The 68,023-nt window shown below is 39.6% G+C and overlaps 6 protein-coding genes and 2 long non-coding RNA genes across 8 annotated transcripts in view; all 8 read right to left on the reverse strand.

Moving 5' to 3' along the window:
- Positions 1 to 2,963: 2,963 nt before the first annotated feature.
- On the reverse strand, positions 2,964 to 5,275 carry LOC108434075. The gene is made up of 5 exons (XR_001858336.1): positions 5,182 to 5,275; positions 4,955 to 5,063; positions 4,664 to 4,825; positions 4,115 to 4,209; positions 2,964 to 3,637 (listed from the first exon to the last, which is right to left on the reverse strand). It is a non-coding gene; the product is annotated as an uncharacterized LOC108434075 (long non-coding RNA).
- A 1,836-nt stretch (positions 5,276 to 7,111) lies between these two features.
- On the reverse strand, positions 7,112 to 12,497 carry LOC108434001 (extracellular calcium-sensing receptor-like). The gene is made up of 6 exons (XM_017708917.2): positions 12,298 to 12,497; positions 11,791 to 12,091; positions 10,870 to 11,646; positions 10,205 to 10,429; positions 8,128 to 8,251; positions 7,112 to 8,016 (listed from the first exon to the last, which is right to left on the reverse strand). Exons 1-6 carry the CDS (start codon positions 12,495 to 12,497, stop codon positions 7,112 to 7,114), a joined length of 2,532 nt encoding a protein of 843 aa, XP_017564406.2.
- An 8,995-nt stretch (positions 12,498 to 21,492) lies between these two features.
- Positions 21,493 to 25,005, reverse strand: LOC108434002 (extracellular calcium-sensing receptor-like). The gene is made up of 6 exons (XM_017708918.1): positions 24,893 to 25,005; positions 24,439 to 24,739; positions 23,443 to 24,219; positions 22,836 to 23,060; positions 22,516 to 22,639; positions 21,493 to 22,406 (listed from the first exon to the last, which is right to left on the reverse strand). Exons 1-6 carry the CDS (start codon positions 24,997 to 24,999, stop codon positions 21,493 to 21,495), a joined length of 2,448 nt encoding a protein of 815 aa, XP_017564407.1. The 5' UTR covers positions 25,000 to 25,005.
- Positions 25,006 to 27,780: 2,775 nt separating this feature from the next.
- On the reverse strand, positions 27,781 to 30,897 carry LOC119263717. The gene is made up of 5 exons (XR_005130483.1): positions 30,440 to 30,897; positions 30,139 to 30,327; positions 29,877 to 29,922; positions 28,872 to 29,012; positions 27,781 to 27,831 (listed from the first exon to the last, which is right to left on the reverse strand). It is a non-coding gene; the product is annotated as an uncharacterized LOC119263717 (long non-coding RNA).
- A 3,444-nt stretch (positions 30,898 to 34,341) lies between these two features.
- LOC108434003 (extracellular calcium-sensing receptor-like) lies at positions 34,342 to 39,051 on the reverse strand. Its single transcript, XM_017708919.1, has 6 exons — positions 38,933 to 39,051; positions 38,452 to 38,752; positions 37,535 to 38,311; positions 36,777 to 37,001; positions 35,374 to 35,497; positions 34,342 to 35,255 (listed from the first exon to the last, which is right to left on the reverse strand). Exons 2-6 carry the CDS (start codon positions 38,749 to 38,751, stop codon positions 34,342 to 34,344), a joined length of 2,340 nt encoding a protein of 779 aa, XP_017564408.1. The 5' UTR covers position 38,752; positions 38,933 to 39,051.
- Positions 39,052 to 46,563: 7,512 nt separating this feature from the next.
- Positions 46,564 to 51,620, reverse strand: LOC108434004 (extracellular calcium-sensing receptor-like). Its single transcript, XM_017708920.2, has 5 exons — positions 51,354 to 51,620; positions 50,478 to 51,254; positions 48,574 to 48,798; positions 47,589 to 47,712; positions 46,564 to 47,477 (listed from the first exon to the last, which is right to left on the reverse strand). The coding sequence occupies exons 1-5, from the start codon at positions 51,618 to 51,620 to the stop codon at positions 46,564 to 46,566; spliced, it is 2,307 nt and encodes a 768-aa protein (XP_017564409.2).
- Positions 51,621 to 53,394: 1,774 nt separating this feature from the next.
- On the reverse strand, positions 53,395 to 58,716 carry LOC108434005 (extracellular calcium-sensing receptor-like). Its single transcript, XM_017708921.1, has 6 exons — positions 58,505 to 58,716; positions 58,045 to 58,345; positions 57,122 to 57,895; positions 56,273 to 56,497; positions 54,379 to 54,502; positions 53,395 to 54,299 (listed from the first exon to the last, which is right to left on the reverse strand). Exons 1-6 carry the CDS (start codon positions 58,714 to 58,716, stop codon positions 53,395 to 53,397), a joined length of 2,541 nt encoding a protein of 846 aa, XP_017564410.1.
- A 5,835-nt stretch (positions 58,717 to 64,551) lies between these two features.
- The window catches only part of LOC108434007 (extracellular calcium-sensing receptor-like), a 4,370-nt gene continuing 898 nt past the window's right edge, over positions 64,552 to 68,023 (reverse strand). Inside the window, exons 3-6 of the mRNA XM_037540192.1 lie at positions 67,415 to 68,023; positions 66,643 to 66,867; positions 65,573 to 65,696; positions 64,552 to 65,465 (exon numbers count right to left, since the gene is read on the reverse strand). The exon at positions 67,415 to 68,023 is cut by the window's right edge and continues 168 nt beyond it. Coding sequence (XP_037396089.1) covers positions 64,552 to 65,465; positions 65,573 to 65,696; positions 66,643 to 66,867; positions 67,415 to 68,023 — 1,872 coding nt within the window. The remainder of the gene's footprint in view (positions 65,466 to 65,572; positions 65,697 to 66,642; positions 66,868 to 67,414) is intronic.

Raw genomic sequence — 68,023 nt, forward strand, 5'->3', positions numbered from 1 at the left:
GGGCAGACCCAAGGCGCTTACCTGAGGTCTTGACACCCAAATTGAAGACGGAATGGTCCTTCGCCTTCTTGCGGGACTGACAAGACGCTCGTGTTCCCCTCAGCGCCAGGGGATTTGCTCTCACTGGCAGAGCAGCGTTGGGATGCAGGTAACTCAGGCTGCATGGAAACAGAGTGTGTCTGTGTGTGTGTGTGTGTGTGATATATATATATATATATATATATATATATATATATATGGTGAAGAAGCTTTGCCATTTGACTGGTACTTGTGACTAGTGATAATCATGTATATTGATAAATAAAATTGCTTGGACCCCAAGCAAAACATGCATTACAACTGTTTCTGAAAATCCCAATGGCACCTCTCTGCATTTTCCACATGCAACACACCCTCCAGACCGCAGGTGGATTTGAATTTGCCTGAGGAAAGTACAACTTTGACCCGAAAAACAATAAACCAGGGCATACCATAAAATGTTAGATGACTTTTTTTTTCCAAAGTTTTTACAGCCACTGATGGAGATTTTTTTTTTTTAACAGCGCTTTTACCCACAGGGGGCTTTCTGAAGCATTGTGGTAGACCATAGTGCCATCTGGTCAGTCTTGCACAGGGGGTCTTAGACCCTGGATGTGCAAACCATTGGGCCACTGGTAGACCCCATTGGTATCCAAAATGGGGGAAGCTGCTCTGCTACACGACACCCCAGCCTAGAATCAGGTCGTTTACGGGTTATTTAGCAACGGTGCAAGCAGCGGTTCTTTAGCAAGCAGCTGCACCCGGGCCCGGTCATGGACAGCTCTGCTCATCAGGGTCCCATGGCTGAGGTAGCCCCCCTGGCTACTCCAGACTAACCAAAGATCCGCAGCACTTTGTTTATTGTTACTTTTAGGTGGGATTCTGACTTAGAAGTGTTTAATCATAATCTCACAGATAGTAGCTTCACCCCATTGGCTCCCCAGCCAAGCACATGCACGAAATGTCTGAACCTGTGTTTCCTCTCATACTGAGCAGGATTACTATTACAACAACACATCATCAGTAGTGTAAAACTAACCTGTCTCATGATGGTCTAAACCCAGCTCACATTCCCTGTTAGTGGGTGAACAGTCCAGTGCTTGGTGAATTCTGCTTCACAATGATAGGAAGAGCCAACATCTAAGGATCAAAAAGCGATGTCACTATGAATGCTTGGATGATACAAACCAGTTATCCCTGTGGGAACTTTTCTGTCACCTCCTGCTTAAAACCCAAAAAGCCAGAAGGATCATGAGGCCCTGCTTTCATGTGCTGTATTCATACTGAAAATCAAGATCAAGCAAGCTTTTGCCCTTATGCTCTATGGGAGGTTTCTGTCCTAAGTCACCCAGACACCAACAGTGCCTGGCTCTGTTTCATCAACAATTTCAGCAAGCAATCCTCACCACAACTTCAGTAGGTAATCCTCACCACCATCATTCCTTTAAATTTCATTAATCCCCATTGCTCCCGTGCCGCCTTGTCCATCACAGATGGAACTCACATAATGCGGTAGGCAAAAGGGACTGCCAGGTAACGGCCCACCTCTTACCAAAACCCAACATCCCCTGCCCCTCTTAGCTGCCCTGAGAGTCAGGATGTTGCCCGGGTGATACCACGTGAAGGTGGGGGCCGCGATGTTGTAATATGCTCATTCACTACTGGATGCCCAATCCGGCCTTTAAATATTGAGTCATAGTTACTCCCTCCATTTACCCGCGCTTTTCTTCACCTTGACATAGGGCAGAAATCACATTGTGTCAAAGCCCACCAAGAGGCCTCGCAATGCTTTGTTTTAATTAAACAGTTGGATTCCCCTGGTCTGCAACAGTTCTCAGTCGGCTGTTTGTTGCCAGCCAACGGCAACTGGGGGGGGAAGATCTCCGCCCAGGCGGACCACAGCTAAGGAGATAGGGACCGGGCGCATCCAGAGTCACGACTGCAGTTCCGCAGGGACCCGGGCGTGCACATGCACTTCCCCGCCTTCAGGCCACCCAATGGAGGAGTGACCCCACACACGCACAAGGCTTGGGCACCCATCTTGAGGTGATCCCATTCCATGGCACCCTGCCCTTCACAAAGAAAAGAGAACTCTTCCCAGGGCCCCCACTGGCATCTCTGGATTTGTTTGCATTACCAGACTGGTAGGACTATCTCCGCCACGGGCTGGGGGTGAAGGAGGCCATCGCCCCGCCCTTCCAAATGGCGTTCGCCTATCCCTTAGGACCGACTGATCCGTGTTCAACTGCTGTTCACATTGAACCCTTCTCCACCTCGGCCTTCAAAGCTCTCATTTAAATACTTGCTACTACCACCAAGATCAGAACCAACGCTGCAGAATGAACTGAACATGCATGTTAAGGTACAGGTGGCGCAGAAGCATCGGGCATGTACCCGGGTGGAGCTGCTGCCACAGCACCTTAACCCACGTGTTCGGTTCATCCTGCAGCATCGGTTCTGCTTACCAAAAGTGGCCCACTGGGCGGCTTGCATTCCATGCCCAGCTCCAAGCCAGCGAGCCGAGCTTCTTAACCATTTAAAGTTTGAGAATAGGTTGAGATCATTTCAGGAAGGGAATTAAGAGGATGATGGCTGGTGTGCCTGTGAACCTCCATCCGCAAGCAGTAGGTACCCATGCGCCGTGCACCGAAGCATTGAGTTTAAGGAGAAAACCCACTTCTTAAAGCTTTACTGGTCCTCAGACTTTAAACCCCCCCCCCCCCCCTTGGCCGATCCAAGGACCTCACTAAACCATTCGATCAGTAGTAGCGATGGGCGGTGTATACAAAGGGCAGGGACTTAATCAATACAACCTTATGACTCATGCTTACTTGGAATTCCTCATTTATGGGGAAGAATTGCAATCCCCAATCCCAATCATGAACGGGGTTCATGGGATAGTCTTCACCAAGTCTCTCCTGTAATGAGTCAGAAGGAGCCAGATGCATGCAGATAAAAAAAGAAGAAAAAAGCTTTACTAGTTAAAATCATGATCCAGAGTCGTCGTCAAAAAACAGGCAAAGGTCAAATCCAAAACAGACAGGAGGCACAGAAAAACAAACATAACACTAGGCAAACAAATCAAAAGGGGATCAGGCCTAAGGCAATGTCAAAAACAATCGATACAAAAATATAAACACATCAGAATAACCACTCAGTAGCTCTGTAAAAGAAGCAACACCTCACCACAAAGAGCTAGTGTAAAAGCCTGGACTCGAATCTAACACTACTTAGTCATGTGATCAAAACAGCAGGTGTTACAGATCAGTATTCAGGTGAAGGAGAGCACTGATTGGAGCATGTTGCAAGGTCATTTGTCAAATCCAATTTATATGTAACCTCATTAATTCTCTTAATGACTTTAAAAGGACCAATATATTTATGCATAGGTTTTTTTTTTTTTTACATCCCTCAGTGACTCTGAAGTCTCTCGTAGAAAGCAAGATCCCCTGACTGATTGATGGGGGTCTCTCTATGGTAACAGTCGGTTTGCTCCTTATGTCGTTATGCAACCTCTGATCTGTCTCCTCCCAGACCCTCTCACTGTGCTGCATCCATTCATCTATGGAGGGGGCATCTGAAACAAAGCCAGTCCAGGGTGCTATAGGAGGCTGATAGCCTAATGCATATTGGAAAGGGGTTAGTCCATTGGTAGAGCTGATTAAATAATTCTGCCCACATTAGAAAATGTGTGGGTTTGTCTGGTTATTGTGGCAGAACACTCAACAACTTTCCCAGTTCTTGATTAATACATTCACACTGTCTGTTGGATTGGGAATAATATCCAGAGATTAAACTAACTGATTCCCACATGTTCAAAAAAGGCTGTCCAGACCTGACAGATAAATTGTGGGCCTATATCTGACAATATGTCTTCAGGGATACCAAAATACCGGAAAACTTGATTAACCAACGTTTCAGATTGGAATGATGTGGGGAGAGATGCAAATGGAATGAACCTAACACTACATGAAAATCTGTCAATTGTTGACTACTGTGTGATAAGATAAGTCACCCTTACCAATCACCAGCCTTCTAAAGGCTCAGTACAGAGACAATTTTAACAAAGACATTCAAATATAGACTGGGCACTTACCTGTATCCTTTGGGAGTAGCAGCATGCAGGTCATCCAGCTTTTATATCCTTCAGTGGACTTGGGGAAATCGCTGGTGCAGGGGGATCCAGTTTATCTAAGGAGAAAGAAAACGATTAACATGTCTCTTCAGTACATAAATAACAAATAATATTTACCTGTGATTTTAAGGAACAAAGTATGTTTTAAAAAAACTGGTTGTTTACGTATACAATGTTGTGTGTATGTTGGTTGTGTTTTTGAATCCACCCTGGATTATGGGGATGCCCTCTACTAGATCTATGGCACAATCATAGGGGTGATGAGAAGGCAATTTAGTAGCACTGCCTTTACTGCAAACTTCCATCAGTTCTGTATACTTGGGGGAAATGTTGAGGGAAGTCTCAGAATTGGGACTTTCTACAGAGGTGGATCTAGTGGCCAATGATACTGCTGAAATACATGACTGATGGCAAAATTCTGATCATGTTAACACTTCATGTTCTGACCAAGAAATAGTAGGGTTGTGTTTTTCTAGCCAGGGCAAACCTAAAATGATAAAATAAGTTCACCATGTAATGCACTTGTCATCAGATTCACTGGTTCTGTTTTAGAAGAGATGGTTCCAGGTCCAGTGGGACCTCAATCCAATGCAACAATTCTCAACACGGTCTTCAAGAGTTCCACTAGAATCTGAAGTTGTTTCAAATTCAAGCCTGAAGTTGCACCGGAATCTAAAAGGGAATATAAAAGAGAGACCTGATGGCAGTATATACTAACAGGTAATAGAAAAGACCTAGAAACCAACCCCTTTGTGGGAACACTCATCACATTACAACATTAAGTGTCCTCCACATGCTTACCAGGGGTCAGCGCCAAAGGTTTGGATCAATGAACTCATTCATGAAGGAGATGACCAACACCACCACAATACATACACAGGCCTTCTCTCAGATGACAAAGTCTCTCCTCCTTTGGCAAACAAATTAATTGCTTTGCATGGGTTCATCACAGTTCTTAAACTAATCATAAGATAGGTTACAAAATTGGGGTAATCTGACAAGCAAGAAGTCAAAAAGGAAATCTTCACCTGATCTAAACTTGCAAAGGACTTTTCAAAAAAGACAGAACATTGCAACAAAAACCCATGACACTTGTCTGGGTTGCCGTCAAACTTATCAGCTTTTCACAGGAAAAAAAACAAATTGGTAGCAGCCATTGAGCAAGTAGGAGTGATGGGTTGTTCCTCCTGGTCAGCAGTACTTAAAGTTTGAAGCTGACTGGCTAGTCCTTTAATGCTCACCACAAGCTATACCAGCTGAGCCTGTTGCTCTGATTGTTATTGAGCTAACAACACAAGTGACTGAGTAACCCCTGTTAGCACTTGCTGATGATGGCTAAACAACTGGCCTTGGTCCACAAGAGGTTTCTGAAAAGCTTCAGGATCTGCCTTCTGCATTGCTGGCGAGGTATTCTGTAATGAGTAAGAACCAACCAGATGGGTATGTATAAAAAAGAAAAAAGGCTTTACTAGTTAAATCATCAAATCCAAAACATAGGAGGCACAGAAAAGCAAACAACATTAGACAAACAAATCAAAAGGGAATCAGGCATAAGGCAAAGTTGAAAACACAGACGAACAATCGATTCCAAAATATAAACAAACCAGAATAACCACTTAGTAGGCCTGTGAAAGAAGCAATACCTCACAAAGAGCTTATCTAAAAGCTCTACAAACACTAGTCAGGTGACCAAAAACAGCAGGCATTACAGATCAGTATTCAGGTGAAGGAGAGCACTGACTAGAGCATGTTGGAAGGTCAGATGTCACATGACCGCGACACCCCCCTGGGGATTCTGGAGAATGGAGTCTGTGTGTGAACAAATGGGCCTACAATGAGATTGTTTTATATACTACACTTGTAATATATTCTCAAAAGGATCATGAGGATTTAATTAACATTTTAGTATTATTTAAAAATTGCTAAATTAGTTTAACTTGGCACAGTACAATAGTACAGTACTGTATCAGTGCTGGGATAGGCTCCAGGATGCAGTGTGACCTATTTTATGATTTCATGAGTGGTAAAGGTGAAAAGTTGATGTACTACTTCTGGCATCAGCAGTAGGCTTCACAATTGTAAGGGGTGGGGCTCAGGGGCATGGTTTTAAGGGATGAATCTGTTTGACATTTGTCGTGGTGTTTGTTTTTGATGATGAAGTAGGTTGGTTAGGAGTGTTTGTGGCTATTTTTATTGTTCTGCCTTGGGTTAGTTGGTGTGGTTTTGGTGTTTACCATGAGTGGATATTGTGTGGCTGGAGGTGGCCTTCCTTACTGTTCTCGCTGTGATAAAGGGGGCTTTTCTGCTTCAATCAACAAAAGAGCAATTTCTTAAAGCAGAAAAATGTCATTTTCTAGTTCATTTTCTGCTCTACCACTACAATAGTAATACCCATGGGCTTAGAATGAGATATTCTAAAAGCACACATGAATAGGATATTTGTGTGCATCATGAAATTATAGCTTTCTGTAGACAAGTACAACCATATCTTCTGGAATTTACATTAATGCAATATTATTCAGCATTATAACACACTGGAGGAGAGTCCAAACTGTCAATTCTGTTATGCCGGCAAAAAGAAATCATACCCTATCCACCAAGCCTTGATATATTACGAGCCTCCCATACCTCATTTAATATCGCAAGTAAGAAGAAATAAATTCTCAAAATGAAAATAAGGATTCGAGGTATTATCTAAATGTGTTTAAACCCAATGTTATGAACAGCTCAGCATAATTTGACATTATATATAATGATCTAATATTTCTGTAGTGGTATATGTGAAAAGCTGTATGCATATTTACATATTAAAATATAACAGAATTTAATTGAAAACATATATTGGCGAATCCTGCTAGACACTGTACATATAAATGTATACAAAACTCAGTACATTTCATATACAGTGGTAAATCATGGTGCTGCTTTTTAGATCTCTGTCAACGTTTCAAAAAAAGTTTAGGAGGGTCCTTTGCCCATAAGGTGTTTCTTGGTATTCTGCTCTGGTCTAAACATGATTATGAAACATTTGGGAGCAAAAATACAAATAATCAAACCAAAGCTTGAGGCCAGAATTGCAAATATCTCTACAGCTACAGTGAACTTTCCAGGAGAGCTGACATAAGCTGGGATAAAGGTAACCCACACTGCACAGAATATGAGCATGCTGAATGTGATGAACTTGGCTTCATTAAAGTTATCAGGCAACTTCCGAGCTAGAAAAGCCAAAATAAAACACAAAAGAGCCAGAAATCCTATATAACCCAGCACAGCCCAGAAACCTATAGCTGAACCTAATCCACATTCCAAGATGATTCTTTCCTTGTAGTGATTTAAATTTTTGAAGGGGAGAGGAGGAGATATTGTCAACCAAAGAACACAAATTAGGACCTGTATGAGAGTGAAGGTGAGAACACTGAGTCTCTGCTGTGGAGGCCCAAACCATTTCATGACATTGCTGCCTGGAAGTGTAGCTTTGAAGGCCATTAACACCACTATTGTTTTCCCCAGAACACAGGAGATGCAGAGGACGAAGGTGATCCCAAACGCTGTGTGACGCAGCATACAGGACCACTCAGAAGGCTGACCAATGAAAGTAAGTGAGCAGAGGAAACACAGAATCAGTGAGAAGAGCAGCAGGAAGCTCAGCTCTGAGTTGTTGGCTCGGACGATGGGAGATTTTCTGTGTTTATAAAAGACAGCAGCAACACACACAGCTATGAAGGCCCCAGTGACAGAGAATCCTGTTAGGATGATGCTCAGAGTGTCATCCCAAGACAAGAACTCCACAGGCTTGGGGAGGCAATTGTCATGCTGGGTGTTTGGCCAAAACTCCGAAGGGCATTTCACACAGTTCAATGAGTCTAAGAGATTAGAAAAGTATAATTAGAACCTTTAGAAAGAACAACAAGTAAAAAACTAATAAAACTGTGGCTGTACCCATCCCACTGCCTACTGTACTGATGATACCCAACCTGTCTTGTTACTGATCTCTCCTTCTGCACATGGTATACAGTCATAGCAGCAGACTGGCTTTCCTTTCTGCACAGCCTTCCTGGTTCCTGGAGGACAGCTCTCACTGCACACTGATCTTGGCACCTGAAACACATTAGAGAAATGCAAATCTTTCATTTTTTAAAAATCTGCCACAACACTCCTAAAAATTGTTATTTGAGGATTCTTTGCTAAAAGCAGTGGTTTATATGGAACCATGAACATTGAAAGAGCTGCTTGTATGCTTAAAACATTCTTTGCATTGCAACAGCGTTCTTAAGATTGATGTAGATTGTGCTGTATAAAGGTTCTTTATAGCACAAAACGGATTCTGGTACTGTTAAGATGTCAAGTTTTTAACAATATTAAAAGCCATTTTGGTGCTTTAAACAAAACCTGTTTATATTTTTTTCAGAAAAGGTTCTATGTAGAATCATATGCAATACATGCTCCATCAATCTGAATAATCCTTTTGTCTTTAAGCAGAAAATACTTTGAGTCTCTGTGGCTATGATGTCTTTGCTAAGAATTTTTGAGCAGCCATCTTTGTTAAGAGTGCATCTCAGTGTTGAAAGACATGAATATTTATAAAAAAGATATATATTTATTTATATATTCAAGAGTTAGTTTGGTCACATCCAAATCACTTTCAGTATCAATGTGCTATCTTTATTTGGAAAGCCAGCAATTAATTAAGTGTTATAAATATTAATTGTGTGTGTATATATATATATATATATATATATATATATATATATATATATATATATATATATATATGTATGTGTGTGTGTGTGTGTGTGTGTGTGTGTGTGTGTATGTATGTATGTATGTATGTATGTATGTATGTGTACAGTTGATTCTCCACAGTGTTAGGGTTAGTTTAAGCACCAAGTTTAGGCTTAAGACGCGAGAGAGGGTTAGGTTTTATACTGTGGTTAATGTTGGAGCTAGAACAAAGCTGATAAGTGTAAAAGATAATCAGTAGAATGTAAGTCAAATGTAAAATAACCCTATGTGAAGTGTCTTGTTCAAATAATGCTAGCCAAGTTACTTCTTGCCTTTACTGAATCATTCATTACATTAGACTGTTTAAAAGTTATAATTAAGTTAACATATGTGTTTAATGTTGTTTTATTTACTTATTTATTTAGTTAGTTTTTGAGTTTTAGCCAAAAAGAGCTGTACATAACAGGTTAACTTTTCAATGATAATTCACTGAATTTTACCTGTCATCACACATTAATATACATAATGTACATGTTTTACTGATGTGTTTGATTTTGCTGTTATTTAGATTTTTTTTAAGTATCAACAAACAGTTTTAACTTCAGGTTAACATATAATATCTTCATATTAAAATTTCAGTTTCACTGAATTTTACAGTTATTCTTCATACAAAATCTGTAATCTAAAAAATGTTATTTTGTATGGCTTTAGTCCATATGACTAATACAGTCCTTTAGCTATAATAACACCAATGTCATCAGTCTTATTGATTATATATAGCTGAATTATTTGTGTTTGAGGTGTATATTTTGACAAGTAATACTCACACGACAGCAATGAAACCCTCTGTAATACTAATTATACTATAGTTGATTATTTGATATATAAAGGGACACTTTGATTCCAATATTCATGTATTTCTGTCATTGGCCAAGTGTTTACATTAAAACATATAATTAATGTAATTAATTTGTATTTATTATGTCCATTCATGGTTTTCTTTTAAATCAATGGCACTCATTTTCATTAAAGACATCATGGCCACAAAATAATTCAGTAATCACTTATGTAACTTTGAGTTGCAATTATTTTAAATAGGAAACTGAATACATATGTTCCATCAACTGAAAACATATCATGGAAACACAAGCTTAATCTTAAACCTATATTGTCTATAAGCTTTGAAATTTTGATTTCATGAACTTGACTTTATGAAACATTTTCTGAGTGACCTTTAACAACACGTTCCATCGAGTGCCATAGTTAAATGAGCTCTGCTAAATGATCGACGTTTCCATTCAAGAGATTAATCTGAGTCTCGGACCGTACCTCGGTCTGTCCCCCCGTCCAGCTGATAGCTCTGCTCATACTGAACTCCTGGCCTCTTGGTTTGAATGAAAAATAGTGGCCCACAGTCACAAAATCCAAACCACCATCCTTATTAAACTGCCAGTTTATGAGCTCGTAGACGGCCACAGGATCACCTTTAGAATCAAACGAGACCTGAAATCCATTGTTGGTAGTGAAGTTCACTCTCTTGAGCTGGTCGAGTATCTGCAGTGAAACACATAATTTGACACGCTGTGGACGGAACTCTGACTGTGAATTGTTATCGATATGTAAACGTCCTTGATAATAAGGGAAAAAAAAACCACGAATGTTTCTGGTAGAAGAATGAAACTTCTAATAGAACTATCTTGGAAGAAGATTATCATCTTTGCCAAGTATTTGGTAAATGAAATATGTTTTTACATTTCTAATTAAATTGGCAATAACACCGGTTTAGCGAAAAGCCTGTGATTCTGATGCTATTCTGGCACAATAAGTGACGTTAAAATTGACATTGCCCACTGTTTGCCAGCACAATGGAAGAATAGCCCAAATATCATAGTTGGAATATATAATATTAACATTTATAACACATGCAATTAAATCATTCTTATTCATATTACGAAACAAGGTATGGGGTGTTTCTAAAAGCAGCAGTTTTATACCTGCCATGGCGCAAATTTAGCGCTCTTGTCGCACTGCGTGTCATTACAGATAACACCGTGGATGGCATGCGCTATGGCATACGTAGCTTTATACACCAGGTTAGTTGCGCGCAGCTGCGACGTGTCTGTATACGGGTTTTGCAGCGCGCGGATATCCTCACTGCCATCACATTCTCGCGCGCCCCCTGAGGAGCCTTTTAGGCTACAGCTGAACGAGCTCTCCCAAAACTCCGTTAGCAGAGGAGATTTCAGTGCTTGTGCTGGAGAGAGATCCAGAAGAAACTCACGAAGACCTGGAATCACCGAGCGGGGAACCCCAAATCCTATCGCCCCAGCGCACATGTTATATTTTAGAAATTCTGGATGGGTGATCCACGCATCGCTGCCGACCCACTGAAGGGGAGGCGGCGGTTGCCTTGCCAGCTCTTCTAAGAGAACTCTCATTTCGCCTGAGGCAAGAAACGCTACTATTACCCGGGCTGTTGATCTCCGGATGACGTTCGCCACTCTCTCCAGTTTACTGCGCGGATCTGTTCTGTAAAACACCTCGGAGTACTCCACACAGATTCCCTCCTCCTGCGCAGCCTTTAGAAAAGAAGCCATTCCAATATTTCCATAGTCTGTGTCGCTGCGCACTGCCCCAATCCATGTCCATCCAAAATACTTGACTATTTTTGCTAGTGCGGCTGCTTGGTGGTGGTCACTTGGTATGGTCCTGAAGAAGGCAGGATACTGACGCTTATCGCTCAGACATGCGCAGGTTGCGTAGTGACTCACCTGTTTTTTAGTATAGAAAAGGGGAGAAAACATCATTTGAGACGTTTCTTGTGATACTGACGTATTAGACATATTATATATTTATTTAGTTGTTACTAAAAATAAATAATAATAAAGTACAATTCGTACAAAACATACACTCACCTGTGGAATTCCAAAAAGACCCAGCATTCTTGTGACGCTAATTGAAGAAGTGGAAACAGAATCTCCCACAAGAGCAGGAACAGCGGAAGCTGCAGATTTTGCGCAAGAATCAGTATCATTGAAAAATGGTTCCATGCCGTTTGCAAACTGAAGTGCAACTTTAGTTGCCATCGGCACTTCAGCGCACGAGTCGTGTATCTGGTATCCTAACGTGATTCCCGGCAGGAGATCCGTTCTGTTGTTGATCTCATGGATGGTGAATTCCATGGCACGAGCGAATCGCAGCTCCCTGAAGTTCATACTGTTTACAAACAACATTCGTATTTAAAACGTATTTTCACAAAATAGTTTAATATAATAAAACAATTTTACAATACCTTTTACCAGATAATTTCAGACGTAACTAACTCAACAAATGTCGCATGTCTGCAATAAAGTGTCCGTTTGATTATTCTAATTTCGCTTTAATTCTCTGTGCAACTGTGCACTCCAAACTCACAGACAGACCTCCCAGAGCACTGTGGCTGTAGTGGCTGTCTGGTGTAGGTGTTCTTCTCTGATCTCGTGTAGATATGAATCGAAAAGATCCCTCCGATTATAAAGTCTCCATTCATAGAAAGACTGGCCATCTGAGGCTCAGCCCACAGCCTGCAGCCGACCAGGTCAGCTTTAGAAGCTGCTGAACCGAGCCCGGTTATCCATAACATTGATACAAACATCCTTAAACTTGATCCAAGCTCCATTGCATATTCAGCAGTTCTGCAGCCCTCGTAAGGCCAGTTTGACTCACTTCAAAGAGTCCCCTTCTTTTGATACCATGTGGGCGTGAGCTCAGACTCAGGAGGCGTGGTTATGTTATGAACAGCGAACGAAATCATTTAGATATCTTTTATTTATTTTTTTCTGATGTATTGAATGCTGTTATTACACTACACAAAGAAGCTGGCCATAAGTCACCTCATGCCACATAATCACTAGAAAATTTTAAACTGTTTGCACCAAGCAGGGAGTTGCATATTTTAGACGCAGAATATTAGGACATTACTGTTAAGGATATTCAGCACCACTGTAACCAAAATATTTAAATTTTATATTTAAATAATTCAAAGAGCGAACAGTTCTGCCGTTTGAGAACGTGTTCTTTCTAACTTCTACGTTTTTCCTGAGAACTTTCGACAAATTCAAGAGAAAACTTATATAAATATGCATCTGTATATACATACATACATTAATTTATTTAATTAGCATACGGACAAATGCTCCTTTGTTTTAAACAGGCACTTCAACATACAGCAGGAAATTTCCGTTTCAAAGGCGCCTATAATTTATACTGAACCCAATTCCCATGAAATTCACACATTTACATCTAGATGGTGCTGTATCTCACGTTTGAGGTTTATTAAACCCGCTAAAGATGTGGTTTTACTGAGGTAAGTAAGTCTACTGTGATTGAAGAGCGTTTGTTTGAACTTGTTCTTTTAGTATTCCGTGGCTATAGGCCCATATATCTCTCACCATGTTTATGTCATGGCATGACTTCTCCCGAGAAACTACAGCTGACCTGTTTAGGCTATCAATGTTTTTGACCTCAAAGGAAAATTTCATCTCAGCAAATTTTAGAGAGGCATCAACAGATACAGGTGCAGAGTGTAGCCTCAGTCAGTGTCATTCAGTTGAGGGTCAGCTAAATATTTAAAAATACTATGGAAATACCTTTCCATTCCATTTCCTTTAGTTGATTTGAGTAGCTTAGACCAGCAGCTTAAAAAATAAATAAATAAACAAACAAACAAAAACATAACATTGTACACAGAGAGGCCCAGCGACATGCACAAGCTTTGTGTAATTTTATTTCTGTTAGGTTAGACCTGAATGAAAGAAGAAATATATGCATTGATAGTTGTATTGTGCATACATACATACATACATACATACATACATACAATGATAAAAGCCTTAAACAATTCTTCTTATGGTGATGCCTCTGGGTGTAATATGTAGTTGCCCCAATACTTTTGTCTACAGTCCACATGGAGTTTGCAGCTATAACAGGTCTCACTCATGTGGGAAGCTTTCTACAAAATTTTGGAGGGTGTCTGTGGGGATTTTTGCCCCTTCAACCAGAAGAGCAATTGTGAGGTCAGGCACTGATGTTGGACAGAGGGCCTGGCTCAAAATTCTGTTCTAGTTCATCCCAAAGGTCCAGCATATCTTCAATAGAAGTGATTAGTGTTAAACAGATGCAAGGAAAGTTGTACCACCTCATTTCCAAAAAAAAAAATTGGTATGTTGTGAACAATGTAAACAATAACGTAATGATGTGCAAATCATTGAAAATGCTCCAAAAGACAATAAATCAAATACTGAAACTGATCATTTTTTTGAAAAATATTTTCAATTTGATGCCAGCAACATGTTCCAAATAGTTGGGACGGGGGCAACAAAAGGCTGGTAAAGCTGTGTAATGCTAAAAAAACACCTGGTGCTACAACCCCAATTCCAATGAAGTTGGGCTGTTGTGTAAAACATAAATAAAAACAGAATACAATGATTTGCAAATCCTACAAAAACAAGATATTTAATGTTCAAATGCATAAACTTTATTGTTTTTTGCAAATATTCACTCATTTTGAATTTGATGCCTGCAACATAATCCAATGAAGTTAGGACACTGGTAAAAAAAGACTGGAAAAGGTGAGGGTCATGATTGGGTATAAAGGGAGCATCCCTGAAAGGGAGCATCCACTTTGTGAACAACTGCATGAGCTTGATGGATCGGACAAATTGTGTCTCTATATCCCTAGTTCCAATGAAGTTGGGACATTGTGTAAAACATAAATAAAAACAGAATATGATGATTTGCAAATCCTTTTCAACCTATATTCAATTGAATACACTACAAAGACAGGATATTTAATGTTCAAATGGATAAACTTCATTGTTTTTTGCAAATATTCAGTCATTTTGAATTTGATGTCTGCAACATGTTCCGAAGAAGTTGGGACAGGGGCAACAAAAGACTGGGAAAGTTGAGGAATGCTCAAAAAACACCTGTTTGGAACATTCCACAGGTGAACAGGTAACAGAAGAATGGGCAAAAGAAAACTGGAAACAGGTGAGTGTCATGATTGGGTATAAAGGCAGCATCCCTGAAAGGCTCAGTCATTCACAAACAAGGATGTGAACAACTGTGTGAGCAAATAGTCCAACAGTTTAAGAACAATGTTTCTCAATGTGCAATTTAGGGATTTTATCATCTACAGTCTATAGTATCATCAAAAAATTCTGAGAATCTGGAGAAATCTCTGCAAGTAAGCAGCAAGGCAGAAAACCATCAATGAAGGCCCGTGAGCTTTGATCCCTCAGGCGGCACTGCATTAAAAACCGACATCATTCTGTAACGGATATTCCCACATGGGCTCAGAAACACTTCAGAAAACCACTGTCAGTGAACACAGTTCGTCGCTCCATCTACAAGTGCAAGTTAAAACTCTGTCATGCAAAGCGAAAGCCATATATCAACAACACCCAGAAACGCCGCCATCTTCTCTGGGCCCAAGCTCATCTGAGATGGACTGACGCAAAGTGGAAAAGTGTCCTGTGGTCTGACAAGTCCACATTTCAAATTGTTTTTGGACATCATGGACGTCGTGTCCTCTGAGCTAAAGAGGAAAAGAACTGTCCAGATTGTTATCAGCGCAAAGTTCAAAAGCCAGCATCTCTGTTGGTATGGGGGAGTGTTACTGCCCATGGCGTGGGTAACTTGGACATCTGTGAAGGCACCATTAATACTGAAAGGTACATACAGGTTTTAGAGCAACATATGCTGCCATCCAAGCAATGTCTTTTTCAGGGACGTCCCTGCTTATATCAGCAAGACAATGCCAAGCCACATTCTGCACATGTTATAACAGCGTGGCTTCGTAGTAAAAGAGTGTGGGTACTAGACTGGCCTGCCTGCAGTCCAGACCTGTCTCCAATTGAAAATGTGTGGTGCATTATGAAGCACAAAATATGACAATGGAGACCCCGGACTGTTGAGCAACTGAAGTTGTACATCAAGCAAGAAAGGGAAAGGATTCCACCTACAAGGTTTCAACAATTAGTGTCCCCAGTTCCCAAATGCTTATTGAGTGTTGTTAAAAGGAAAGGTGATGTAACACAGTGGTAAACATGGCCCTGTCCCAACTTCTTTGGAACGTGTTGCAGACATCAAATTCAAAATGAGTGAATATTTGCAAAAAAACAATGAAGTTTATCCATTGAACATTGAACATTAAATATCTTGTCTTTGTAATGTATTCAATTGAATATAGGTTGAAAATGATTTGCAAATCATCGTATTCTGTTTTTATTTATGTTTTACACAATGTCCCAACTTCATTGGAATTGGGGTTGTAAATATGACATTGTCTAATAACACTGTCAGTGAAGTGAAGTGGCGGTGAAGTGACTGTGAAATTCTGATGAATTATGTCGAAATGTCTTACAATAGCAAAAATTTATTGATATTTCTTATGTAAAACAGAATAGGATGTTTCAATAGCTTAAATAAAAAAAATGCTTTCCAAAAATGCTACCAACATTACAACTACAGGTTGAATTTTTAAATAACCTAAACCCTCTTACAGAAAATTAATCATGATATTTTAATATCTTAAATCAGCTAATCAGGGAGTTACAGTTTTATTAGGATTAGTATTTCATATGAAATTAAATTGCAAAGTGGGAACCAACAGCCACCCAACTAAAATGTGTCTCTTTATAAATAAAGCTCTACAAGTAAAGCCAGTCACAGTAGCTAGCAGTAGGGCCAAGACAGAGAGAGAGTGAGGGTTCCTTTACAGTTTTTATTCCTTGGGTCAAGCCACAAGCACTGGAGCTGCTGAACATGCACTGCTAAAGCTAGTGGGCAGAACCCCTGAGGCAGGGAATGCTGTTGACTCGAGCCATCAACGTTGAAAAAGCTGAGCACTCAGCACTAGAGCCAATGATTTAATTGTCAAGGTCCACAGGGTCACACACATGCAGTACCCTTTCTAGCATTAATGGCACAGTGGATGGTGGAAAGAGTGGAATTGTGACTGGTGTGTCATGGTCCAGGGGTTTCATCCAGATGCAAATTCCGAGCTGGAATAATCATTCCTCAAAGCAGATATGGTAAGGAAGGAGACCCTTTTTTGTGGTAGAAAGTCTGCCAGACATGATGTATTGGGTGCATGTCAGAAGCTGGTGACACATTGTATTGCATTGCGACCATCCTTGGGGGCCTTCAAAATGATAGCCCACAGTACTCGTACTTGCCAACTACACGGAGACTTCTCCAGGGTGCCGCTGAAACACCTCAGCAGCTTTGGAATCCTCTCAATACCCCTTGGTTACCCAGGAGGACCACAACACCCAGACAGCTGCAGCAGACCACCCAAAGGCCAAGCTCTAAGAGATGCCAAATACCCCCTTAGGCTCATACACAAAAATGAGGTTCCTAGACATTTTGAAGAACTAATCTGGTGGGTCTGGTAAGCAGTGTAGTTCTCCTGGACAAGGACAGGGAGTAATGTGTTGTCATTACAGGTCTGTGTTAAGTTAAAAGTAAACCCACCCTCTATACAGTTATTTTAAATGTCTATGAACTAAATCCAGTGACAACCAGAGCGGACATAGCAAACTGACATATTGAACTCAGAGTGTGTGGAACCACTTTGCATGATCACACCCTCTAAGCACTTTACAATATTCATTTGTCATTATGAATAAAAATAGTAATATGGATAATTAAGTCTATAAACATAGTATTTAATATAATATATTATAAAATTTGATAATTTTATATATAATTTTATATAATAATAAATATTTGAAATATTTAAATATGTCGTGAAATATTATTTCTCAAAATCTAAAGTTTATGTCATTTAAGGACAACATAATATTTTTAAAAATGAAATGAATTGTCAGTGGTAGACAATATGACACTCCAACAACTCCTACACCCAACTTAAATAGGATGTGACAGAATGTATTTTTTTCATTGTTAATTTTTTTCCTAGTTAATAATCAATTTGTTTCCTGAATAAAGCTAATATATATATATATATATATATATATATATATATATATATATATATATATACGCTATACTATAGTATTAGCTATAGTATATATAATACTATAATATTAGTTTATCTGTTTTCACACATATGAACTTGAGTGAGATCCCATTCTTAATCCACAAGGTTTAATGTGATGTTGGCCCACCCTTTCCAGCTGTCTCAGCTTCAACTCTTCTGGGAAGGCTTTCCACAAGGGTTAGGAGTGTGTTTATGGGAATTTTTGACCATTCTTCCAGAAACGCATTGTGAGGTCAGACATTGATGTTGGCTGACAAGGCCTGGCTTGTGGTATCCACTCTAATTCATCCCAAAGGTGTTCTATCTGGTTGAGGCCAGAACTCTGTGCAGGCCAGTCAAGTTATTCCACACCAAATTCGCTCATCCATGTCTTTATGGACCTTTGTGGACATTATGGCCTTAGTGCACTGTCAAGTTGGAACAGGAAGAATCCATCTCCAAACTGTTGCCACAAAGTTGAAATTGAAATTGTCCAAAATCTTGGTTTGCTGAAGCATTAAGAGATCCTTTCACTGGAACTAAGGAGCTGAGCCCAACTCCTGAAAAACAACCCCACACCATAATCCCGTCTCCACCACACTTTACTTTTGTCACAATGCCGTCAAACAAGCAACCGTTCTATTGGCAACCGTTCTATTGGCAACCGCCAAACACAGAGTCGTCCATTGTATTGCCAGTTGGAGAAGTTTGATTCATCACTCCAGATAACATGTCTCCACTGCTCTAGAGTCCAGTGGAGCTCCTGAGAGTGACCTGTCCTTTCACAAATGTTTGTAGAATCAATCTGCATACCCAGGTGCTGGTGCTTGGTTTTATACACCTGTGGCCATGAAAGTGATTGGAACACCTGCATTAAATTATTTGGATGGGTGACTGAATACTTGTTGAAATACAGTGTATATGTATATATATATATATATATATATATATATATATATATATATATATATATATATATATATATATATATATATATATATATAGTAAGTCAGGGAATTGAAAACCTCTTGGTGTAAACTCCTGAGCAAAAGTTGCAATATTTTCTAACTTAGATTTTAATACATTGGATTTTATGTTGTTGGGACTGTATTATGCACATAATCAGTCCATTGTGCTCTTCATTGCCACACTACCAGTGCTATGGTACTACCAGGACCATAGGTGAGGATCAGGATGTAGACTGCTTATGGCTAAGCTCCCTCTTCACCACTACAGTACGGTTCAGACATTACTGCTGCAGCCTGTCCCAGCCTGCGGCCAATCTCATGATCCCTCTTCCCATCACTTGTGAACAAGACCCTGAGATACTCCGTGACCACTCCTAACTCAGCAAACAGTTGTCCAGAATCTTCTCAAGGCCGACCGAAAGTCTTTTTCCTTGGCTTCTCCAAACTCCTCTCATGTCCAAGATTTTGCTTCTGGCATCGTTGCTGCCGCCACCTTTTTTTTTTTTCTTTTGGTAACTCTCCTTCAGTCAAGAGCCATGCAGTCCCTAAAGACCTCTTTCTTCAGCTTGATGGTCTCCCTCACCACTGGTGTCCACCAGGGAGTTCTTGGGTTACCACCCTGACAGGCACCTAAAAAAGATTTTGGCCACAGCTACGCCTAGCAGCTTCCACAGTGGAGGTTTTGAACAGGGTCCCTTCAGATTTTATGTCCTCTTCCTCCTTCGGGACATATTATAAGCTCTCCCAGTTAAAATGATTCTGTACAGGGGCCTCCAACATCATTCCCAGCACACCCTCACTATTCACTTGGGCCTGACCATCAGTCTTCCCTGCCATCTGATCCAACTCACCACCAAATGGTGATCAGTTGGCAGCTCAGCACCTTTCTTTACTCGAGTGTCCAGAACATATGGTCCCAAGTCAGATGAAATGACAACAAAGTCAATCATTGACCTTTGACCCAAGGACCTCTGGTACCCTGTACACTTATGAACATCCATATGTTCGAATTTGGTGTTTGTTATGGTCAATCCATGTCTGGCACAGCACTGCACCACTCCCCCATGCTGGACCTTGTGGGTGGTGGGCCTACATGATTTCCCCACATTGCCTCTTTGCCGGGTTACAAGGGCTGGCCGGCCATCAGGCACTTGCTGAGGGATGCTACCCTCAGGCCTGGCTCCAGGGGTAGGTCCGTATGACCCTCTCCTGGGCAGGGTACATGAAAGGGTTCAAATCCCATCCACTACCTATGATCTAACTTTATTTCAAAAAGTCATTGACAAACTATCTTTTGAAAGTTGGTAGATTGTGAACGCTGTTAGGGTTAGCATTAATAGCAGGTTTAGGCTTAGTTCAAGAGAGAAAGTTTAGTTTAGGTTTTGGGTTGAAGTTAAGATAAAGATTAGAACAAATTAAGTTTAATAAATAAATAGTATAATTTAACTGCAGCATAATTTTTTATGAAGCATTTACAGTGAGCTATCCAAATAATGTTTTAAGCTAATTAACCCCATTTCCTCATGACACGTGGTTCTTCTGAGACATATGAAGCCGCGGTTTTTCTAAATGCTCCTAAGGGAATGTCATTGGAAAGTGTGACACACTCACAGAACATTAACCATCAATTCAGTTACGTCAGAAAGTCTCCATGGTGCTGAAGTCACATTTTTCAGCAGACTTCATTATCCTTGTTTTTGAAAGTGTGCATGGATGGAGGAAGTGTTGACATTCTTCTGGCTGTATGTTGCTGGATTTCTGGATTGTTGGTTTTCTCAATTTGGTGTGGAAGAATTTGTCTGATGTGCACATATGTCTGACCTCAGCCCTAACAAACAATTTAGGAATAAATTGGAAAACAAAGCCATATAAACCATTTGGGCCAAACCTCACTAATACTCTTGGGGCTCACAGTAGAAACAAATGTCCAGAGTAACATTGTACAATCTAAAGAAAAGTAATTTAAGAGTATATATCTACTACAGAAGAAAAGATGGGGCAGTTTAATAGTAAGGCCAACGAAGTGAGATTTTCAAAAGTTATATATGCATATGATGATTAAGTGTAGCCTGTTTTTCCCCATTTGGTTGAGGGCATGTCCAATCAATTAGCTGTTTCTCCCCCATTCAGAGACATGCTAATTACAAGTATTATAACTGCCACTAAAGCAGCTTCACCTGACAGTTCAAAACTCTTGAGTATAATGCAAATTTATACATTCTGTTATGTACGGTAAAAGGCAAAGAATAGAATTGCATCATGCCGAGTGTTGGGGGGAAGAGGAAGGGTGATACTTTTTACTAAACAAGGATTCCATTTTACTTTGTGTTACTTCAAAATGGCCAGATTAGTTTAATATGGCATTGTAAAATAATCTATTATCACATGAGTGGTGGAACAGGCTCCAGCACTCTCCAGGACAATAAGCAGCTTAACTGATGAACTGATGAATACATTATCATAAGTGAATGAGTTTACAAACTACAATGTTTAAAACAGATAAAGAAAAAAAAAGTTTAATAGCAAAGATGTTGTACCATGTATATTCAAAATTAATAGTAGATCATAAAATTGTATATAAGATGCTAAAGCACAGTGCTACTTTTACGAATTGTGTGTGGGTCTCAGAAAGCCTTGGAGGCTGTTTTACCCATAAGGTGTTTCTTGGTATTCTGTTCCGGCCTAAATATGATTATGAAACATTTGGGAGCAAAAATACATGTAAACAAACCAAAGCTTGAGGCCAGAATAGCAAATATCTCTACAGCTACAGTGAACTTTCCAGGAGAGCTGACATAAGCTGGGATAAAGGTAACCCACACTGCACAGAATATGAGCATGCTGAATGTGATGAACTTGGCTTCATTAAAGTTATCAGGCAGCTTCCGTGCTAGAAAAGCCAAAATAAAACACAAAAGAGCCAGAAATCCTATATAACCCAGCACAGCCCAGAATCCTATAGCTGAACCTAATCCACATTCCAGGATTATCCTTTCCTTGTATTGTTTTAAATTTTTGAAGGGGAGAGGAGGGGATATGGTTAACCAAAGAACACAAATTAGGACCTGAATGAGAGTGAAAGTGAGAACACTAAGTCTCTGCTGTGGAGGCCCAAACCATTTCATTACATCACTGCCTGGAAGTGTAGCTCTGAAGGCCATTAACACCACTATTGTTTTCCCCAGAACACAGGAGATGCAGAGGACGAAGGTGATCCCAAACGCTGTGTGGCGCAGCATACAGGACCACTCAGAGGGCCGACCAATGAAAGTAAGTGAGCAGAGGAAACACAGAGTCAGTGAGAAAAGCAGCAGGAAGCTCAGCTCTGAGTTGTTTGCTTTGATCATGGGAGAAGTTCTGTGTTTGTAGAAAACACCAGCCACACATACAGCTATGAAGGCCCCAGCGATGGAAAACACTGTCAGGATGATGCTCAGAGTGTCATCCCAGGACAGGAACTCCACTGGCTTAGGGAGGCAGGCATCTCGCTGAGTATTGGGCCAGAACTCAGGAGGGCAGTGCTCACAGTTCAACGAGTCTAAAAGATTATAAAAGCATGTTCACAACCTTATATTATACAGAAAACCAAGGGTATGAAAACAACTCAATCATGAGTGTCCCCAGCAAATGATGCTGTCATACACAACCTGTCTTGTTGCTGATCTCTCCTTCTGCACATGGTATACAGTCATAGCAGCAGACTGGCTTTCCTTTCTGCACAGCCTTCCTGGTTCCTGGAGGACAGCTCTCACTGCACACAGACACTGGCACCTGAAATATATTAGACAATTTCAAATCATTCCAAATTTTTCAAAAACTGTCTGAAATTCACAATGCCATACACATTTTTAACTCCTATTTTGAAATTCATTGATTAAATTAATTAAAGAAAATGTAAAACATATTCAACAATAATAGTAAAGTAAATGTTATATGTTGTGGTCAAATAGTATTGGAGATGTTGTACCTCAGACTGTCCCCCCATCCAGCTGATATCCCTGCTCATACTGAACTCTTGGCCTCTTGATTTAGAGGAATCATAGTTGCCCACTGTGACAAAACTCATTGTGCCATCTTTATTAACCTGCCAGTTTATGAGCTCATAAACGGCCACAGGATCACCATAAGAATCAAATGTGACTTGAAAACCATTGTTTGTAGTGAAGTTCACTGTTTTGAGCTGGTCGAGGACCTGCAGTGGCGCACATAACTTGAAATGTGATGAATGGAACAAGAGCCTAGCATAACGCTTCTATTGGAAATTTTATTTTATTTTAGTGATTTTTAGTCACATTATGCATGAAAAATAAGATGTCATAACAGCGGCTTCAGAGGTGCTATAAGACTATTTCCATTCGATTGTTGTTTTTCAGATATTTTTTTAATGCCTTAAACAACATTTTATATTTGATTTGAGTGAGTCTTGAATGTCTTGAGTTTTGAAAGAAGAGAACCACGTCATCCACAATTAGAGAGTAGCGCAAATAGCATAATACAACATAAGCAATGCAATTATGCTTATTCAAATTATAAGACGGGTTAAACTAGAGGTTTTATATGTGTCAATTTTATACCTGCCATGGTGTGAATTTAGCGCTCTTGTCGCACTGCGTGTCATTACAGATAACACCGTGGATGGCATGCGCTATGGCATACGTAGCTTTATACACCATGTTAGTCTCGCGCAGCTGCGACATATCTGTATACGGGTTCTGCAGCGCGCGGATATCCTCACTGCCATCACATTTCCGCGCGCCCCCTGAGGAGCCTTTCAGGCTACAGCTGAACGAGCTCTCCCAAAACTCCGTTAGCAGAGGAGATGTCAGTGCTTGTGCTGGAGAGAGATCCAGAAGAAACTCACGAAGACCTGGAATCACTGAGCTGGGGACGGCAAATCCTATCGCCCCAGCGCACATGTTAAAGCGCAGCATGTCAGCATCTGTGATCCACGCTTCGCTACCGATCCACTGAAGGGGAGGCGGCGCCTGCTTTGTCAGTTCCTCCAACAGAGTTTTAATGTCGCCTGAGGATAGAAACGCTACTATTACCCGGGCTGTTGATCTCCGGATGACGTTCGCCACTCTCTCCAGTTTACTGCGCGGTTGTGTTCTATAGTAGGACTCGGAGTACTCCACACAGATTCCCTCCTCCTGCGCAGCCTTTAGAAACGACGCCATCCCATAATTGCCATAGTCTGAGTCGCTCCGCACTGCCCCAATCCATGTCCAGCCAAAATGCTTGACCATTTTCGCTAGTGCGGCCGCTTGGTGTTGGTCACTAGGCACGGTTCTGAAGAAGGCAGGATACTGACGCTTATCACTCAGACATGCGCAGGTTGCGTAGTGACTCACCTGTAATTCAGGACAGAAAAAGGCGGAGTCATTTCAGAAAGCTGATGGTATTCTATTGCTTATTTATTGGATATAATATGTTTCCTTAATTATTACTTAACTTAAACTACACTGAACATAAATCAGCGCATTAGATTTCGTGCGTATATAAAACATTATTATGTCATTTAGAACACCTAGCTGGATAATATTACACCACTTTGTATTGCCTACAATCACCTGTGGAATTCCTAAAAGACCCAAAATTCTGGCCATACTCATCGAAGGGGTGGAATTAGAATCTCCCACCACAGCAGGAACAGCGGCAGCTGCAGATTTTGAACAGGAATCAGTATCATTGAAAAATGGATCCACGCCGTTTGCAAACTGAAAACCAACTTTAGTTGCCATCGGCACTGCAGCGCACGAGTCGTGTATCTGGTATCCTAACGTGATTCCCGGCAGGAGATCTGTTCTGTTGTTGATCTCGTGGATGGTGAACTCCATCACACGAGCGAAGCGCAGCCCCCTGAAATTCATACTGTTCAGAAACAGAAGAGAAAAAGACAACAAATGCTTTTAGACGTCACCAACTAAATAAGACGAGCACGATTGCAAAAATGTGACAATTTTGATTATTGTCATTTCTCTGTAAAGATCTCTGCAACTGTTCACTCCACACTCACAGACAGACCTCCCAGAGCACTGTGGCTTCAGTGGCTGTCTGGTGTAGGTGGTCTGCTCTGACCTCGTATTGATATGAATAGAAAAAATTCCCCCTATTAGAAAAGATCCGTTCATCGATAAAACAGACATCTGAGGCTCAGCCCACAGGCGGCAGCTGACCAAATCAGCTTTACAATCTACTGGACTATGTCCATTTAACCACAGCGCTGTTATAGACATCATTAAAACGGACGGAAGCTGCATCTTATGTTCGGTCCTCAGCCCTCAGAAGAAAAGGGTGGTGCCTTTAAATAGCAGCTTTGGTATGATGCCCTGAGGGTACGAGTGTGGAGTTGGGAGGCGTGGTTAGGTCTTGAATAGTAATTGCAAGAAGGAATAACACTTTTAAATGTGTGTGTCTCAGTTGTATTCATTTGAATTGTAATAAAACTCCCTTTGGGATATTTTCTGAAGACACTGGTTCTAATTAGATCCATGACCACTCAAGAATCATTTGTACACTACGTTAGATCCATAAAGTAGTAGTTTGCTGTATTTGGTGCAGAAAGATTTGGCTGACTTGCATAGAGCTCTGCTTCAATGCTATCAAATACCTTAGCAACAAAAAAAGCACAGGCCTTACTCACTATGTGCCTCACTGAATAAGGCAAATGTCCATTCAAATTCAAAGCCTTCCTTGAAAAGTGCCAGGCTGATGTAGCAGAAGAACAATATAATGAGGAGGATTTGGCAATTTCAGTCCTTATTTTAGGACCTATTGCATATGTTCTAAAAGCACATATAAATGTTATTTTCAAGTGTATTCAGTTTTTCTCCTGCTCTTTTGTAACTGATGTTAATGTATAGCCCCATTTGACAGTTCAACACACTTGAACTGTCTAACTCACATTTCATTATGCTAGCTTATAGACCCTCCATGTTAGTAAGGGGGAAAGAGAGGGAAGGACATCCTACCCACCAAGTCTCGATAAGATCGGAGCCTCTCATTACCTGTTGAATATTGCATTTAAAAGCAGTATATCCTTGAAACAATCATAAGAATTCCATTTTGATTAATGTATTAGCTACAATGCCATTTCAACAAAGTTGGAATATATATATATATATATACACTGTAAAAAATAGGCGTAATTTAACAGTAATAATTCCTGTGCTTTTTTACGGAAGAATTCAATTATCTTATAATTACGGAGCTTTTTCAGTAAATTCAAACTGTGCGCGTGCGTAGTGTGTGAAAGCGACCAACGGTCGCTCTCTCCTCAACACACAATTTCATCTTCTCACCCTCTTTATTGCAGTGGCACCTCTGTGGTAAATATCATCCATTTTTGTTCGCGTAGGTAAACTTGTAACTAAAAGACTACCAGCTAGTATCACAAAGATAAATAATCCCATTTAGCGAATTTAATATAGACAACGAATTAACGTTAACCTACGATGGCTGTGGGTTAGCGTTAGCTGTAGTCTAAAGCTTGCCACAGATTTTCTGTGGCAAGCTTTCTGTAATTTTACGGAATTTTTTTTTACAGTGTATATATATATATATATATATATATATACACTGTAAAAAAAAATTCCGTAAAATTACAGAAAATGTACTGGCAGTTTATTACCTGGATTTTTTCCGTTATTTTACAGAATGTTCCTTCATCAATTAAACAGATTTTTTCCATAAATTAACAAAAAAAACATTTTTTTACAGATTTTTTTCAATTAAATCACAGAGTTTTCCTTCATCAATTAAACAGATATTTTCTGTAAATTGACAAGTTTTTCTTTATTTAACAAAATGTCTCCTGTTATTTTACAGTGTTGTCATCACTTTTTCCTGTAAATTTACATAAAAATTTGCTATAGACCATTTTCCCTTTTTTTAGTCTTCTTTTGAAGTTTTTTCCATAACTTAACATTTAACAGAATGTTTTGTTATTTTAGTTTTCCTTCATCAATTTAACAAATCCATTGTATAAGTTAACATTAAAAACTCCTTGTACATTAATGAAACATCACTTTCCTGAAAAAAAATTAACAAAATACATTTCAGTAAATTCATTGTTGCTGTTTATTACAGGGATGCAAACAGGCAAATATTGAAATAAGATCTAAACACTGCATTGTGTCAGTACAAGCCTTCCAACACTGATTTCAGTTCAATACAGATAAAGTTAACATCAACATCTTCCTTGCCAATTTATTCAACAACAGTCATTGAGCATCTAATTGGAAATATTTCCCATTTAGTTGCACTTTGCATGCTTACAGTTACTGACTGCAGTTCATTTGACAGTCCAGTTACCTGTCATAAATTGTCAATGTAACAATATGCTCTTCAGCATATGGTGGATATCATCAGTACACAAAAGAACACCATATCACCCAACCCATTCACCACTGGAAAGAAACCGCAGGAATGACATAACTTGGAGAGTGTATTTTTCTCCCTGTAGTATGTAACTGTAAATCTACAAAGTGTACCTATATACAGCACATTTGCCTGATAGATGGGTCGATGGGCACAGGGACATAGTAGGCATGTCTACTGATCTGGTAACTTGTAGCTCCTTTATGAAAAGCAAAAAAAAACACTTAAATTTAAAAAATGTGTAGGAGCAAGAATAGTATTAACACTTTTTTATATACTGCTAATATAGCTTACTGGGTGCTTATATCTCATGCAATAAATTTACTGAAACAAATTTGGCATGAGAACAATGCTGGTCAACGACTGTTATTCAAAACAGCATGTATTATAAGCCCTACATATAAAAACTCTACCTCCTGCATATTTAAAGTGTTGTGTCCAAAACAAACATGTATTTTTTTCCATTAACAATTCAACATTACAAAAATGTTGTAAACACCACAGAACTTAGGACTTCTCATCCTAATACTTCATTTCAAATTGTTAAATGAGTCCATTGTGCAGCATCTGAGGGCTCCAAATGCCTTAAAAATAAGATGGGGGGGAAAAAGGTAAATCAGCTTTCATCTTACACTAATTTATGGAATAACATGTAGGCATGTGTTTTTACATTTTTATGTATTTCCATTTTTAAATATACACAATTAATTAATGCAAAACAGCAGAAAATATTACAGCTGTGCTCCAACTTTTTAGCTACAAATGTTTAGTTTGCCTCATCAGGAACACTTACACAACAGCAGAACTAAGCAGAAATATTAATGGGTACAAATATAACACTAAGAATAATTATCACTTTAAATCAACTGTTAACGTTAATACATTGCCACTTTACTGAAACTACTTCGACCAATATTTATAATGACTAAATTACTCACTTGCAGGCCTTTTTCACTCTAATCATATTTAAATGATATTTACTACAGTTCCACACATACTTAGTGTGTCTAACCAGATTAACCCTCTGGGCTAACGCAGATTTTAAGCACTGTACCAACACAGTACTGATGCTGATTTGCTGGCTGAGAGATAAAAAGGTGACGTGAGACATTTGAACTATATATAAAGTTTATATAGTTTAGACATATTATAAAATCTATAAAGAAGTGTGCAAAAATTGAGAATGCAATCACCATTGCAATTACAAAAAATTAAGCATGTAATAGCGAGTTTTCACTCAGTTCCGAGCTAGGGATCGCTGAACTCAAACTAAAAACGATATTGAGATTTGGCCTATGGGAGCAAATCAGGAAAATAAGATTTGCTGTCTTAAAATACTACGTGCAAAAATGAATATAACAAAACTACTTATAGCCTAAATTTTGCGAGATTATATTTCAAATGTAAAATATTGCACATTTATTATCAACATAAAACAGTACATCCTCCAACAAATCTGTTGCGGGTATTTATTAACAAAAAAACAACTTAAAGTTAAATATTGTTGCTTAACGTTTTATTTGTATTACATTAATACTGTTTCAGCTTAGTTCTGCCATCCTATAAGCAGTTAAGCATCAGCTTAAACATAGCATTATAACAGAAAAATCTGCATGGTGCTTACCTTGTCCATTTAAATTTTGAATGGATTCTGAAAGTCACTGAGGTCCTTCAGGAATTTCAGAAGCTTAGGATTGATTTTGAAGTGCTTCTTGCACTTCGATTCAGCTTTTGAGCCACGTTCAGTGTTGATCCCCAGGAGACCCTACAGTGACAAGGAAAACTGATTTATTTTAATTATTTTTAAACACATCATGAGAAAAAAAATGTTCATGACAGAAACAAACACAAAAAGGCACAAGCAAAATTGTTTGTTTTGATTCTCAAAATCGCCCTGAAGAACAAAATTATTTTACATTTTAAAAATGCTACAACTCCATACATCTCTAATAGGTGGCAATAATGTATTAAACATCGGCTTGAAGCCCAGCTACACGTGCACATGTATTGCTATGACAGAATCTGAAATTATAGCCCTTTAATTCAAATACAGCTTTGATAAGCCATGTCTCTGCATGTATCACAGTAAGAAGCAGTGAGGGTGACATGCAGGCAAAGTTGAGCTCATAGCCAAACTACACAAAGTGAAGCCCATGATTGATGAGCTTTTGGAACTACTGGCTGATTAAGAAGAGGCTCAGCAGCAGGCCCTCTTAACTGGTTCAGAATGACCCCCTGGACACGTTACCGAGATCAGAGGACACAGGCTGCAAGACAATATGACCACTGAATAAGAATGGTAGTTGCTACCTGTGAGTGGAGTACCACCCAGACAGGTGCCAGCAGCACCAGTTCTTCTCCACCACAATAAACTGATTTGAAGCAGTCTCCAGTTTCAATGTTGCCCTTATCAGAGCCACTAAAACTTTTAAAGTCATCAGAAGTCATAACAAATGTATATTCAATATTCAAAGTAAAACACAAATGAACTCTGTCACTGAGGAAATGATTCACATGACTGAAAATGGCAAATGGTAAAATGATTAATGATATTTAATGATATTTTCACTTTTACACATTTGACTTAATAGTTCTCTGAAACAAGATACAATACTTAGTCTGTACTTACCAATGACAATGATGCAAGGAGTGCTGGGTAGTTCTTTCTGGCCATCCTATAAAGACAACAGATGTCTTGAGTTTTGTGTCATTGTTTTAGTTTTATCCGATATTCAAATGAATAAATTATGTTATACTGTTGTAAAGAAACCAAAGTGAATTTGTACCAAATCAAAGTACCAAATTAAATTTGGTGCACAGTATATGAACATCCCAAAAGATTGCTGAAATCCTGATTCACATGTTGTGTAAGCATTCAAATGTAGATTTACCTTGTCTGCAACCAACAGGACAGTTGCTTCCTTGAAGTAACTTGTGAGGCATCTTAGCATTTCCAAAGGTCCTTGGTTCATCTTTTCACCAGCACTTGCTTCTCTTGTTCGAATGAAGTCTTTCACCACTTGGCCTTTTTAGAGCGCTCTTCTGCAAGGTTTACTTGGTTTCACAATCTCAAAACTGCACTGAACACAGACAGAACCTTATAATTCTAAGCTGTAAGTGTAAAGCCATCAACTATGTTATACAATTTCAACTTCAAAACATTAGAAGGATGAAAAAAAAAGAAACACTTACCGGCAGAGAATGCTTTAATCAGCCTGCGACACTGTATTGGCTTCAGGACACCTTCAAGATCTTCGATTGTACCAAATTTAGGTCATCGATTTGGGAAACACCAATTTCTTGTAGTCTTTCAATCACTTTATCAAGGAGGTTCCCCACAAGCAATGGCAGAGCTCCACTGATTAAACCTTGGATGGCATCCATAGCGACATAACGATGCTTAAGTGGAAAAAAGATTTTGGCACCTCTATGGAAACATTTGTGAGGGACATACTCTGCAAGACCATCTAGCTTTGGACCTGTAATATTATTCATACTGTCCTTAATTTCATAGATTCCAAGGCTAGGAATAAGTTCAGCTACTTTTTCTCTCAGCATAAAAAACATTGTCTTGTCCTCTGTAATGACAATGGAGAGTATATGCCCTAACCTTAACTCTCCCACATTATAACGCAACACAACAAGCAGGCCATTTGAATACAGTGCAGAGTACACAGACAGGACAAACACCAGCAAACACAAACGTTCAGCTTGTGTGCCATGTCCATGCTTGGTAGTTTAAAGATTCTAGAGTGTTCTCTCCCCGTTCACCACAGTTTATTTTGCTTGTCAGGTCTTTTTTGAATATTTAAGGACAAATGAAAACATCAGACTGCCAGTCTTTGTTCCTATTTGTCCCATTGGTGTTCTCTGACCTGAGGTAACTTAGCTAACGCTAGCTGATACTGCTGGATGAGCTGTATCTAGGGTTAGCTAGCTTGTTAGCTTTTAGTCTGCCCATTCTGGGGAACGTTTTTTCTCCTCGAATGTAAAAATGCACATGTTTTCAGTCTTTCATTGCAGCAAAGATTATCGGTGTCAAAACTACGTCGATATTTAGCTACCAAAGAAGTGACAGTAGCACTAACGCTAACACTAAAGTTAGCCTGTCCAGAAAATCTGTGGCAAGCTTTAGACTACAGCTAACGCTAACCCACAGCCATCGTAGGTTAACGTTAATTCGTTGTCTATATTAAATTCGCTAAATGGGATTATTTATCTTTGTGATACTAGCTGGTAGTCTTTTAGTTACAAGTTTACCTACGCGAACAAAAATGGATGATATTTACCACAGAGGTGCCACTGCAATAAAGAGGGTGAGAAGATGAAATTGTGTGTTGAGGAGAGAGCGACCATTGGTCGCTTTCACACACTACGCACGCGCACAGTTTGAATTTACTGAAAAAGCTCCGTAATTATAAGATAATTGAATTCTTCCGTAAAAAAGCACAGGAATTATTACTGTTAAATTACGCCTATTTTTTACAGTGTATATATATAATGTTTATATATATATAAAACCCACTTTGATGCCAACAACATGATCCAAAATTGTCAGGATGGGTAAACAAAAGGCTGGAGAAGTTTAAAAAAAGGTGTAAAATAACTAAATAAATTAGTAACTCCTGGTGGTCAATTGGCAAGAGGTCAGTGACATGATTGGATATATACATTAAAAAAAACATCCCTGAAAGTCTTTCAGAAGTAAAGATGAGGAGGAGTTCACCACTCTGTGAAAGACCTCATGACAAAAATAGTGCAAAAGTTCAAGAAAAGCATTTCTCAATGTAAAATAACAAATAAGCTTTGCATTTCATCCTTTATATTGCATAATATCATTAAATCTCAAGAAATCTCAGTATGTAAGGTACAAGGCCAAAAATCAGCATTTGCTGGCCATGATCTTTGGGCCCTCAGTCAGCACTGCTTTAAAAGCAGACATGATTCTGTAGGTCAAATCACTATATTGACTCAGAAACACTTCTGAAAACTACTGTCTGTAAAAAGAAAGAAAGAAAGAAAGAAAGAAAGAAAGAGAAATAAAGAAATAAAAACGTTTGTCACTGCATCCACAAATGCAAGTTAAAACTCTAAAATGCAAAGAAGCACCAGATATAAGCAGGATATAGAAATGCTGCCATCCTCATTTGAGATGGCCTGAGATGAAGTAAGAAAGTGTCATGTGGTCTGATGCACAAACATTTGAATTTTTTTTGTAAATCATGGACACTGCATTCTCCGGGGTAAAGATCACTCAGCTAGATATCAGTGCACAGTTCAAAAGCCAGTATCCATAATGTTATAGGGTTGCATTAGTTCACATGGCATAAGTGATGAGCACATCCGTGAAGATAAGATGTGCGCAAGATATGCTGCTTTCCAGATGACGTCTTTTTCAGGTAAGGCCTCAGCATGAAATGCACTCTGCATATATTACAACAGCATTGCTCCATATTAAAAGAATCTGGTTGCTAAACTGGCCTGTCTGCTGTCCAGACCTGTCAGCCACTAAAAATATTTGGTGCATTCTAAAAAAAAAATCTGACAAAGGCAACCCTAAATGGTTACAAAGCTGAAATTCTATATCAAACAAGAATAAGAAAACATTTCACTTTCAAACTTCCAGCAACTGGTCTCTTCAGTTCCCAAAGGCTTACAGAGTGTTGGTAAAAGAAGAGGTGATGCATTTATAACCAACCCCTGTCACAGTTTTTTGGGAACATGTTGTCGGCATCAAATTCAAAATGGGCATATATTTTTCAAAAAATAATACATTTTCTCGAATTCAACATTTGATAGGTTGTCTAAGTAGTATTTTCCTTTAAATGTATGGTTCAGAAATGTATGAACAATGCAGTTTAATTCAACATTATACATTATTGTCTATTATTATAATTTCAGTGGTGTATGTGAGAAACTGTCATATACATGTGACATCAACTGATAATGATCAACAGGTGAGGCAGTCCTTCTGCTTGGAAAAGGATTCTTTTATTAAACATACTTGCAGAAAAGCATATACAGAACAATGAACTCAAGGGGGGGTCACCAGTAGCCACACACACTTTATGCCATTTTAACAGGCCATTCTTTCTCTCAAAGTACTAGCCCTAGCTAAATGCTCTGGCTGGCCACACATCCAGCAGTGGCTGTAAACGTGTGCCACTGGCAGTGTGGTTGTAGGTATAGCAGGAAGGATAGACCCGAGGTTAAGGTCATGCCTCAGATCAGTTTTCTTGTAACCTTTGCCCACCCTGGCAATTGTGAAACACTTGACTTCTCCACAGGACTGCCAGCTAAATGCTGCTCATGTGCATCACCATCTTTCTTTAAATCTGCACCAGCTTTTCCAATGACATGGTGGGTGTGGGAAATGGCATGCTATGGCAGCTAACCTCTGTGCCAAACAATGCTGACAAGCTTGGCTTTTCTTCCCCTTGCTGCGCTCTAATGGCGCTCCCAGGCTGTATGACTCATCTCAAGGAGCAATAGTTCCCTAGAAGATGCAAACTCACCGCCATCTTCCTTAATTGTTATACAACCGTAATCTGTCATCCTCTGTAGGCCATGTAGTTTAGCTTAGTTGCTAACAACCGAATACTCAGAACCTCTCCTGTTGAGACAGTATCTTTCTTATTCTGACACTACATGTAATGTTTACTGATATTACAAGAGACAAAGCTCATGCATATATTGTGTTTTTTGTTTATCAATGAATGTGTTCACTCACAGCTATGCAGTCAAGAAAAAAAGCTATAGGCTAACAGTTAGTTCTACCTCGGCTCAATTTGCTCTAAGTCTTCGAGCTCTCAATGGACACAGTTCTTCTAGGTGTTAATAACAGTTAATAAAGACTAGCCCTGTGATTAAAAATGGGTCAAAATGACAACCAACTCAGAAAATAAATTCTGAAGTAAAAAAAAGGCCCACAATGCAGAACTTTTCTTCATTATGCTACTATATTTACAGATTATTTAATAATAAAAATAAAAAAAAATAAAATAAAAAACAAAGATGCTATGTTGGCAAAGATGCTGTACTATATACATATAAACTTAAACATAATTCAATATAATACAATTTCTGTGAGGGTCTCAAATAGCCTTGGTGGATCCTTTCCCCAAAAGGTATCTCTTGGTATTCTGCTCTGGTCTAAACATGATTATGAAACATTTGGGAGCAAAAATACAAATAACCATTCCAAAGCTTGAGGCCAGAATAGCAAATATCTCTACAGCTACAGTGAACTTTCCAGGAGAGCTGACATAAGCTGGGATAAATGTAACCCACACTGCACAGAATATGAGCATGCTGAATGTGATGAACTTGGCTTCATTAAAGTTATCAGGCAACTTCCGAGCTAGAAAAGCCAAAATAAAACACAAAAGAGCCAGAAATCCTATATAACCCAGCACAGCCCAGAAACCTATAGCTGAACCTAATTCACATTCCAAGATGATACTTTCCTTGTAGTGATTTAAATTTTTGATGGGGAGAGGAGGAGAAATTGTCAACCAAAGAACACAAATAAGGACCTGTATGAGAGTGAAAGCAAGAACACTGAGTCTCTGCTGTGGAGGCCCAAACCATTTCATGGCATTACTACCTGGAAGTGTAGCTCTGAAGGCCATTAACACCACAACTGTTTTCCCCAGAACACAGGAGATGCAGAGGACGAAGGTGATCCCAAAAGCTGTGTGGCGCAGCATACAGGACCACTCAGAGGGCCGACCAATGAAAGTAAGTGAGCAGAGGAAACACAGAGTCAGTGAGAAGAGCAGCAGGAAGCTCAGCTCTGAGTTATTGGCTCGGACAATTGGAGAAGTTCTGTGTTTATAGAAGACAGCAGTCACACATACAGCTATGAAGGCCCCAGCAATGGAGAATACTGTCAGGATGATGCTCAAAGTGTCATCCCAAGACAGAAACTCCACAGGTTTGGGAATGCATCTATCATGCTTGGCATTGGGCCAAAATTCTGGAGGGCAGTGCACACACTTCAGTGAGTCTAGAAGATTAAAAGTCATTTTCAGAGGCTTATTCTAGAAAGATCATCAAGAGAATGAAGAAAAATTAAATTATTACTGTCCTTAGAGAAATTGTCTACTGCACTGGTGATATCCCACCTGTCTTATTACTGATCTCTCCTTCTGCACATGGTATACAGTCATAGCAGCAGACTGGCTTTCCTTTCTGCACAGCCTTCCTGGTTCCTGGAGGACAGCTCTCACTGCACACAGACACCGGCACCTGAAAGAGTAAGGAAAATAAAATATTTTCAACAGTCATTACAGTACTCATATTAAGCATGTTAAACAATGTCTTATCTCTTTTTTTAATAATTAAAAAAAACATGTATTTATGTGATGTTTGCTTTTGTCAGTGCTTATTCCACTCTACTAGCAATGAGCTTACTTTGCTTGGAAACTCCCAAGTTGATTAATTAAGTGACTCTCAACAGTGTTAGGGCTAGTATTAGTAGCAAGGTTAGCCCTAAGAATAAACTTGGGGGCATATTTTCTTTTAAGATTAAGCTGACTAAGATTAACATGTAAAAATAGCCTCTATGGAGCATTTGTGATGAATAATTAAAATAATGTCACAGTATATGCCTCTACCTCATCACTCAATCATTAACAGGATTAACTGAAGCAAAGATATTCAAAGTCATAATAAAGTACACATATTGAGTGTTGATCAAATTCTTTGCTTATTTGAGTTTGTGAATTTTGTCATTTTTGTTATATTTAAATCTTTAACTAAAAAACTGTACATGATAGATTACCTGACACTAAAATGGTGTTTGAATGAATTGTACATCTGTCAACCTAGTCAGAAAGGAGTTTAAGTGCTTTGCTGGTGTCTTTTATTTGGCTTTTATATTAACATTTTTCTTTAGGAGTCATTAAATAAAGTTAACCGGAAGTTAAAACACATATTTGTATGCTAATTTTCTGGCTAAATCTTTAGCTGTGTCATCTGTTTAGATGGCCAAGTTGTACCCAAAAGCAATGAAACCCCTGTTGATCCTGATTGTTTTGAAGTCTATTGTATTTGATGTAAAGTGCAGCCCAGAGATTTTATCATCTGGTGTTGTAGAGCTGTCATTAGCCAAGTGTTCACAGCAAAGCACAGGATTAATATAATTTCAATGTTTTCATTTTATGTCCATTCATAGTATGTTTTTTGTTATTGGTACTCAGTTAATTTAAGGCAATCAGTGGCCACAAAGTGTTTCTGTAGTGAGTCATGCAATTTTGAGTTGGAATCACTGCAATTAGTAATAGGCATATCTCAGTCCATAACATATTACATAAATACAAAACCCTACGCATGTATTGTCTATGAACATTTAACTTTTAAAATGTATGGACTTGGTCTTGATTTTATGCAAGTTGCCATTTTAAAACCTTTTAAAATTGAGATTTAAAAAAATAATAATTCTATTGATTGCATTATTGTGAGTTCTGAGAGACTTGCCAGGATTTATTCTGTATAGTCAAGGACTACTGTAAGTCTTGTACTGTACCTCAGTCTGTCCTCCCATCCAGCTGATAGCTGTACTTATACTGAGCTCCTGGCCTCTTGGTCTGGAGGAGTCATAAAGACCCACAGGGACAAAACTCAAACCACCATCTTTCTTGAACTGCCAGTTTATGAGCTCATAGACGGCCACAGGATCTCCACTGGAATCAAACGAGACTTGAACACCATTTTTCGTAGTGAAGTTCACTCTCTTGAGTTGGTCGAGGATCTGCAGTGGCAAACATAATTAGAAAAATTATGAATTTGAACTGTGATCACTTGTTTGAATGCATTTCTTTTAAAAAAGTATTACTATCAAATGTTGACATGAGTAACCATTGTGACTGCAATTCTATCATTCTTGTGAAAAATGATGTCCAAATGGATCAATAATCATTTATAATAATACTTTGACATTTTAATATAGTGATTTTGATTGTTTTTGTTGTGAAACGTTGATTTGATTTTTTTGCAAAAATTCTAGAATTTACCAAAAAAACGTAAATATTGTATTTTATCATATGTATTTGCTGTGTCAATATGATTGCTATTGTATAAGTTGTTGTACTACTACTACTACTACTACTACTAATAATAATAATAATAATAATAATAACAAATACACAAACAAGCAAATAAACAAATAAACAAATAAATAAATAAATAAATCCAGCACAATTAATAGAAAATAAAACTGGAAGGCCATAAACAGATTGTTACTGGAAGTGAAAAAAAGTTTTTAAATAGATCTTTTTAAAATACCTGCCATGGTGTGAATTTAGCGCTCTTGTCGCACTGCGTGTCATTACAGATAACACCGTGGATGGCATGCGCTATGGCATACGTAGCTTTATACACCAGGTTAGTCGCGCGCAGCTGCGACGTGTCTGTATACGGGTTCTGCAGCGCGCGGATATCCTCACTGCCATCACATTCCCTCGCGCCCCCTGAGGAGCCTTTTAGGCTACAGCTGAACGAGCTCTCCCAAAACTCCGTTAGCAGAGGAGATTTCAGTGCTTGTGCTGGAGAGAGATCCAGAAGGAACTCACGAAGACCTGGAATCACCGAGCGGGGGATCCCAAATCCTATCGCCCCAGCGCACATGTTAAAGCGCAGAAACTCTGGATCTATGATCCACGCCTCGCTGCCGATCCACTGAAGGGGAGGCGGCGGCTGTCTTGTCAATTCCTGCAAAAGAAGCCTTAAATCACCTGCGGCAAGAAACGCTACTATTACCCGGGCTGTTGATCTCCGGATGACGTTCGCCACTCTCTCCAGTTTACTGCGCGGTTGTGTTCTGTAGTAGGACTCGGAGTACTCCACACAGATTCCCTCCTCCTGCGCAGCTTTTAGAAACAACGCCATTCCATTATTCCCATAGTCTGAGTCACTGCGCACTGCCCCAATCCATGTCCAGCCAAAATGCCTGACTATTTTTGCCAGTGCGGCTGCTTGGTGGTGGTCACTAGGCACGGTCCTGAGGAAGGCAGGATACTGACGCTTATCGCTCAGACATGCGCAGGTTGCGTAGTGACTCACCTGTTAATTAGCAAACAAGAAGAAAGAGCTATTGGAGAAGTCTGATTGAATTCTTTCTGCACATGCTATGGTTCTTCGGTTATTATTAAACACGCATGATGGCAAATTGGATTTTTAATATTGCGCAGCGCTTTATTCACCTGTGGAATTCCAAAAAGACCCAGTATTCTGGCCATGCCAATTGAGGGGGTTGATGCAGAATCTCCCACGAGAGCAGGAACAGCGGCGGCTGCAGATTTTGAACAGGAATCAGTATCACTGAAAAATGGTTCCATGCCGTTGGCCAACAGTAATGCAAGTTTAATGGCCATCGGCACGGCACCGCACGAATCGCGTATCTGGTATCCTAACGTGATTCTCGGCAGGAGATCTGTTCTGTTGTTGATCTCGTGGATGGCGAACTCCATGGCACGAGCGAAGCGCAGCTCCCTGAAATTCATGCTGTTTAGAAACAGAATATATATATATATGAACATATTTTGACAGTCAGTGTTATAATTTTATCAAATATTTTCGGATGTCATTAACTCTAAACAAGTAGCGCATAACTGCAAATAAATGACGTTTTTGACAATAATCATTTCTCTCTAATGTTTTCTCCAACTGTTCACACTCACAGACCTCCCAGAGCACTGCAGCTGTAGTGGTTGTCTGGTGTAGGTGTTCTGCTCTGAACTGGTATGGAAATGAATAGAAAAAATCCCCCCGATTATGAAGTCTCCATTGATAGAAATAGCAGGCACCTGAGGCTCAGCCCACAGTCTGCAGCTGACGGGGTCAGCTCTACAGGCTGCTGGAATGAGCCCAGTTAACCACAGCATTGATATAAACGTCATCAAATTCGAAGTGATCTGCATGGCATACTCAGTTGCTTCCTGCCCTCTGAACGCCAGCGCGGCTGCTTTTAAAGAATTACCTTCTTATGATACCCTGTGGGTGTGAGCTTGGGCTCAGGGGACGTGGGGATGTCTTGAATAATAAGGACAAAATTAGACATGATGTTTTGTATTTTTGTGTTTTCTGGTGTGTTGAATTGTTTATCCAAAGAGTTTAAGTTGAAATCACTACAGGCCTAGTCATCTTTAGCATATGCATTCAAGGCCGTTTGCGCTGAACAGGGACGCGTGTTTTTATCCACAATTCAGACTTTGGATTTTAGCACTTTTTGGTAATATTTGATAGGAACACAAGGTGGCGCCGTCTCATTTCCGCTGTAAGCAACACCTTGTATGATATCATCTGATACTACACATTCGCTTTCTACATGAAACTGCTCAACAGAAGCTGCAAAGCATACTGCGCAAAAGCGACGCAGCATCCGTGGTGAACCTGCATATGATGCTAAAACACTGCTCACAAGTCTGAGTGACACATTATTCTTATCTTGTTATTTATAACATTAATACTGGTCTAAAATACAATTTCATGGTTACATTGCGTGGTTACAGCAGTACGGAAACCGCCAGGAGTATATTTATTTATTTATTTATACTAATGTCCATGATAAGCGATGCGACAGAGAATAACAAAGAACTTCAGAAAATCATATTGTGTTGCCTTGACCTATCCAGGGTATAGTCCGCCAGTGCCATAGCGAGAAGATGATACTAAAATTGCGCATAATCTTACTCTTACTCTTACAAGCTCTGCATGTGGGGTTGAGTTTGAGGAAATCAAGGCCATCGTATCTGCAATTCTGCCACTGGATTTCAGAGCATTTCTTTTTCAGTGTAGTTGTATTAAGTCCTGAGTCACTGTTTGACCTTTAGTTTTATTAACAATATTTCATAGTAAAATTAATTTTTGCACAATGTGAAAATAAATAAATAAATACATACACAACACACACACTCAGAAAAAACAAACAAACAAACAAACAAAAAGAAACGGTGTCATGTCCCTTGTCCAGTATTAACAAATGTGACCGATGTGATTCCCAGATGAAATTGAAACAAGTCAAATTTTCCAGTCTAGAACTTGACTAGAAACTTGATATGGCAAGCAGAGTACTAAACTAAAGGTAAATCTGGCTCTTACTTTATTCACAAGTAGGCTACTTCTTTGAGCTTTGCTACAAAAACACACAACCCTTAAATGTAAGTCCACTATTCAGAATTAATGTTTCTTTAAAAGCACAAGGCGTAGTAAATGAACCACACACATACATTATCTAAGATCCTTATCCTTCTGGGTCATAGGTGGTGCTGGAGCCTATCCCAGCAATCATTAGGTAGAAGGCATGAAACACCCTGGACAGGTCACCAGTCCATCACAGGGCAGGCACACAAATACATACGATCACAAACACACACACACACACACACACACACACACACACACACACACACACACACACACACACACACACACACACACACACACACACACACACACACACATTCTCACCTAGGGTCAATTTAGCATGTCCAATTCCCTTTTTAGCTAACATTATCCCTGTCTTTATCCGAGACAATGTCTACCACTTACAAGTATCACCAGACCAAGTATTTGGTATACTTTACACTATATTTCCAAAGGTCTTCACTCATCTGCCTCCACACTCATATGAACTTGAGTGACATCTCACTCTTAATCCAAAGGATGTGATATGATGTTGGCACACCCTTTGTGGCTATAACAGCTTCAACTCTTCTGGGAAGGCTTTCCAAAAAGTTTAGGAGTGTGTTTATGGGAAATTTTGACCGTTCTTCCAGAAGCGCATTTGTGAGATCAGACACCGATGTTGGATGAGAAGGCCTGGCTCTCGGTCTCCACTGTAATTTATCCCAAAGGTGTTCTGTTGGGTTGAGGTCAGGACTGCAGAGCATTCAAGTTCTTCCACACCAAACTCACTCATCCATGTCCTTGTGGATCTTGCTTTGTGCACTGGTGTGCAGTCATATTGCAACAGGAAGGGGTCATCCCCAAACTGTTCCCACAAAGTTGGGAGCATGAAATTGTACAAAATCTCTTGCTCTGGTGAAGAATTGAGAGCTCCTTTCACTGTAACTATGGGGCTGAGCCCAACTCCTGAAAAACAACTCCACACCATAATCCCCCTCCACCTTTATGCTTGGCACAATGCAGTGAGACAAGTACCGTTCTCCTGGCAATTGCCAAATCCAGACTCGTCCAACAGATGAGAACTCCAGAGAACATGTCTCCACTGCTCTAGAGTCCAGCGGTGGCATGCTTTACACCACTGCATTTGACGCATTGCATTGCGCTTGGTGATGTAAGGCTTCAATGCAGCTGGTTGGCCATGGAAACCCATTCCTTGAAGCTCTCTATGCTCTGTACTTGAGCTAATCTGAAGGCCACATAAAGCTTGGAGGTCTGTAGCAATTGACTCTGCAAAAAGTTGGTGACCTCTGCACACAATGTGCCTCAGCATCCACTGACCCCGCTCTGTTATTTTACATGGCCTACCACTTTGTGCCTGCGTTGCTCTCATTCTCAATCACTTCCACTTTGTTGTAATACCCCTGACAGTTGACTGTGGAATATTTAGTAGTGAGGATATTTACATACTGGACTTGTTGTACCAAGCTAGAATTCACTGAGCTCCTGAGAGCAACCCATTCTTCCACAAATGTTTATAGAAGCAGTCTGCATGCCTATGTGCTTGATTTCATACATCTGTGGCCATGGAAGTGATTGGAACACCTGAATTCAATTATTTAGATGGGTGAATGAATACTTTTGGTAATATATTGTATCTAAGAACTTGTCACCTCTTCTTTAAAAGCACCCAGATACCCTCTGGGCTGTCAGCAGTGGTTGTTGTGGTCCTCCTGGTCCATGAGGGGTGTTAAGAGGGTTCTAAACCTGCACAAAGACGTTGGCAATACTCTGTCAATACCAGAGATCTTGGAGTTCTCTCTGGGGAAAGAGAGGAAGAGCAGACGTACCAGCAGCAAGGACTGAACACACAGCCCTCTCTCACAGCTGAACGTCTTAAACCATAACCCACAGTTTAGTTCCACTTCTGCCAGAACTATGCCTGGACCAGGTGCACCCTAACTGACTAATATGCCACATCTATTGTCTGCTGCAGGGCCACCACATAATCTGGAGAAGTATCCTCAGGTAGCTAGTTCTCAAGGGTTTGGTTATGCAGGAGGTCGAGAGCAGCTCACAGATCTCACTCCATTATGAGCACAGGTGGGGTGTATCTAGCAGATTATTGTATGACAAGTGAAGAGCTAGAAGAGCAAGTGCTCATCCCAAAGACACTGCTGCTGGTCCACCAGCAAGGCTAAGTATGTTGTGTGTGCATGGTTAAATCATTCCACCAGTCCACTGTTTTGCATTCTCCAAGGTCCGGATTAGCCATGCTTCAAAGTTCTGACCTTGATCACTACACAGAACCCATGGAATACTAAATATGTTGAACATTTCTTCTGTGAGCTGGTCCATAATATTAGATATTTTATCTATTGGAGAAAACCCTCATTGATCCTCTTGGTCCTGCTCTCTCTGCTCGCTGTGGAGGCACACTTCTTGCACCCATTCACTTTGCATGGACAACCAATTTACATTTGTGTTTCTTTGCCCTTTATGGTGACTATCTTGGACTAGAAGCACTGCAGCATATTAAGCCACTAGGCTAATTAACCCTCTGACTCTTTGAAGCTCACCAGCTGCTTCAGGAACAAATATTGGTCTTTGGGGTAAACTTCTGCCTAAGGGCAGAGATGCTTGACTGCCTCCACTCCTTCCAACAGCTCCTTAAATGTGATACAATAGTGTCTATTCTAGAGAGAGAGAGAGAGAGAGAGAGAGAGAGAGAGAGAGAGAGAGAGAGAGAGAGAGAGAGAGCTGGAAAGGATGTACAGCAGGTTAGGCTGATAAGGGATAGAGAGGGAAATGTACTAGTGAGTGAACAGAGAGTGTTGAGTAGATGGAAGGAGTACTTTGAAGAACTAATGAATGAGGAAAACGAGAGAGAGAGGAGGACAACGGGAGGAGAGATAGTGGATCAAGAAGTGCAGAGAATTAGTAAGGTGGAAGTGAGGGCAGCTTTAAAAAGGATGAAGAATGGAAAGGCAGTTAGTCCAGATGACATACCTGTGGAGGAATGGAGATGTTTAGGAGAGAAGGCAGTGGACTTTTTAACCGGGTTGTTTAACAAAATCCTGGAGAGTGAGAGGATGCTTGATGAGTGGAGAAGCAGTGTACTGGTCCACATTTTTAAGAACAGGGGTGATGTGCAGAGCTGCAGTAACTACAGAGGTATAAAGTTGATGAGCCACACCATGAAGGTATGGGAAAGAGTTGATCAGTGAGCAGCAGTTTGGTTTCATGCCCAGAAAGAGTACCACAGATGCAATTTTTGCATTGAGATTGTTGGTAGAGAAGTACAGAGAAGGTCAGAAGGAGCTGCATTGTGTCTTTGTGGATCTAGAGAAGGCATATGATAGGGTGCCAAGAGAGGAACTGTGGTACTGTATGAGGATGTCAGGTGTAGCTGAAAAGTATGTTAGGGTGGTACAGGTCATGTATGAGGATAGTGAGACAGTGGTGAGGTGAACAGTTGGAGTGACAAATGGTTTCAAGGTGAAGGTAGGGTTACATCAGGGATCAGCTTTGAGCCCCTTCTTGTTTGCAATGGTGATGGACAGGGTGACAGATGAGGTCAGGTGGCAGGAGGCTCCATGGACTATGATGTTTGCAGAGGACATTGTAATCTGTGGTTAGAGTAGAGAGCAGGTGGAAGAGAATCTGGAGAGGTGGAGGTTTGCACTGGACAGGAGAGGAATTAAGGTCAGCAGAGACAAGACGGAATACATGTGTGTGAATGAGAGGGAGGCAGGTGGAAAGGTGAAGATGCAAGGAGTAGAGGTCGTAAAGGTGGATGACTTCAAATATCTTGGGTCAACCATCCAAAGCAATGGACAGTGTAGAAAAGAGGTGAAGAAGAGGGTGCAGGCAGGATGGAGTGGGTGGAGACAGGTGTCAGGGCTGATGTGTGACAGAAGGATAGCAGCAAGAGTGAAAGGGGAGGTTTACAAGACAGTGGTGCGTCCTGCTATGATGTATGGTTTGGGGACTGTGGCTCTGTCTTAAAAGACAGGAGGCTGAGCTGGAGGTGGCGGAGATTTACATTTTACATTTACGGCATTTGGCTGACGCTCTTATCCAGAGCGACTTACAATTTGATCATTTGATCAGTGTAGGGAGCTTAACCAGGTGGGGATTGAACCCCAGTCTACTGCGTAGAAGACAGAGGTGTTATCCACTACACACTAGTGAACACACACACTAGGGGGCAGTGAGCACACTTGCCCGGAGTGGTAGGCAGCCCTATCCTCAGCGCCCAGGGAGCAGTTGGGAGTTAAGTTGCTCACGGACACCTCAGTCATGTGCTGTCGGCTCTGGGGATCAAACTGGCAACCTTCCGGTCACGAGGCCGGTTCCCTAACCTCCAGCCCACGACTGCCCCATGACTGAGATGAAGATGCTGAGATTTTCGTTGGGAGTGACAAGGATGGACAAGATTAGAAATGAGCAGATCAGAGGGACACTGAAGGTGGAGCAGTTTGGAGATAAAACCAGAGAGGCCAGGTTGAGATGGTTTGGACATGTGTTGAGGAGGAATAGTGGATATATTGGGCAAAGAATGTTGGAGATGGAGCTGCCGGGTAGAAGAAGAAGAGGTAGACCTCAGAGAAGGTTTATGGATGTAGTTAAGGATGGACATGGAGATGGTTGGTGTGAAAGTAGAGGAGGCAATGGATAGGGCAAGATGGAGGCAGATTATCTGCTGTGGCGACCCCTAAAGGGAGCAGCCGAAAGAAGAAGAAGAGTGTCTATTCTGGCAGCTTGATATTTGGAAGAAGGGGATCCCTCATGCTGCTGACTTAAGACCACCTTGAGGCCCTGGTTACTGGTGTCAGTGTCATGTCTAAAGAGTTTTATCATGTCCGGAGGTTGAGAACAGCAGTGTAACTGAAATGCCTCTTCAGCTTCTTGAAAGCCTGATGCCAAGCCGATGTCCACTCAACGTGTCAACCAAGGCATGCAGAGGGCAAGCAATGCTGGCAAAACCTTTAATGAACCAACCCTAACAGGCTCTGTACCTGGCATGCAGGCTACTTCTTGATAATCCACCCTGACCTCTAAGAAGGCTACCTCCCTCTGCATTAGCAATTTTTGATATTTAAAGGAGAGTTTGGCTTGTATGAGTCCCTCATAAGTCCCTGGAGAGTGGTTGCACTCATCTGTTCTAAATGACACAAGACTTTGGGGGAGTGAACTCTCCTCTAGACACTGCAGAGTGACAGACTGGTGGAAGGACAGCCATGCAAGAGCCCATTGGATTCACCCCAGCCATGCTTATGAATGGGTGAGAGCTGAGATCCCCTAAAATCTTCTGTATGATTGACCGCCAGACTCTTTCCACTCACAAAGCATTCTCCAGATTATGTACTGGCCTTGCAGCAGAGAATGTAGGCAGTCCATAGGTCATTCAGGAATCATCAGAACCCGGCAGAGCCAGGTCTGACATAAGTGGAATTATGGGTAAAGAGTTCCAGCCCGGAGAAAAGGTCTGAGTTTCTGCTACTGGGAAGAATATACCCCTAAGCATGTAAAAGACTGGGGCCTGTGTCATGTATCAGGTGTGCATTGAAATCTGGTGCCACAGAGTGTTGCACTGAGATCATCTGGCTCCATATATGGAGGATAAAAGGGTGTCCTTGTCCCTTGTGCCCTCCAGAATAAGGCCTCTCAGGACCTGATAAAAACTTGCCTGCCAAGCAGTTAAACCCTGCTTGCTCACAGGGTGTATGAGGGCACTCTCAAAGCCCCCAGCAGCTTTGAAATACAAGCAATTCCCCTCTGTGATCAGGGGAACTAAGGCATCCAGAGAGCTTTAGTGAACAAAAATCAGGAAAGGAACCCTCCAGGAGGGGGGAACAGGCTTCTGTTTATTTTAGACTTTATCTGATGGGACTAATGTGTCACTGCTCTTGTATAAAGCTTAGGACAATGTGATGTCAGTGCATGCTTGGTTTTGTTTCACTTGAAGAATTTATTATATCAACTTCTAAAAAGTAAAAATATATTTATTACAATCTCCATTATGCATGTATCATTAGTACGGAGGAGCGGATATAAGTCAGGTTTAGTTGAAAGACTACAGTTTAACTGAAAAGGTGTATTAGTGAAGCTGCTATTTACGTACAAACCTAACCACACATCAGCACATTTTATACAATATGCTAAATCATAATATTTGTGTAACAGTCTCAAAGAGCCTTTGAGGTGCCTTTACTCATAATGTGTTTCTTGGTGTTCTGCTCTGGCCGAAACATGATTATGAAACATTTTGGAGCAAAAATACAAATAATCAAACCAAAGCTTGAGGCCAGAATAGCAAATATCTCTACAGATACAGTGAACTTTCCAGGAGAGCTGATATAAGCAGGGATAAAGGTAACCCAGACTGCACAGAATATGAGCATGCTGAATGTGATGAACTTGGCTTCATTAAAATTATCAGGCAGCTTCCGAGCTAGAAAAGCCAAAATAAAACACAAAAGAGCCAGAAATCCTATATAACCCAGCACAGCCCAGAATCCTATAGCTGAACCTAATCCACATTCCAGGATTATCCTTTCCTTATACTGCTGTAGATTTTTGAAGGGGACAGGAGGTGATGTTGACAACCAAAGCACACAAATAAGGACCTGTATGAGAGTGAAAGCAAGAACACTGAGTCTCTGCTGTGGTGGCCCAAACCATTTCATGGCATTACTGCCTGGAAGTGTAGCTTTGAAGGCCATTAACACCACTATTGTTTTCCCCAGAACACAGGAGATGCAGAGGACAAAGGTGATCCCAAACGCTGTGTGACGAAGCATACATGACCACTCAGAGGGCTGACCAATGAAAGTAAGTGAGCAGAGGAAACACAGAGTCAGTGAGAAGAGCAGCAGGAAGCTCAGCTCTGAGTTGTTGGCTCGGATGATGGGAGATGTTCTGTGTTTGTAGAAAAGAGCTGCCACACATACAGCTATGAAGGCCCCGGTGATGGAGACCGCTGTCAGCATGATGCTCAGAGTGTCATCCCAGGACAGAAACTCCATAGACTTGGGGAGGCAGCTGTCTTGCTGAGTGTTGGGCCAGAACTCAGGAGAGCATTGAAAACAGGTCAAAGAGTCTGAGACATTAGAAAAACATATTTTGTTCCGTATTTTAGAAAGAACCACAAGGGAATGAAAATAATAATAAACAATTAGGGCTGTTCCCAGCACTGTGTGTGATACATAACCTGTAATGTTACTAATTTCTCCTTCTGCACATGGTATACAGTCATAGCAGCAGATTGGCTTTCCTTTCTGCACAGCCTTCCTGGTTCCTGGAGGACAGCTCTCACTGCACACAGATCTTGGAACCTGCAAGACATGAGACAAATGCAAATCATTCAAAGTTTATCAAAAAAATAATCACATAATAACAATGCAAAGCAACAATAATAGTTTTTTTCCCATTATTGTTAATTCTTGTGTTGATTTTTCAAAACCTTGATTGAGCTACAAAAACATAAAACAATTATTAGTTATACTTATGTGAATATATAGAGAGTGTTTTTGATTTTGGATATATTTACTAAAGGATATTGATAACCTGTATAATATAATACAAGCCTACTTGTCATTTTAAATCCAAAGGGCTGTTTGTGATTCATTTTTTTACCCTTGAATCTAAAATCATTTTATGTCTAGTGTGGCTAGAGTGGCTAGAGTCTGAAAAGTAAGCTCTAAGGTTTCACATTTTTCATCAGTTTCATCAAATAAAGTTAAGATGAAGTTAAACCATGTCCAGGCTAAAGCTTGCATTTTGTGTTTATGTTTTTGTTTGTTTTGTTATAATCACTATTGTGTTTTGTAATGCAGTTTACCAGTGCAGTCTGTATTACCACTATAACATTATCATTCAGTCATTTGGATGTGGTATAGTTTAAAAAGCAACACGTAGTCTTTTGTTTCTTAATACATTAATCAGCATAGAATTATTTGATCTGAAAGTTCATATAGTGGAGTTATTTGGCAAGCAAAAGACATCATGTAAATAAAACTGAATTATTTTCATCATAAATCAATGATTAACAGGGAAATCCTTTGGTGATACACTTTTTTTACTAAGTACTATAGGTACTTAATACTAAATTAAGTTTTTACATCAAGTTAAGGCAACAATTAATTAACAGATCTGCTCCTGATTTACAGTGCATGGTCAGAGAATACTGGAAGTACCTTAGTCTGTCCTTCCATCCAGCTGATAGCTCTACTCATACTGAACTCTTGCCCTCTTGGTCTGGATGAATCATAATGGCCCACAGTCACAAAATCCAAACCACCATCTTTCTTAACCTGCCAGTTTATGAGCTCGTAGACGGCCACAGGATCACCATTGGAGTCAAACGAGACTTGAAAACCATTCTTTGTAGTGAAGTTCACTTTCTTGAGTTGGTCGAGTATCTACAGTGGAACCCAAAAATTTGAAGAACTGTGAATTTGATACGTGAACTCTGATGAATTATTTCATTGCATTACTAAACCTAGTAATGTATTGTTTATAAATATTAACATAATGATTTGTGAGTGATCTTTTGGGCAAAATGCACATAAAACAACAGGAAAGCATGAAAAATATCTTTAGATTTACCATTCATTCCACTCCTCCACAAACCAGTAAAAATCTATAAAATGTTTTAGGAAGTTTATTTTAGTGAGTTTACCATTTCTTAATGTGGTGGATGAAAAATTAGCATTTCAGAGCAGCGGCTTTACAGACTTTATTTTGTTTGTTTGTTTTTTAATGTAAGAGAAACTTGTTTTTCAATCGTAATTAGAAAGATGAATTGTATTATTTTCCTGAACTGTTCGATATTAAATTATTAGTGAATATATAAAAAACTGTACCAAAATGGTTTGAGGTGCTGTAGGTACCCTCTAGAAAAGCCTTAGCAACCCCAAGGCCTCTCTGTAGTTTTTTTCTTAATATGTAACAGAATTGTCATTTTAAATTAAATAAATAAACGATCGTTTTTGACTAATAAACATAATACCAACGCATGTGATGTAATTCAGCCAATGGGTGCAGCATACATTGAATAATTGAGACCTTACTTCCACATCCTTATATATATATATATATATATATATATATGTATATATATATATATATATATATATATATATATATATATATATATATATATATATATATATATATATATATATATATTCAGCATTAGGGATTTAATACTGGACCAGATCTTCAAATAAATAAATAAATAAATAAATAATTATTTGGGAATCAACAGGAACGTTTTAATAAAAGCTTGTTGGATCAATATGCTTAGCTAGAATGCATCGTGTCCAATGATGCAGCGCTATGCTTGGGATCAATTAAAGAACAAAAAAAAAAAGAAAAGAAAAGAAAAAAGGGGAACACGGGTTTCATTTGGAACTTGCATTTACCAGCAACGGGACAGGTTCAACAGTTGGTGAAAATCACTCAGAATCTCTTAAGAGTTGTCATCATAATGTGGGAATGAAGACATGAAGCCAGAGCAGACAAGCGGCTCAAAATGAAAGAAAAAACAACAACAACAAGAAAAGGAGACATTTGATGTTGGTTATGGAGAACTCACCACCACCAGAACAAACGTACTGTTTTGCTATGAAGATATCTAATGGTGAGTGCATGTTTTTCCCATTGCCTGCTATCTGAAAGGAATACTGTTGATTAATTAGGCAAAGTGTTGGTTACTAGCAGCATGAGTTTGTTATCACTAAGGCTGACATATGCACAGACCTGTGTTTGTGTTGCTTGCTGCTGTTCAGAGGCGTGTTTACTTAGGCTGGCCTGTGAAACTAACATCTATATCCCATCAGCTGAATATTTGCCTTGTGTTATATACAGAAAGACATTGTAACTGTCGTGGAGCTGGAGCGGAAACTGCGTAAAAAACATCAACATAACCTATAGCACCATTAAAAGACAAGTTCTGGCGCTGTAAATGCTAGAAATATGTCCAAAGAAAAAAGGCTAACTCTGTGACGTAAACAGTAAGTGGAATTTGTTTCTATATCTCTAACTTTAACACTGGAATCAAAATTGTATCATTTTCATCGATGGTATCGTTTCATACCTGCCATGGTGTGAATTTAGCGCTCTTGTCGCACTGCGTGTCATTACAGATAACACCGTGGATGGCATGCGCTATGGCATACGTAGCTTTATACACCAGGTTAGTCTCGCGCAGCTGCGACGTGTCTGTATACGGGTTCTGCAGCGCGCGGATATCCTCGCTGCCGTCACATTCCCGCGCGCCCCCCGTAGAGCCTTTTAGGCTACAGCTGAACGAGTTCTCCCAAAACTCCGTTAGCAGAGGAGATTTCAGTGCTTGTGCTGGAGAGAGATCCAGAAGAAACTCACGAAGACCTGGAATCACCGAGCGGGGGATACTAAATCCTATCGCCCCAGCGCACATGTTAAAGCGCAGAAACTCTGGTTGTATGATCCACCCTTCGCTGCCGATCCACTGAAGGGGAGGCGGCGGCTGTCTCGCCAGTTCCTCCAAAAGAAACTTCATGTCGCCTGATTGAACAAACGCTACTATTACCCGGGCTGTTGATCTCCGGATGACGTTCGCCACTCTCTCCAGTTTACTGCGCGGTTGTGTTCTGTAGTAGGACTCGGAGTACTCCACACAGATTCCCTCCTCCTGCGCAGCCTTTAGAAACGACGCCATTCCATTATTTCCATAATCTGAGTCACTGCGCACTGCCCCAATCCATGTCCAGCCGAAGTGCTTGACTATTTTTGCAAGTGCGGCCGCCTGATAGTGGTCACTGGGCACCGTCCTGAGGAAGGCCGGATACTGACGCTTATCGCTCAGACATGCGCAGGTTGCGAAATGACTGACCTGTTATTCAGTATAGACAAAAAGACAGAAACGTTATTGACAAGCATTTTTGGAATTAAGTCTATTATGGAACATTTAAGGTTTTCATTTTTACATCACCTGTGGAATTCCAAAAAGACCCAGCATTCTGGCCATGCTGATAGAGGGGGTGGAAGTAGTCTCTCCCACGAGAGCAGGAACAGCCGCGGCTGCAGATTTTGAACAGGAATCAGTATAATTGAAAAATGGTTCCATGCCGTTTGCAAACTGAAATGCAACTTTGACTGTCATCGGCACTGCACCGCACGAGTCGTGGATCTGGTATCCTAACGTGATTCCCGGCAGGAGATCTGTTCTGTTGTTGATCTCATGGATGGCGAACTCCATGGCACGAGCGAAGAGCACCTCCCTGAAAATCATACTATTTAGAAAAATATGACAGAAAATAAACAATTAAGTTTTTTGTCTGTTGCCATGCAACAGACGTCATCTTAATAAAGAGCACACGATTTACAATTTTTTCTCCTAACATTAAACACCACAGTCACAGACAGACCTCCCAGAGCACTGTGGCAGAACTGGCTTTCTGTTGTAGGTGTTCTCCTCTGAACTCGTGTAGTAATGAATAGAAAAAATCCCCCCAATCACAAAGTCTCCATTCAAGCAAAGACCAGGCATCTGAGGCTCAGTCCACAGCCTGCAGCTTACCGGATCAGCTTTACAAGCTACTGGTCTCAGGCCATTTATCCATAGCGTTGATACAAACATCATTAACATGAAAGTGAGCTGCATGACGTGCTCCGTAGTTCCAAAGTCCAAGGTCAGGGTGACAGCATTTAAATAGCCACCTTGTTAATATGATACCCAGTGAGTGTGAGCTCAGACTAGGGGGCGTGGTTATAACTTGAATAGCAGTTGCAATGATGCTCATAGCTTTTGTGTTTCTGTGCCTCTGGTGTATTCAACGAAGCAATTACGGGCCGGATTCATAGCTCGGTGTGTCCTGGTAGGAGATGAAACTGCAGTCGCCTACACTTTTATTCAGTGTCCAGCATGAAGTTTAATTTGGGTAAAACAGGGACGTGTCAATTACACGTGATTCAGACAATTAACTTCAGCGCCTACCTTCTGCCCTACATCCAAGCAAAAAGCTGTAGTGAGGTCCTGTTTGAATAATTAAATTCAAACACTATATTGAAGGAGGAAGCATGAGTATAACACTAGGCTTAGTACCAGGTTTCCCATCCATTAGTTATGGGTTTAGTTTATTCGGAAAGTCCACAACAGACATTTATAAATGTTTACTTTATTATCAAACAATCTTTTGAATGTCAGCTGATTCTCATAAGTTTCAGGACTAGTGTAACTACCAGTTTTAGTTTATGTTACTGATATAGCTCTGACTTTAACCATATCAAACACCATCTGGAATAAATTAGAACATCAGGCCAAACCTTGTGACCTCACATGTGTCCTGAATACTTTTGTGTGAAAAGAAACAAATGCTAACAGTAATCATCCAAGTGGGAAGCAGAAATGAGGGGGTAATTCATTCTTAATGCCAGTGGATTTGTAAAGAGATATGAAAAAAGCATATATGGAAATGATGTTTGAGTGTACCCAATATTTCTCCTCCTTGTACTAAGCCATAATGATTGTAACTGCCAATAATATGACATCACTAGTTCGATAAGGTCAAGTAGAACACAAACCAATTGAGCTTACCTTAATTTAAAGACACTGCATGGAATAGTATCATGCTGAGTAATGGAGAGAAAGAAGGCTGTCTTACCAACCATGCCTTGATAATGGTGGGACCTTCCATTACTTCTTTAAAATTGCATGTCATAATGAAAACATTCTGAAAATTATCACAAGGACTCCATTTTAATATAGAAGCATAAGCAAAACCTGATGAAAGACAAGACAATTCAGGTTAATTTGGCATTTGACATTATTATCTATTATTATGGAACCAGTGCATGTAAAATGTTGCTTGTACATAATGAAACAAGGTAAAAACATAAAATACAACTTAACTAAAGATGTGAATTAGTGAAGCTGCACATACAAACCCAACCATAAATCAGCACTTTAAAGCAATATGCTGAATCTGAATCAAAATGTGCCAGTTAAAATTTGTGCAAGACTCTTAAAATGCCTAAGAGGGTCCTTTACCCATAAGGTGTTTCTTGGTATTCTGCTCTGGCCTAAACATGATTATGAAACACTTGGAAGCAAAAATACAAAAAATCAAGCCAAAGCTTGAGGCCAGCATAGCAAATATCTCTACAGCTACAGTGAATTTACCAGGAGAGTTTACATAAGCTGGGATAAAGGTAAGCCAGACTGCACAGAATATGAGCATGCTGAATGTGATGAACTTGGCTTCATTAAAGTTATCAGGCAGCTTCCGTGCTAGAAAAGCCAAAATAAAACACAAAAGAGCCAGAAATCCTATATAACCCAGCACAGCCCAGAAACCTGTATTTGAACCTAATCCACATTCCAGAATGATCTTTTCCTTGTATTGCTTTAGATTTTTGAAAGGGAGAGGAGGAGATATTGTCAACCAAAGAGTACAAATAAGGACCTGTATGAGAGTGAAGGTGAGAACACTGAGTCTCTGCTGTGGAGGCCCAAACCATTTCATGGCATCACTGCCTGGAAGTGTAGCTCTGAAGGCCATTAACACCACTATTGTTTTCCCCAGAACACAGGAGATGCAGAGGACGAAGGTGATCCCAAATGCTGTGTGGCGCAGCATACAGGACCACTCAGAGGGCCGACCAATGAAAGTAAGTGAGCAGAGGAAACACAGAGTCAGTGAGAAGAGCAGCAGGAAGCTCAGCTCTGAGTTGTTTGCTCGGACGATGGGAGAAGTTCTGTGTTTGTAAAAGACAACAGCCACACATACAGCTATGAAGGCCCCGGAGATGGAGAACGCTGTCAGGATGATGCTCAGAGTGTCGTCCCAGGACAGGAACTCCACAGGCTTGGGGAGGCAGTTGTCTCGCTGGGTGTTGGGCCAGAACTCCGGAGGGCAGTGCACACAGTTCAAAGAGTCTGAGAGATTGGAAAAACACATTCAGAACCTTTTTATAAAGAACATATAAGTGTCTCCAGGCAAATGGTGGTAACCAACCTGTCTTGTTGCTGATCTCTCCTTCTGCACATGGTATACAGTCATAGCAGCAGACTGGCTTTCCTTTCTGCACAGCCTTCCTGGTTCCTAGTGGACAGCTCTCACTGCACACAGATCTCGGAACCTCAAAGACATTAGACAATTGCAAGTTATTCAGTGCCTCATAGTCACCATTCTTTGCAAAGAGAATGTTTTTCTTGGTCAATACTGTTTAACCCATTGGTGAAATTCATATTTAGAATAACTGAAAAAAGTATGCACATTTTTAACAGTTAAAGTAAAAACAAAATTGAATATAGATTTAATGTATTATTGAATGATATTTGAAAGCATGTAGCATCTGATTCCACATTAGCAGACAGAAATTATAATCATCATCATTATTGAATAAATAATAATAATAATAATAATAATAATAATAATAATAATAATAATAATAAATACAACAACAACAATAATAATAATAATAATAATAATAATAATAATGATAATAATAATAATAATAATAATAATAATAATAATAATAATAATAATAATAATAATAATAATAATAAATTACATTTACAACATAGGGAGAACCACTGGAAGAGTACAAAAAAACACATAAATTAAGATTTTTGAAATAAAAATTCCAAAGATAAAATCATAAAACAAAAATTCTTAACATTTTAAAGAAATATCCAGCAATAAAAACTATATATATATATATATATATATATATATATATATATATATATATATATTTTTTTTTTTTAATATAAACATTTTTAAATATAACATTTTATAATATAAAAATATACAAGGGTAATAGTACGTAAAATAGAAAAGAAAATGAAGATAAAAAGTATAAGTTAATAAAATATGCTATTCGGCTATTTAGAATAGAATATAATTTTCAATTGAAATTAAAATGAGAAAAAAAAAAAAATAGGAAAAACGAGCAAGTAAATCTTTAGAGTACCTTGTACCTTATTCCAGCTCACTGGATCGACATAATTAAAGGCACTTTGATCAGCAAAAAAAAAAAAAAAAAAGAACTCGGCGAACCTCACGTGAAATAAAACCACCTGAGCGGGTTTTGTAACGTGCATCCTTTACAGTGAGCACTGAGGTAACATACTCCGAACCTCCGGAACTCGCTTTGTTTATAAACAGAAGTGGTCTAGGCTTAATTCTTTGACATATTAGAAGGCTCCCGCAGTAAGAACGACTAGACCAACTCAAGGTTCTGATTTTACAGACTGACCGAACTATTTGAATAGGTTTGATGGTTTCTGTTAAAGTTCTTATAGTTTAAATGTTTCATTAGTTATCATCAAATCATATTAAATTAAAGACATTCCATGTTATCTTTGTAGTCAATTTTAGGTTTGTATTTTTATTACCGGTCATTTTTGTAATTGTATTGCTATTGTGAAGGCAAACAACTGGCTGTGGCATGTATTTGGATGGAAATAATTGGACATCATGGACACTTTGTGTGATGCCGATCATTATAGTGTATTATTTGTTATATTATCGGCACTTCGGAATTGTTTGATGCCAGCCTTCATTTAGTGCTGTCATTCCAAAAATGACAGTTCGTATAATCTATTTGTTTTCAACATATGAGCATTACTAGAAATTTTGTGTTATTCGTCGTTTGATCGAGTAATGTTAATTTAAGGAAATATTGTAGCTATACAATTTAATGACTAACGTATTTGTTTGACTCAGTGTAAATGTGTAATTATATTCCCTTTCAAACTTTTTACATCTGAACTTTTGAATTCCTGAATGTGAAATTTATTTATTTATTGTTTTTAAGTAGGTTTAGGCAACAACTGATGCAATTAGCTGTCTTTATTATCTTGAATTCTGTTTCGTGTATAACGTGTATGGTCTGAAGAAGTACCTCGGTCTGTCCCTCCATCCAGCTGATAGCTCTGCTCACACTGAACTCCTGTCCTCTTGGTCTGGATGAGTCGTATTGACCCACAGTCACAAAATCCAAACCACCATCTTTCTTAAACTGCCAGTTTATGAGCTCGTAGACGGCCACAGGATCTCCATTGGAGTCAAACGAGACCTGAAAACCATTCTTTGTAGTGAAGTTCACTCTCTTGAGCTGGTCGAGTACCTGCAGTGGAACATCCAATTTTATATTAAACAAACTTTGATTTTGAACGGTGAACGACTAATTGAAAGACTAATTTATTACTGATGAATATTGACATAAATATTCATTGTGAATGATCATTTGGGCCATTCTACCATTTCGGTAATTAATGGTGTCTCACAACTGTGAAACTATGAAAATGAGCTAAAAACATATTGACATATTTAGGGGTTATTTATTTTATTGACCTGTTTTAGATGTGTTGAGCATTACTGAAATTTGCATGTCAAAACAGCGGCTTCACAGAAAAAACATAGTTTTTGTGAACATGCTTTTTTTCTAATCTCTCACATTTTTTTAAATATGCAAAATTATTCCTAGTAAAGTAATAGATGATAAAAACTGTCATTAAAGGAATACACAGGATGGTGTTTTTAAATTGTTGTAGGAATATGTTGAAGGAAGACAAAATACCCGAAAAATGTGCTTTTATGTGTCTAGTTTTGCTGAAACTCTGACATCGAAATGTCAAAATATCTTAGTTAATATATTTCTAGCAAAATGTGAAAAAAACGTTTAAAAGTCATATAAATTAAAACTAGACGGCAACCTAGGAAGCAGTTTTAAAATGAAGGATTTTTATACCTGCCATGGTGCAAACTTAGCCCTTTGGTCACACTGAGTGTCGTTACAGATAACACCGTGGATGGCATGCGCTATGGCATACGTAGCTTTATACACCAGGTTAGACTCGCGCAGCTGCGACGTGTCTGTCGGGTTCTGCAGCGCGCGGATATCCTCGCTGCCGTCACATTCCCGCGCGCCCCCTGTGGAGCCTTTTAGGCTACAGCTGAACGAGCTCTCCCAAAATTCCGTTAGCAGAGGAGATTTCAGTGCTTGTCCTGGAGAGAGATCCTGAAGAAACTCCCGAAATCCTGGAATCACCGAGCGGGGGATCCCAAATCCTATCGCCCCAGCGCACATGTTAAAGCGCAGGAGATCTGGATCTATGATCCACGCTTCACTGCCGATCCACTGAAGTGGAGGCGGCGCCTGTCGCGCCAGTTCCTCTAAAAGAAACTTCATGTCGCCTGAGTGAAGAAACGCTACTATTACCCGGGCTGTTGATCTCCGGATGACGTTCGCCACTCTCTCCAGTTTACTGCGCGGCTCTGTTCTGTAGTAGGACTCGGAGTACTCCACACAGATTCCCTCCTCCTGCGCAGCCTTTAGAAACGATGCCATTCCATAATTTCCATAGTCTGAGTCGCTGCGCACTGCCCCAATCCATGTCCAGCCAAAATGCTTCACCATTTTTGCCAGTGCGGCCGCTTGATGGTAGTCACTTGGCACGGTCCTGAGAAAGGCAGGATACTGACGCTTATCGCTCAGACATGCGCAGGTTGCGAAATGACTCACCTGATATTCAGTATTAAAAAAAAGGAAGCGTTATTGAGATTTCTGATTACAATGTTGCAGTCATTTATTCGCCTATATATTGTTCTCATTTATATACCAAACGTTAGTAAATATTTAATATTGCACCATTTAGTTCAGCTTATAATCACCTGTGGAATTCCAAAAAGACCCAGCATTCTGGCTATGCTTATTGATGGATTGGAATTAGACTCTCCCACGAGAGCAGGAACAGCAGCGGCAGCAGATTTGGAACAGGAATCAGTATCACTGAAAAATGGTTCCACGCCGTTTGCAAACTGAAATGCAACTTCAACAGTCATCGGCACTGAAGAGCAGGAGTCGTGTATCTGGTATCCTAACGTGATTCCCGGCAGGACATCTGTTCTGTTGTTGATCTCGTGGATGGCGAACTCCATGGCACGAGCGATTCGCAGCCACCTTAAATTCATACTGTGTAGAAAAACAACATGTAAAATAAACAAAAATAGACATTTTTTTAAATTTCAACACATCTTTACTCACTAACTGATCAAGAAGCTCATGATGGCAAAAATAGTGTCCATATGATTATTATATTTTCTGTCTTATGCGCTTTGCTACTATACAGACCTCCCAGAGCACTGACGCTTGAGTGGCTGCCTGGTGTAGCTGTTCTGTTCTGTACTCGTGTAGACATGAATAGAAAAAATCCCCCCTATAATGAAATCTCCATTCATAGAAAGACCAGGCTCCCGAGGATCAGCCCACCGCCTGCAGCTGACCAGGTTCCGTTCACAGGCTGCTGGACTGAGCCCAGTTAACCACAGCATTAATACAATCATCATTACAATTTAACTGAACTGCATGGAGTGCTTGATAGTTCGCAGCCCTCTGATTGCCACAGTGGCCGCCTTTAAATAGCAACCTTGTTATGATGCCCTAAGGGAATAAGTTTGGACTCAGGAGGTGTGGCTGTGTCTTGAGCAGTAATTGCAATGATGTACAACACGTTTTTTTGTGTGTCTGTTATGTATTGTGTTATATTGAAATGAGCAACCATTACACTGATAAAAGATGATTCTATAAGAATTACTTCATTAAAAATCAATGGTTCAGTGTAGATCCCTTAACATATGTAGTGCCCCTACACACCAGCTCATGGTAAATATATGAACTTGGCAAAGTGTCCCTTTAAGGCACCCTGGGTTCCGTTAATGTGGTTTAGTAGCTCTGAACTAATTTGTTGCTTATTTATGGATTGTTTCTAGCTTAAAGATTTCAAAAAGTATATGTTGGCTGTGCCTCCAATAAATTAAGGGGACATGAACCATTCTAGTACCCTCCTCTGATGAAATAAACAGTACTTAGAATACTTAAATGTAGGATGTATATAGTTGTTGGATTTAATACACCCCAAAAAGACAACATAAACACTCGCAAGAAAAATGAAAGGGTAAATTCACATAGAAAGAAATCAAAACAAAAAACAAACAAAAAACAAAACAAAACAAACAAACAAAAAAACGTATAACTAGGTAATACCTAGTTCACATACCTGCTCTTGAAAGAGTTTAAACCAAATGTATAGCTTGAAAGTAATTTTAAGTCAGAGCTATTCTTCTAAAATATTGGTAGTAAGCAATCCTGAAACGTAGAACTCAGTGGCATATACTCAAACCACAATACACCTGAACTGTGCTGTGGGCCCACCCAAGCACACTGTCTCTCTCAAAACCTTGTTCACGTTGCAGGGCTGGGATCGTTGCTAGGGTGCGTCATGGCCAAAAAAAAACACAATGGCCCCTTCACTCTTATGAGCCAGCAAGATAGTTAAATAGTTGTTCTAACTCACTACCTTGCTGACCTCTCTCTCTCTCTCTCTCTCTCTCTCTCTCTCTCTCTCTCTCTCTCTCTCTCTCTCTCTCTCTCTCTCTCTCTCTCTCTCTCTCTCTCTCTCTCTCTCTCTCTCTCTCTCTCTCTCTCCCTCCCTCCAGCAGCGTTGGTCGGGGGTAAGGGGGGCTCAGAGTGCCTAGGCTAGTCGGCTGAGGCGGCTAACAGTGCAGACTCCCAGGGGTGTCGGTGGAAGTGTGGACTTTCTGGTCACCCAAACCGCTAACTGGTGATGGTTCAGTGCCGAGCGAGGTCTACAACCATCTTGTTTGGACAGTAGAAGGCTCGTTTGAGCTAACCAAGAACTCCAATGTTAGCTATCACACGAGGCTGGCGGCTAGGCTAGCGAGCAGTTCACTGAGTGTCGACCTTGTTAGCTAAACCGCTACAACTACAAGTAATTTCATAACATTACCATCTCTTTCCTTGTATCACAGGTGTTTTCATGATATCGATCTAATAACACGGCTGTAATATATGAGTGGTGGTTCCGTTAGCCACAGAATCACCATGGAACTTTCTCGCTCTCCTACGCTGTCCCTTCCCCCTTCGTCCCCTTAGCCCCCACCCCTTTCTCCCCGCAAAACAACTGACAGAGAGTTTAGGTCACAAACTGAAACCAAATTAAAAGAAGAGAAAATAAATGCAGATAAAGAATATAACATAGTTTACCAATATTAAACCAAATGTATGTGAACTATTTTAAAGGAACAAAACTCCCATAACTGATTATTTAGCATGGTTACACATACAAAGAAAAGCCAGTTTTCATGCTTAACATTTCTTAAGCATGCTGTACTACATACTCAACAAAACCCTTGGTCCCTGAGGATCAGAAAGTCTTTTAATTGAACTGGGGACCACCCTTTTATCCTGAGATGTGCTAGGATGGCAGACTCCCTTGGCTGGGGAGACTGAATTGTGCTGGCAGGTAGCTGAACACCAACTCTTTGGCGATCTCTTCAATGGTGCACTGGAGCACAGCGACTGAAGCGGGGCATGCATTCTGCTTTCTTTGCCGCTTTATGTGTTGTCAGTGTTGGCAGGGATACTGCTTGGGTGTGATGCCCACAAAAAGCCTTGCTGTGCTTGACCTGACAATGCACCCTGCCTCTGGAGATGCTCCATCTGGTTCTCATGCTATGTGTCCCACTATGCACTGTGTATCTTGTGTCATTTATCCTCAATGCACGGTCACCTCTTGAACTCCACATGGCATTCTGTGGGTCCATATAACACATGTTGCTTCTTAAAAAGTCTAGGCCTAAAATGTATGTTTTGGACGTGAGCTGTCCAGAATAAATAATGCATCTTCTTGCCCTTCTTGACTGTCAGCGTCAGCCCCTATCACTGTGCAGAGATGAACTGTTGTGTGGGTATAGCCACTGGAGAAGGCAGGACATTTTTCATTTAGTAATGTGCCAAATGTTTTCAGTGGTCACTGGTTTGGACTGCAGGCAGGCCAGTTTAGCACCCAGACACTAATATGGAGCCATGCTGTTGTAATACAACATGTAGAATGTGGTTTGACATGGTCTTGTAGAAATAAACAAGTCCTTCCCTACAAAAAAGATGATGTCTCTATGGCAGTAAATGTTGCCAAAACATGTATATATATATATATATATATATATATATATATATATATATATATATAGTTCAGCATTAATGGTCCCTTCAGCGATGTGCTAATACACTAATACACCACTATACCTTCGTGAATACTGGCTTTTGAACTGTGTACTGATAACAAGCTGAGTGGTCTTCATCCAGGAGGACCCAGTGTCCCTGTTTTCTAAAAATAATTAAAAATGTTGATTTGTCAGACCACAAGACACTTTCCTACTTCACCTCAGTCCATTTTAAATGAGCTTGGGACCAGAGAAGGTGGCAGTGTTTCTGGATCCTGTTTATATGCGTTTTTTCTTTATGTTTTAGAGTTTTAACTCGTATTTAAGGATGCAGCAATGAAATACTTTCACAGACAGTGGTTTTCATAAATGTTCCTGAGCCCATGCAGTGATGTCCACAACAAAATCATGTTTGTATTTAATGCGGTGCTGTCTGAGGGCCCAAAGATCATTACTACTGGTTTTTGACCATGTCCCTTGCATACAGATATTTCTCAGGTTCTCTAAATCCTTTAATATTATTATATTATTATAATGTTATCACATTATGGATGATGATGTAATAATTCTTTGATATTTTAGGTTGAGAAACGTTATTCTTGAGTTGACTTGATCATGCAGCCTTTCACAGAGTGGTGATCCCCTACTCATCTTCTGAAAAACTTAATCTCTCTGAAATGTTCCTTTTTTCACGCGATCATGTTATTGATCTGTTGCCAATTAACCACCAGATTTTTAACATTTTTTTAGCATTACACAACTTTACCAGCCTTTTGTTGCCCCCACCTTATCTTTTTTAGAATGTGGCATCAAATTCAAAATGGACAAATATTTATCAAAACATTAGATTTGATGGTTTGTACTATTCAATTAAGCATAGGGTTAACATGATTTGCACATAACTGCATTATGTTTTTATTTACATTTTGCACATTGTCCAAAATGTTTTGGAAATAGGGTTGTGGAACATTTCTTGAACAGGTTACAATATTTGCAAATTACAACATGAGTTAGAATTGTATTAGTTAAAATTGTATTGGTTAAGTTGCTGTACTATGTAGATATAAACCTAATAATAAATCACTGCATTTCATTTAAGGTTCTAAAACATAGTCTTATTTTTAGAAGTTGAGAGAGAGTCTCAAAGAGCCTTGGAGGTTACTTTTCCCATGAGATGTTTCTTAGTATTTCGCTCTGACATAAAATTGAAGCATTTAGGAGAACAAATACAAATAACCAAAGCAAAGCTTGAGGCCAGAGTTGCATTTAACAGTGACAGTGAACTTTCAAGGAGAGCTGACATAATCTGCGACACCAGACTGCACAGAATATGAGCATGCTGAATGAGACAAGCTTGGCTTTGATGAAGTTATCAGGCAGATTATGTGCTAGAAAAGCCAAAACAAAATAACAAGAGCACCAGAGATTCTATGTAACCCAACACAGCCCCTAAACCTGTAGCTGAACCTAATGCACATTCCAGGATTATTCTCTTCTTGTAGTTCTTTTAGATGTTGGAACAGGAGAGAGATATTGCCAACCAAAGAATACAAGTGATAACCTGAATGAGAGTGAAAGCTAGAGCACTGAATCTGTGCTGTGGAGGCTCTAGGCCATTCTAGGCCATGTACATCTGAAGACCATTATTGTTTTTCCAAGAGACCAGGATATAAAGAGGATGAAGGTGATTCTACACTTTTTGGTGCAGAATACAGGGCAATTCGGCCAACATGGAGGCCAAAATGCTTTGCACAGACAAATGATTTTCTTACTTTTCCCTAGTTTTAAAATTAGTTTGCTGGACAGACTGAAAATAAATAAATAAATAAAATATTTTCAACTTTGATGATGAAGTACACAAATTGAGCATGTTTCACATTTTTTCCCCTTTTTTTTTAATAATGTGCATATTTGGATGCAATATTTGCTTTTTCATCGTATTTTGATCAAGGCCAGATCCAATCCACATCAATGAGCTTAATAAATTTGTCCCCAGTAGATTATGTATAGAGGTTTAATAGATTATCAACTTTCTTTGAAAGTCAGTTGATTCTCAACAATAATTATTACTAGTACCATGTTAAATCTTAACACCAAAATATGTTTTTTTTTTTTTTGAGGTTAAGATTAGAGTTGGCTTTAGGACAAAGTGTAAACTTTTAATAGATAATTAGTAAAATAACTGTTTTTACGAAGGCCTTAAAATTCATAACTTTTGCCACCCTTTTTTGGAATGTCAAGTTAAAAACAATTAATAATAAACATGATAGATTAACTGACACTTGAAGGATATTTTAATTAATATTACATCAGAAGACATTAATACACAGAAAGCAGTTTACATATTTAGCTAGTTTCTTTTAATTAGCTACTATTCTTTTTTTAATTATTTAACAAGTATCATCAAGTAAAGATAATTTGAGATTACTACATTTTGCCTCATGGCCTGACATGTGCTCTGCTTCATTAATACTATTGTGGCTGAATAAAAGTAAATGCCCAAAAATGTTCCAAATCAGGAAGAAAGCCTTCCCAGAAGAGTAGATGGCTTTTAAAACAGAAATAAGAGGTTGATTTTCATTAATGCTAGTGGATTTAGAAAGAAATGTTGAAAAAGCACATATGGATGTGATATTTGTGTGGATGCAAGAGTTTTCCTCCCTTATCCTAAACATGTAAAGCCATGACAGTTCGAACTTCCACTAACATAACATCACTGGATAGGTAATTAAACTCAGGATGAAAACAAACCAATTCCATTATCTGAGGTTAAATAAGCTGCACAAAATAGCATCATGCTGAGTAATAAGGAGAGAAAGAGGGCTGGTTTAAATTATGGTTTCAATTATGGAGAAGCCTATTAATTGTTTTATATTGCATGTAATAATGAATATGTTCTGAAAATGATCATAAGAACTCAATTTTGACAAAGGAATATAATCAAAAAGCAATGAAAGACAAGACAATTGAGGTTAATTTAGCATCAAGCATTATATACATATTTAAATATTAAATAAAAGCATAAAATACAATTTAAGTAAAAGGGTGTATCAGTGAAACTGCTATGAAAATATGAATCTAAGCATATAAGCATGTTTAAATAAAAAAATCAGAAATTATGAAGTGAAAATTCATTTTTCTTTATTTGCAAGAGTCTCAAAGGGACTTAGAGGGAACTTTACCCATAAGGTGTTTCTTGGTATTCTGCTCTGGTCTAAACATGATTATGAAACATTTGGATGCAAAAAGACAAATAAACAAACCAAAGCTTGAGGCCAAAATAGCAAATATCTCTACAGCTACAGTGAACTTTCCAGGTGAGTTTACATAAGCTGGGATAAAGCTGATCCAAACTGCACAGAATATGAGCATGCTGAATGTGATGAACTTGGCTTCATTAAAGTTATCAGGCAGCTTCCGAGCCAGAAAAGCCAAAATAAAACACAAAAGAGCCAGAAAACCTATATAACCCAGCACAGCCCAGAAACCTATAGCTGAACCTAATCCACATTCCAGTATTATTATTTCTTTGTATTGACTTAGATTTTTGAATGGGAGAGGAGGAGATATTGTCAACCAAAGAACACAAATTAGGACCTGTATGAGAGTGAAGGCAAGAACACTGAGTCTCTGCTGTGGAGGCCCAAACCATTTCATGGCATTACTGCCTGGAAGTGTAGCTCTAAACGCCATTAATACCACTATTGTTTTCCCCAGAACACAGGAGATGCAGAGGACGAAGGTGATTCCAAATGTTGTGTGACGCAGCATACAGGACCACTCAGAGGGCTGACCAATGAAAGTAAGAGAGCAGAGGAAACACAGAGTCAGTGCAAAGAGCAGCAGGAAGCTCAGCTCTGAGTTGTTGGCTCGAACGATAGGAGAAGTTCTGTGTTTGTAGAAAACAGCAGCCACACATACAGCTATGAAGGCCCCAGTGATGGAGAACACTGTCAGGATGATGCTCAGAGTGTTGTCCCAGGACAGGAACTCCACAGGCTTGAGAAGGCACCTGTCTTGCTGGGTGTTGGGCCAGAACTCAGAAGGGCAGCGCACACAGTTCAAAGAGTCTGAGAGATTAGAAAAACATATTCAGAACCATATTTTATAAAGAGCCACAATAGAAAAAAATATGACTGTCCCTAGAGAAACTGCCCACTGTATTGTAAGGACCAACCTGTCTTGTTACTGATCTCTCCTTCTGCGCATGGTATACAGTCATAGCAGCAGACTGGCTTTCCTTTCTGCACAGCCTTCCTGGTTCCTGGAGGACAGCTCTCACTGCACACAGACACTGGCACCTGAAAGGCATTAGACAAATCAGTCTTAGTTTATCAAAGGAGCTCTTATTATTGAAATGTTTCATTGCATTTCATCAAATACTAATGAGAAAATTCCTTAGTTTTGGGTCTTTGTCACAGTTAATTATTGTAATAATCATTATGGTGTTCTTTTCTACAATTTATTTCTGCAGCCTGCATTTCTGTTACAAAGAAAAACAATCTGCCTAGGCATGTACTTGGACAAAATATACGTGCATAAAATACAATAAAGCAAAATTAAATTAAATTAAATTAAATTAAAAAAAATAACGAAACTGTGATAACGATCATTAGTCTGTTATGAGTTCTATAAACAGCTCTGAATTGTTTATTGCCAGCATTCTTTCAGCTATATAATAATAATAATAATAATAATAATAATAATAATAATAATAATAATAATAATAATAATAATAATAATAATAATACATTTTATTTCATGGCACCTTTCAAAAACCCCAGGTCACCTTACAAAACAGGAAAAAGCAACAATAATAATAAATGTGAATCAACAATCATTTGAATACGTCAAAATAAAACAACACTAAAAGAGTCACGGTAAAACAACAAACCAGTTTAAAGAGAATATGCTTGCTTAAACAGGTATGTTTTCAATAGAGATTTAAAAGAGAGAAGAGAGTCTGCATTCCTAATAACTGGGGGAGGGAATTCCATAGCTGAGGGGCACAGCGACTAAAGGCTCTGTTGCCCACAGTAACAAGGCGGGCAGAAGAAACAAAAAGATGAGTGGAGGATGAGGATCTGATCATTAGTCAAGTGTTTACAGAGAAGCACATTTAGGGTAACCTAGTTGTTTTCATCGTGTGATCACTTCCACGTGTTTTTAGTTTGACTGAGTGGTATATCATCGCTACAAAAGAAAAGCTATTCTGTGATCTTTGTGGTCAGAGAATACTGAAAGTACCTCTGTCTGTCCTTCCATCCAGCTGATAGCTCTGCTCATACTGAACTCCTGCCCTCTTGGTCTGGATGAGTCATAGTGACCCACATTCACAAACTCCAAACTACCATCTTTCTTAAACTGCCAGTTTATGAGCTCGTAGACGGCCACAGGATCACCATTGGAATCGAAGGAGACCTGAAAACCATTCTTTGTAGTGAAGTTTACTCTCTTGAGTTGGTCGAGTATCTGCAGTGGAACACACATCATTTAAAAGAGCATGAACGAAACTGTGATTTTGAAACTGTGAACTCTGATCAACAGCTTCGAAGTATTGCTAAAAAGAATAATTCATTATTGATGAATATTGACGAATATACTTTTGTGTGCTTTATTTTTATTTTCAGATAATCATATATTCACACACACACACACACATATATATATATATATATATATATATATATATATATATATATATATATATATATATATATATATATATATATATATATGATTTTAATATATATAAGTTTTAAGTTAAGCAGATTTAAGTTAAAACATGCATAGTCCCCGAGAAACTTGTCAGTGCTGCAATAGGCATGTAAAATGCCATTAAGGGAAAAAAATGAATCTTTCTAAATGACCTGCAGGCAGGAGGAAAAAGTCAATGAGCATAGTCCATTTTCATATTTCTAATTTTGCTAAAACTCTAAAACTTAAGTGATATAATTGTCTAAGTAGCCCAGTTCATATACACGCATCATTATGTTTTTTGAATATATTAGTTTTATACCTGCCATGGTGCACATTTAGCGCTCTTGTCGCACTGCGTGTCATTACAGATAACACCGTGGATGGCATGCGCTATGGCATACGTAGCTTTATACACCATGTTAGACTGGCGCAGCTGCGACGTGTCTGTATACGGGTTCTCCAGCGCGCGGATATCCTCGTTGCCGTCACATTCCCGCGCGCCCCCTGAGGAGCCTTTTAGGCTACAGCTGAACGAGCTCTCCCAAAACTCCGTTAGCAGAGGAGATTTCAGTGCTTGTGCTGGAGAGAGATCCAGAAGAAACTGACGGAAACCTGGAATCACCGAGCGGGGGATCCCAAATCCTATCGCCCCAGCGCACATGTTAAAGCGCAGAAGTTCTGGATCTATGATCCACGCTTCACTGCCGACCCACTGAAGGGGAGGCGACGGCTGTCTCGCCAGTTCCTCCAAAATAAGCCTTAAATCACCTCCGGCAACAAACGCTACTATTACCCGGGCTGTTGATCTCCTGATGACGTTCGCCACTCTCTCCAGTTTCCTGCGCGGTTGTGTTCTGTAGTAGGACTCGGAGTACTCCACACAGATTCCCTCCTCCTGCGCAGCTTTTAGAAACGACGCCATTCCATA

This window comes from Pygocentrus nattereri, chromosome 7 (genome assembly GCF_015220715.1).
Source record: "Pygocentrus nattereri isolate fPygNat1 chromosome 7, fPygNat1.pri, whole genome shotgun sequence".
NCBI classification, from domain to species: Eukaryota; Metazoa; Chordata; class Actinopteri; order Characiformes; family Serrasalmidae; genus Pygocentrus; species Pygocentrus nattereri.

Excerpts from the sequence above, each read along its gene's own strand:
- LOC108434001 (XM_017708917.2), bottom strand. The coding sequence starts at position 12,497 with ATGTTATGGATAACCGGGCTCGGTTCAGCAGCTTCTAAAGCTGACCTG. Across the intron at positions 8,252-10,204 it reads GGACGGGGGGACAGACCGAG|GTGCCAAGATCAGTGTGCAG; the intron begins GTACGGTCCGAG and ends AATGTGTTTCAG. Across the intron at positions 8,017-8,127 it reads AGAGATCAGTAACAAGACAG|ACTCATTGAACTGTGTGAAA; the intron begins GTTGGGTATCAT and ends CTAATCTCTTAG.
- LOC108434005 (XM_017708921.1), bottom strand. The coding sequence starts at position 58,716 with ATGATTGTATTAATGCTGTGGTTAACTGGGCTCAGTCCAGCAGCCTGT. Across the intron at positions 56,498-57,121 it reads CTAAGTTTGCACCATGGCAG|GTACTCGACCAGCTCAAGAG; the intron begins GTATAAAAATCC and ends GTTCCACTGCAG. Across the intron at positions 54,300-54,378 it reads AGAGATCAGCAACAAGACAG|ACTCTTTGAACTGTGTGCAC; the intron begins GTTGGTTACCAC and ends CCAATCTCTCAG.
- LOC108434004 (XM_017708920.2), bottom strand. The coding sequence starts at position 51,620 with ATGGAGTTCGCCATCCATGAGATCAACAACAGAACAGATCTCCTGCCG. Across the intron at positions 48,799-50,477 it reads CTAAATTCACACCATGGCAG|ATACTCGACCAACTCAAGAA; the intron begins GTATGAAACGAT and ends GTTCCACTGTAG. Across the intron at positions 47,713-48,573 it reads GGATGGAAGGACAGACTAAG|GTTCCAAGATCTGTGTGCAG; the intron begins GTACTTCCAGTA and ends CATGTCTTGCAG.
- LOC108434002 (XM_017708918.1), bottom strand. The coding sequence starts at position 24,999 with ATGAACGGATCTTTTCTAATAGGGGGAATTTTTTCTATTCATATCAAT. Across the intron at positions 24,220-24,438 it reads GTCTTTTAGGAATTCCACAG|GTGAGTCACTACGCAACCTG; the intron begins GTGATTGTAGGC and ends CCTGAATTACAG. Across the intron at positions 22,407-22,515 it reads AGAGATCAGCAACAAGACAG|ACTCGTTGAACTGTGAGCAC; the intron begins GTTGTGTATGAC and ends ATAATCTTTTAG.
- LOC108434003 (XM_017708919.1), bottom strand. The coding sequence starts at position 38,751 with ATGAATTTCAGGGAGCTGCGCTTCGCTCGTGCCATGGAGTTCGCCATC. Across the intron at positions 37,002-37,534 it reads CTAAATTCACACCATGGCAG|ATCCTCGACCAACTCAAGAG; the intron begins GTATTTTAAAAA and ends TTGCCACTGCAG. Across the intron at positions 35,256-35,373 it reads AGAGATCAGTAATAAGACAG|ACTCACTGAAGTGTGTGCAC; the intron begins GTGGGATATCAC and ends TTAATCTTCTAG.